Below are 72089 nucleotides of genomic sequence, written 5' to 3'. Positions count from 1 at the left end.
CCCAACAATGGTCAGCAGCAGCTATGAGTGGAAGTCCAAGGATCTAGCGGTTGCTCAGTCCCACACGCCAGGCAGGCAAAGAAGAGAGAGGATCTTTCGTCTTCCAATGTCCTTATGTAGTTCTCCAGCCTCAAGATCTCCATGCTAAAACTTTTATCAGAAACTTTTATCCCCCAGCCTCAAGATCAGAATCACAGGTGACCCTTCCAATTCTAGATTGTAGTTCATTCCAGATATAGTCAAGTTGACAAGCTGGAATAGCCACTACAACGCTTCACCGTGTCCTTCCTGTCTTCCATTATGATCCATCCCATTTCCACCTTCAACTCTATAATAACAGTTGTCTCTCCTTCTACTTCAACTCCATTCACTGGAGACTCCAACTCTGATACAGACCTAGGATCCTCCTAACCCTTTCAGCTCTACCTCTCCAGATTATTCTGTGTCTGCACAGAATCTTATACTGCAACTGACTTGCAGGAACCCTTTCTACACCACACCCACACTCCCAAGGGACCCTGACTCTAGATGTGAACAGGATCCCCTTAGATTCTTCCTCAATCTCATCTCAGCATTTCCTCTTAGCCTATTGCTAGTTATTCCTTTCTGTCACCCACTGATCTGCAGAAGCACCCTATACCAATGGATTCTACACCCACCACACAGTCCTAAGATCCAGAGAGGTCAACAGAAGCAAAGGATAGAAATGCCCATGAACTTGGCAGGGTGATATCACAGCACTCGGGAGGCAAAAGCAGGCAGTTCTCTGTGAGTTCAAGGCCAGTCTGGTCTACATAGTGAGTTCTGGGATGTTCAGAGCTACATAATGAGATCCTGTCTCAAAACCAAGCAAACAAACATCCCCCTACCCACAAAAAAGAACATCAACACAACAAAAAGAAGGTCAGGTATTAGCATCGAGAATCACCTTAGTCATCCTAACTGCAGATGCTTAAACTCCAGTGCAAAAATACAAACATTAACTCCTTAGACACTCTGTGTCCACCAGAATGCAGTGTACTCACCACAAGAGTAGGCCCTGAGAACTGAAGTATAACTAAAGCATAAGATAAGGACTTCAAAAAGCAACTACGAGTATGTTCAAAGGCCTTAAAGAGGATAAAATCCCTTATTATGAAGACAGTGGGATGAAGTGATAGAAACAGTCCATGTCATGAAAGTAGAACTTGACAAAGAAATAGAATCAATGAAAAAAACCCTACACTAAAATAAAACTGGAAATGAAAAAAAGTCTAATAAAAAACCTCAGAGAAAACGTCACCAACAGTATAGGACATGGAAGAGAGAATCTCAGGCATTGAAGGCAGGCAGAGATGGAAAGATCAGGCAAGGAAATGTTAAACTAAAAGGATCCAGGCACAAAATACCAAGAAAATCTGGGACACTATGAAAAAAAAAAAAAACTCTGAATAATAGAAATGGGTCAAGGAGAAAAACCAAGATCAAAGCCACAGAAAATATTTCCAACAAAACCATAAAGGAAATCTCCTGACCTAAAGAAGGAGGTTCCCATCAAGGTACAAAAAGCATACAGAACACCAAGTAGACAGGACCAGAAGAAAAAAATTGCCTAGGACATGTAAAAGTCAAAACACCAGACATTCACAACACAGACTATTAAAAAGCATCAAGAAAACTCATCAGAGTAACAGTTGACTTCTCAGAGGGAATTTTGAAAGACAAAAGAGCCTGGGGCGATGCCACTCAAGTACTGAAAGACTGTGGTAGCCAACCTAAATACTACACTGAGCAAAGCTATCTGTTTTGATTGAGAGAAAAAGTAAATTTCTCCACAACATAAATAGCCTGTAACAGATTGCATCCTACAAACCAAACCGAAAGAAAATACGAGAGTCATTATTTCAAGCTGAAGAGATGAATGTGCATAGCAGAGAGACAGAGGAATGAAATACAAAGACATAACTATTGAAACATAAAATGCCACTGAGAATACAAGCAACAACACCAAAAAATTAATAACACGATGCCCACAACCAACATGCACATATCAGTAATAATTTCAAATACCAGTGGCTTCAATTCTCCAACCGAAAGACACACACTGACAGAATGGATTAAGAAACAGAATCCATCTATCTGTTGTCTACATGAAACATGTCAGTTTTAAAGAGAGGCATCAGCTTAGGGAAAATGATGGATAAAAGTTTCCAACCAGAGATGTGTCAGAGGGCCGCCCACCCGCCACCACGTGACCTGCCCACAGCTGAAGCCACTACAATGTACAAGTATGCAGTGAAGAGATGGGAGAGAGAGAAGAGCACTATGAAGAGAGGCAGAACTGGAGAGGTGAAGATAAGATTCCACACTGTAGGGGTTGTGGATTTAGCTCAGTGGTAGAGCGCTTGCCTAGCAAGTGCAAGGCTCTGGGTTCGGTCCCCAGCTCCGAAAAAAAAAAAAAAAAAAAAAAGATTCCACTCTGTACCCTTACAGGTTGTTATGAATGTTCTTAAGGGATGGATGTGTACAGGGCTTTGTATGTTTAGGTGGGCAATTATATATTATCAATTGGGTCAAAGGTTATTGTGTTCTTTTTTTTTTTTTTTTTTTTTTCGAGCTGGGGACCAAACCCAGGGCCTCTACCACTGAGCTAAATCCCCAACCCCTGTTGTGTGTTCTTTCATGGGTCGGTTTAATTTAAGAGAATGTGTGGCGGCTGAGACACTGAGCCGCCACAGAATTAGAATGTGTGTTTCTGCCATGGTGGCAGCCTGCTGTGGGAACTGGATAGGTAGAGAGATTGCTGCCAGGCTCAGAGAGAGGCCATTGGCAGTGTGATATGGGATGGAGCAGAGCAGGTGAGAGGCTTTGCTGCCTGAGACTAAGATATCCAGCAGATAGCTTAGGGCACTGCAGTGTAGACCTAGTGGGGATAAAAGATACCCTTTTATTTCTTATATTTTTACAACAACGCTTTCTCTACTTGGAGATGACATGATAGTATACATTAGAGATCCCAAAATTTCTACCAGAAAACGTATAGAAAAGTAAGCAAACTCGTCAGTGTGACAGTATACAGAGTCAACTTGCACAAATTAATAGCTTTTTTTATAAGGCAACAACAAACATACAAAGAGGAAGATCATGGACACACTTCAATCCACAGTAGCTCAAAGAAAATAAAACAGTAAGAATAAACCAAGGGAGGGAAGGAGCTCTATGATGGAAACAACGTTAGAACTCCCAAGAAAGATGAGGAAAGGCAGCAGACAGTGGAAAGACACCCCGTACTCAGGGAGTGGTAGAATTAACATTATGAAAAATGGCCATTTTACCGAAGCTATTTACAGATTCAAGGCAATCCAAATCCAAATCCCATCTCACTCTTCACATAGAAAAGAAGGAAAAAATGTCCTAAAATTTGTACGGAACAATAGAAGACCTCAGACAGACAAAACATTCCTGGCCAAAAAGAATAATGCTGGGGGGATTACCATTCCAGATCTTAAGATATATTCTAGAGCCAAAGTAGTAAAACACTATAGTACTGTCATAAAACCAGATACATACCAAATCAAAGTCATAAACACGAGTTCCCATTACTTGTAATTGACAAAGAAGCCAAAAACATAAGCTGGAGAAGAGACAGCATCTTCACAAATAGTGCTGGGGAAACTGAATGTCACACGTAGAAAAATAAAACTGCATTAAAACTAATGGCAAATGGATCCAAGACCAAAACATGAAATCTCCAACACTGAAGCTGCTGGAAGAAAACATAGGCAGCACCTACATGATGTAGGTGTAGGGAAGGTCTTCCTGAATAGGACCCCACTTGCTCAGAAAGTAAGGCCAATGAATAACACTCAGGACTTCATGAAGCTAAAAAGGATCCGCACAGCTAAAGACCCAATCAACTGAGTGACCCCAGAGAATGGGAGAGAGTCTTTGCCAGCTGCATATCTGATGGAGGATTAATATCCAGAATAGACAAATAACTAAGAAAAAGAAAGATTAAAAAAAAAAAAAAGAACGACCCATTCCAAAAAAAATAAAATGGACTTGGGACATAGAAAGAGAAGTTTCAAAAGAAAAAAAAATGTTCATCATCTCTAGCAATCAGTGAAATGCAAACCAAAACAAGTTTGAGATTTTATCTAACTCCAGTCAGAACAGCAAGGAGGGATGAACAACTGACAGCGAATGCTGGAGGGGACACAGGAGAAACAGTTATTTGGAAGGATTATGCTGGTTGGCGCCCCTCACTCACTGTCGGTATGGCTGCACACCAGGACAGCTACTCCCAAAATCAATGTAGAGACTTCCCAAAAGCTAACAATAAGTCTACCCTATGACCCAGCTATACCACATCCTACGTCACAGATGTTTGCCCCTTCGTGCTCGTTGCTACTCCTCAATAGATAGGAGACAGAAGCTACCTGTACTTACTGATGAGTGGGTGACAAGAATGAGGTACAATGCACTAGGAAACACTATCCATCTGTAAATAAAAATGAACCCATGAATTCTACAGGTAAGTCTGTGGAACTAGAAAAGATCATGCTGGGTGAGATAATCCTGCCCCTACAAATGTTCCCTCTTCCTGGAAGCTCCTTCCTGGAAGCTCAGAGGTGAGTCCAGAGCCCATAGCAATTGCAGAAGCCAGGAGAGGAAAACTTTGCCAGGATAGGAAGCATCAGGATGCAACAGAGAGGGGAATAAACAACAGGGTATTAGCAAGTAGATCATGGAAATGGGAAAGGGATCTTAGGGAAGGGGAAGGGGTAGGTAAAATAGCAATATGGATGTCTGAAAAAGCCACAACTCTTACCTAAAAAAATAAAACCCTATAATTCACATAGTTAAGTGTATAACTATACATGTATAGTTTTAATAAATTTTTCTCATCTGGGCTGAGGTTGCTCCCTCCAAGACCCAAAGACCATCTAACAAAACCCCCATTATACAACATGACGAGCCCTCTATTGTTGTTGTCCAGGGCTATCAAAGAGATTCCCAAGATGTACAGCCTACTGCTATTACCCTAGGTTGCCCCCGCCCCAGAGGTAGAAGTTAAGCTCCTATTGCTGAAGAAATGATTTTCTTCAGATACAGGGCTTGAGCTGTGACTAACCTGAATGCCCCGTCTCTGAGACCTAGCATTCATGGTATAAGAAGGCATGGTGCAAACTTCCAAAGGTGGGAGGCAACCAGCAGTCCCATTCAGCTGTGACCAGCCTGGCACAATATCCTATGGACATAGCACTGGCACTCATGTGTTGGCAGTGGTCAACAGCTCTGTCATTGGACTGGAGATGTAGTCAACAAGAAGAATACCATGCCTGGTACTGAAAACCCCAGCTCGCCACTCAATGCAGGTGAAATCATGGTTCTTGGATGGGAGTCTCCAACCACTAATTTACTAACCAACACAATCCCTCCACTGACCTTTAACTGTTTGTCTTTTATACCCACGGTTAAGTGTAGTCTTTCCCCATCAAGGAAACTTCTCTTTGCAACAGATGGAGATCTCTACTGAAAACCACAACCAATCAAAATGCAACATTTTTGGAGCCCAGTCCCAGTGAATACATCTGCAAAACACCCCACACCTAAGTTCTCAAAGAAATGTCCAAAACTGGGGCAGAAAGATCGTAAGAGCCAGAGGACCGGGGGCCTTGCTGTTGATTGTGTCTCCTACTAATGTCAGAAGCTGCATCCGGAAAGTCTCACGAATTTGACTGCCCAAGCATGATCTGAACAAAGATGACACCAATAGACTTGCCTGATAAATGAGAAAGGCTCAAAAGGCCTCAACCCGACACAAAGGACTACAGGCAACTGAGTAAAGCTTGGATGGAGCAGTGGCCCTCCCCAGGGAGGCGCACGCTAATTGGTTGTCCTGTGCTAAATAAATGATCAGCCCTGAAAACATGCATATAAGTGACATTATAAGGACTCGACAGGCTACACTTAGGAATGTTTATGTATATGCAAATACATATATGCATGCGATAACAATAAAGAAAGCATGAGTTTAAAGGAGAGTGGGGAAGTGTATATGGGTGGGTTTTGAGGGAGGAAAGGGAAGAGAGAAAGGTTTTAATTAAATTATAATCTCAAAAATAAACAACAAAAGACTATACATGGACTGACCCAGGGCTCCAACTGCATGTGTAGCAGAGAATAGCCTTGTTGGGGCACCAGTGGAAGGGGAAGCCCTTGGTCCTGCCAAGGTTCAACTCCCAGTGCAGGAGAATATGGAGGAGCAATAAGGGGGATGTACAGGAGGAATACCTGCATGGGGGAGGGGGAGGGGGAGGAATGGAGGCTTATGGACAGGAAACCGGGAAGGGGAATAACATTTGAAATGTAAGTAAAGAAATATATCTAATAAAAAATTTAAAAATAAATAAATAAACAACAAAAAGGACAAATTGAACCTTGAGGAAAGATAACTATTTTAAGTGTTGGCACATTTCACAAAATAACTCCAAATTTTAAAACAAAAAAAAGAGGTATAACTCACAATTATGGTGAGAAATTTTACCATAATTTTCTCACTAATTGATTAGAAAAAAAACTGAGAACAGGATATTTGAACTGCTATACACAATAGAGGATAATATGATTGACAATAAAATTCAGCACCAATACTTAATCCATTTTTCGACTAATGAAAATACAGAATGTTTAGGAAATCTGGCTTGTGCTAGTCTATAAAGCAAGCTTCGATAAATTTATAAACTGAAACTGTAAAATGTGTTCTCAGAACACAGTAGAATTGAACTAGAGATCAATAACAAAAGAAAATTTTTTCCAAGAGTTTTAAATTATAGCAATATGCTTCAAATTATACCATTCACCATAAAGGAAATCTGAATGAAATTTAAATATTTTGAAGACAATGACCATAGAAGTATGACATGATGTTGCATGTAGTTTTAAGACAGGCCTTTCCCCGGGCCGCAGCTGTGCTATCAGCCCTCTCAGCTCCCTTTTGTTCCACCCAGCCTAGCTCTGGATCCTCCCCCAGGCCTAACCTGAGACCCTTGATTTTATGTATGTGAGCACACTATTACTGCCCTCAGACACACCAGAAGGGGCATCAGATTCCATTACAGATGGTTGTGAGCCAGCATGCGGTTGCTGGGAATTGAACTCAGGACCTCTGGAAGAGCAGTCAGTGTTCTTAACCACTGAGCCATCTCTCCAGCCCCTACCCGAGACCCTTGAATCTGTGGATAAAACACACACACACACACACACACACACACACACACACACACACACACACACACACACACACAGCTTGTCACTTTACGACTTGCCTTCCATGGCACAATTGATGGGCACAGATAACTCCTGCCTGGAAACGCATGCCTTTACTAATTTATTATCTCTGTTTCTCCTCCTGCCCTAAACTTAGTGGCTTGTTCCACCAGCCCCTGCCAAGCATCGTTGACCACCTGCTCGTAGCAGAGGCCGCAGGCCCTGAGGCTTTACATGATAGCTGTGTCCTTCTTCCTCCAAAGCATGGTAGGAAAAGCCTCTTTCCTTCCTTGCCTCTCCCTTTTCCTCCCGGGGCTAGGAAGTCCTAACTGTACCCCTCTGCCCAGCAATTGGCCTCCGGCCTTCTTTATTGACAAATCAAGAGCCAATTAGGGAAATGGCCTTAGCAACAGAATCTCCCCTTACAACATGTCAAAACAGATGTTGCAGTTTCAAGCCACACTTAGACGAAATGTATAGCATAAACATATATTTTAGAAAAAAATGAATTTAAAAACAAGGACATAAATGTCTCTATATGAAGTTCTTCAAACACAAATTAAATTTTAAAAGGAAGAATTAAGAAAACAACAAAGATCAGAAAATAATGAAACAGAAAACAGAAACACCGTATAGCAAACCTACAAAGTCAAAGGTTCTTTGAGGGAGCTAACTCCATTCATGAGTCCCTACAGAGACAGAAAAGAGGCAAAAGGAGATTTCTTTTTAGCAGACATGATTATCAACTAGCAAAGGAGAGGAGAATCCTTGCTGTGTCCTGTGAGATGCTGCGGACATCACAGACACTGGGGACACTGCAGGACAGTGTAAACTACGTTGCGATTTGGAAACATAGTCGAGCAAATTCCGGGAAGAACACAATTTACCAAACCTACACAAAAAGAAATAAAGTATCTGAATAAACCCATAATTACTTTCAAGATTCAGTCTGTAATAAATTATCTTCCTAATGCCACACCAAGAAAATAAAAAGCTAGTTAACTTAAATAGTAAAACCATCCAAATACTTACGGGATAAGTAACACTCGCTTTATAAAAACTCTTCAAAAGAATGCAAAAAAAAAAATCCTGATTTATGAGGCCGCTATAATTTTGATACAGATAATAAAGAATTGCAGGTTTGTCTTTCTTGTGGACACAAATGCCAAAGCCCAAAACCAAACTTAGAAGCCAAGGTCAATAGACACATATCACAGACAAGCTGAGTACAGAGTTGACCTCACATTTTCAATTATCATTGTAATTTGCCATATTGACAAAGAGAGAGAGGGAGAGGAAGGAAGGAAGAAATGGGAAGAGAGAGAGAGAGAGAGAGAGAGAGAGAGAGAGAGAGAGAGAGAGAGAGAGAATCATGTAGTCATAACATAAATGCAAAACTGATGTTAACAAAAACACAATTTCTATTATTTAGGACAAACTCTTAGTGAACTAAAAAATAGAAAGTCTATGTCCTTAATGTGATGGAAAACATTCATCGAAGTGCTGTGCTCTGAATGTGAAATGCCTCTCACCGACCCGCGTCTTCGGACATTTATCCGCAGGGTGTGGAAACCTTTGATATGGGTGACATGGCTGAGGGAGGTGAGTCACTTGTGGCTCAGATCTTTGAGGACTGTAACCCAGAACCGCACACTGAAGCTCTCTGCTACCCAAATGTGCCACTACAGTAATCCGTGTCTGCCAGGCCAAGGCCATCCAGCTCCCCCACAAGACATGCAGCCACTTAACCTCTCTGCCATGAGCTTGCTTCTGTTGGGTGTCTAGTCTCAGCAAGGAGAAAGGTTACTGATTTAAAAGCCTCAGGTTGATGAGAAGCTCTGGATGGGAAAGTTGACTGATAACATCTATGGGCTGTTAGTCCACTGATAGGAGCGGACGTCCAGTATCTCGAGACTGCCCCAGAACTGACCTGCAGGCGGAAGCTTCTCTTTCAGCCCTTCTCTGCCCTGTAAAACTCCTGTGGCACTTGCACACAGTCCCTACTCCCACATAGACTGTGGGTCTTCAGTTGTTCTGACTGAAGAAACAGTTCTGCTTCTGGAAATGTCTGTTTCTTTTATTTCCAAGTTGCTTTCGCCAAACCCAATCTGACAGTTAACTGATACACTCAACATCCTCTTTTGAAGAAAACTGTAACTGAACTCAGTACAGAAGGAACCTTAGTCAAGTCAATCAAGAGTATCTGCCAACAATACTCCCAGAAAACATCGTATTTAAGGTGGGATACTAAGTGCTTTCCCTGTGAGACCAAGAGTATGCCACTACCTCAACACCAGGCTGAAGTTCAACCTCAAGGTGATAGTCAGAGGGAAACGGGATCTAAGTGTTTTAAAAGCAACAAATAGAATCGTCAGTATTCCCAGGCAATGGACTTGTGCATGCATTTAAAGGAACCCAGGTTGTAGACTGAACCAAATTTCTGCGAGTCCAGCTGTATAAAGTATCCCGATCAGGGTTTCTTAAGCTTTATCTACTCATTACCCCAGATAGTGGGTGCGTCAACCAAGTATACGTATATCAAGCATTTATTGGTAATAAATCATAAAGAAATTTATTTTAAACAGTTCTTTTATATACATATTATTTTACCATTTACTAAAGATGAAAGAGAATTTGTAAGATGGGAGTGTTTGTTTTACATGAAGAATTACCTCTTGGCTGAATGTTCACACAAGTTCAATATTTCTTCAGAGCTTGTTAATAATTTTATAATCATCGCTGTAGAGAACACTGCTTCACATAACTGTGATGTTCAAAATGTCAGGGGTATTTTGGTGCCATTTTAGAAACTGGAAATCCTGTACTGATTCAAACAGAAATTCATTCAATGAATCACAACTCAAGCAGCCATTTTAAAAACATGTATTTACTTCTGGGGAGCCATGGCCATACAGAGGGAGACCAGCAGGGATTGGCACCCTCCTCCCACTCTGTGGGTTTCAGGAATCAAGTTCAGCTATTCAGACTGACCATAAACACCTCTCTCTTCAGAGCCATTTTGCCAACATAGTACAATCCAAATATGTGCTAATCTGACACATGCTAAGGAAAGTTGGTAGGAAAATGCTCAGCCTTTATTTTCAATAATTAAACCATTATATGTACAGTAAGAATGCAGAAGCTTATAATATATAAAAACTCTGAGCTTCGGAGAGAGATCTTGATGCTGGGTGGAGTGGCAGCATACACATTGTAAAACACACAGGTTGTATGCTCAGTACCAAGGCCACAGTGAAGTCCCATCATACAGCAGGGGCAACCACTGACAGAATTGCTCTGTTTTCGTTACATGTGTTTCGTTTTGGGTTGATTTGGAGTCCGTATACATTCAAAAACATTTGCTGTTGCCAGAGTTCTCACAATCCCCACAACCAGTTATGTGATCCCATGTGAGGCTGTGCATCCTCTGCACTAAATATAGAAAACATGTTCACTTACGATACACACAGACATTAGCTACCATGGTATTATAGATACCCAGAGACAAGCTGAGAATACTCTCATGACCTTGGAGTATACACAGTTTCTGCAGGGGTTGTAAAAAATCCCTAGCCATAAATGGAAGGATGACTAAATTCTTCTGTACCAAATCTGAAATAATACTTCATAAGAAGGCAATAGCCATGACCAAGAAGGAAACCCAGAGTAAGAAAATATGTCTCACAAATGTGTCCAAAAAACTTACCTCCAGAATTTAAAGAACTACAAAACGGGATGAGAAAGATGAGGGATTTGAACAAACATTTCCCATTTTAAGGTAAGTTATTTAACATACCATTTAAACCATGTGCTAGGTACAACACCTCTCATCTCAGGACTTGGCAAATAGCTGAGTTAAAAGCCAGCCCAGTCTACAGAGTGGATTCCAGGCCATCCAGAGATATACAGTAAGATCTCTTTTAAAAATCAATAAGCCATATAATATGAAAAAGTGAGAATCTCAAAATCCATGGAAATGAATAAAATGTACAAGGTGAGCACATACCTGCTGGGGGGGGGGGAGAGAGGGAGCCATGAGCTCCCCTATGCTGCATGGTGGTGCTCCCACTGACTCAGTCCGATCAGAAAGTCAGTCAAGCATCACTTTCTGAACTAGACACAGTATTGCCTGCTGGGTAATCAGGAATCCCGCCCCAAGTGTGTGTCCAGGAGAAATGTGTACGCATATCCACAGGAGACATGCGGAATACTCACAGCCGTACTGTCTGTCTCAGCTCCAAAAGCATTTTACCTGCTTCCTTTTGAGAGTCTCCTCCCGAGCTGTGACAGATTAATCTGCTTATGCCTGTGTGTATTCTTCAGGGCACAGTGATGTTGATGTGGCATAAATACCCGAGACACTGATATGTATGAAATGAAATATCTCTTTGGGAAGACCCAGGTCTGAGTCCAGAAAGAAACTATGGGAAAGGGGGTCTCTGTAAGAAAGAAAACATCATTTCTCATTACAGGGGATTTTGTTGACACATTGTCAGGATAGAAACTCTACTTTTAAAAAATTAGATTTAAAATTAAAAGCAATCCACTCACATCGTAATTTAAAAGGGGGGAATCAGAGAAAGACAAAATGAAATGCCTATTTCCCCCTTAATTTCTCAACTATAACTGTTGATTTAGTACATTCCCTAGGGGGAAGTATCACCCTGAGAGTTTTTCATACACACACATTCCATTTCTGACCTCTGCTCCATAAAGGATGCTCTACAAATTCAATCCTCACCTCATTTTCTCTCTCCCAGCAGCTGAGGTGGTCTCGCCCTTTGCATCTGCATAGCTTAGCCTCTCCATTAATGGTGTCAGTGTACAATCCCATAGCCATGATTATGTATGACGCTTATGTGCTCAGTGACGAATGACAGACATCTTGTATAGAACCATCTTCTCAACATTTCCTTGAGGTATTTTCCCCAACATCAAAATGTGGTGTGGAGAGCATGTGATTTTTAAAACCCCAAAGTTTTCACTTTGGCTGTAGGGCACGAAACTAATTAACAGTTGAATACAGGCGCCCCTACTTCCTGTTTCTGATTCTAGATACACTCAACTGTTTAAGAAGAGCAGTTTCCCAGATTTCTCCTTGGAGCTGTTACTGACTGCGGTGCAAGCAAGAGCAGGAGGAAAGCACGACCTCTCAGCAAATGCCCGGTTCATTCTCATGCGGTGTGGCGTTCACACAGCTGTGGCTGACTCTCCTGGTTGTGAGTGAGTAGATGGCTTAATATGGGGATAGAGTGGGTAAGGCAACATCCCTCTCCACCATGGGTCTGGTCCTCTCTTGAGTTTCAGCTCCTCAGTTTCCCCATGCCAGACTGTGTTCCCCAACTTTACTGAACAGCTCAGAATTTCCTCTCCTGAGCCCAAAGAAAGGAGTCACAGGTTGAAAAAAAATCCTTCAATTGACAGAAAGAAACTGTAACAATAGCAATAGAGTTTCGCTTTCTTTTATTTCTTTAACAAATACTTTACAAAGCATACAAAGCGAATCACACTTGCTTGTTCATAATCTTTTATTCAGATGAGAACTATATTTTAATCCTTTGTGGACAGGCTAGACCGTGATCTTGTACCTAAGGTGACGAGGGATCTGCATCGAGGATAGCTCTTTTTGCGCATTAGTGAAAGTCATGAGCAGGACTGGGCGCCATGAGACAAGTAGGGAAATCAGAAAGGAGAGGTAGCTACAGCAGTGGCTATGCCACTGCCCGTGGATATGTGTGCATTTCTGTCAGCTCGTGCCTGCAAAGTGTTTGACTTTCACTAAGTTCTAAATTTTAGAATTAAATGTGGGTCCATCTATTAAAAAAAAATCATAGAGCCACGAACAGCATTGTATGCAATGCTGAGGACAATGGGCTGTTTTGTGCCTACGAAGGTCAGCTACAGAAGAGGTCTCAGCAAAGCCAGTGTACAAGAAACAGCTTGGAAACACAATTCTAGTAAAAAAAAAAAAATCCCAGTGGACGGCACAGACAGATCATTATCTACATACAAGTCAGCTAATAAATAGCTCCTGAAACTTGAGGAGTAAGCAGCAGATGGGGCAAGGCCCACCAGAAGCAGAAGCACATCTGAACATGGTACTTAAGAAGGCAGGGAGAGGAGGGAAGGGAAAGGGAGGGGAAGAGAGGACAGGACGGGACAGAAGAGGAGAGAAAGGTGTCAACATGGTGCACTGTGGACTAAGGTTAGAGTTTGGATTCAAATCTGTGTTACCACCTATTAGCCACTTAACCACCTTCCTTCTTTCTTTCCTTCCTTCCTTTCTTTGTTCTTTGTTGAAAATAGATTCTCTTCTCACATAATATATCCTGGTTATGTCTTCCGTCCCTCTACTCTTCTCAATTCCTCCTTACCTCCCCTATCATGAGAATGCACTCTCATTTTGACTCTCAATAGAAAGCAATGGGCTTCTAAAAGATAATAGCAAAAAATAGATATAACACAATATAATAAGATAAGACAAAAACTATCACATTGAAGTTGAACAAAACAAACCAACAAAGGAAAAGCGTCTAACAGTAGGCACAAGAATCAGACCCACTTATTCTCAGTCTTAGGAGTCCCATTAAAAACACTAAACTGAAGGGGAAGCCCTTGGTCCTGCCAAGACTGAACACCTAGTGAACGTGATTGTTGGGGGGAGGGTGGTAATGGGGGTAGGATGGGGAGGGGAAGCCCAGATAGAAGGGGAGCGGCTAGGGGGATGTTGGCCCAGAAACCGGAAAGAGGAATAGCAATCGAAATGTAAATAAGAAATACTCAAGTTAATAAAGATTTAAAAAAAAAAACCCACTAAACTGGAAGCCATAATATATACTCAGAGAGCCTGGTGCAGATCCATGCAGACCCTGTGCTTACTGCCTCAGTCTCTGTGAGTTCCAATGACTTCTGCTTATGTTTAGAGGGCCTTATTTTCTTGGTGTCCTCCATCCCCACTGGATCCCCAGTGGCTCTTACACTCTTTCTGCTTCCTTTCCTTCAGAGTTTGATGGAGAAATCCTTCTCTCTCTCTCTCTCTCTCTCTCTCTCTCTCATGTCAGGCTGTGGGTCTCTGGTTTTGTTCCCAACTACTGCAGGAGCCAACTTCTCTGATCATAACTGAACAATGCACTGATCTACGAGTACAGCAGACTGTCATTAGCAGCCAGTCACTACATTTCTATTTTGTTTTTAACACTAGTGGCACTTGGTTTTCAATCTCTGGGCTATCTAGTCTCTGGTTCTTAGTCACCCAAGCAGTGTCAGGTACGGGTTCCATCTCGGCGAATGAACTTTAAGTCCAATCACTTACAGGTTGGTCACTCCCACAAGTTTGTGCCACCATTGCACTACCACATCTTGCAGGCAGGACACTGTCGTAGATCAGAAGGTTTGTGGCTGGACTGATTCATGTTTTGTAGTGTGCAGAGTACCTACCTATAACCAAGAATAGGAGTAAAGGCTTTGTGTAGATATCAGTTTTTGTGTAGGTTCAACTTTTCCATGTTCAGTGAGTTGTATGGGTGTTTTCTTCATCAATGGGAACTTGATGCCAGTTTGTGAAGAGCAAACTATAATCTTCTCAACAGTCTGGGGTGTTTGAGGCTTCCCATGAGATCCCTTTGGCCAACAACTCCAGTAGATGTTACCCAGTTCCAGTATTGGAAGCTTTACTTGGTGACAAGAGATGGCCCATGGGACACTGTCACCCCATTATTTGATGTTTTCATTTAGACCTCTTCCATATATGTATATATTTTAGGAAGTTTCTACTGTATTAAGTTTCCATACTATCCCTCAAATACCCCTTAATTTTAGCCCTCCCTCCCTGTGTTCCCTCACTCAACTCCCTCCCCATGTGATCCTCCATTCCAGCCTCTCTCCATCCATACAAAATTATATATTCTATTTCCCTTTCCTGATGAGATCTATCTGTTCCCTCTAGTCTCTTATCCTCTATACCTACCCTTTGTGGTTCTAGGGATTATAACTTGGTTATCCACATATTAGTGAGTGCATACCATATCTGTCTTTCTGGGTCTGGGTTACCTCACTCAGAATGCTCTTTTCTAGTTCCCTCCATTTGACTGCAAATCCACAATGTAGGGCTGTTTTTTTGCTGTGTTTTTGTTTTTTTGTTTTCGTTTTTTAATGGCTGAGTAATACTCCGCTGTGTAAACGTACCGCAGTTTCTTAATGCATTCTTCTGTTGAGAGACATCTAGATGGTTTTCTATTATGACTAGAGCAGCAGTAAACATAGCTGAGCGAGTGTCTTTGTGGTACACTCAAGCGTCCTTTGAATATGCCCAAGAGGAGTGTAACTTGATCTTATGGTAGATCAAATCCCATCTTCCTGAGGAACTGCCACACTAATTTCCATAGTGGCTGTTTGCACTCTGACCAGCAACGGAGGAGGAGTCTTCTGCTTATTCAATATCCTTGACAGCATGAACTGCCAACTGAGTTATTGATCTTAGCCGTTCTGACAGGTGTAAGATGAAATCTCAAAGCAGTTTTGGTTTTCATTTCAAGTTTAATTGGCTTTCTTGTGTCTGATTTGGAACTTAGGTTAGAGTGTTTCTGACAAGATTACATGGAATGACGTGCAAATGCATACCAAGTAGAAACCCTCAAATACAAAAGCTGTGATAACCATGATATGTAGGTAACAGTGACTAATTATTTGATCCAACTTTAAAAAAAATACTTGGCTCTAAACTGCTCTTCTGTCATTTCCAATGGACAGGAATGACGTGTCCCTCACTCACAGCTGATCATTACTGCGTTTCCCAGCAAATGGCTGGCATTCCAGAAATTTCTTTTAAGTGAAAGAATCAAATCCACCCTTTCTCTGGATAATTTATAAATTAAAAACCCTGCTGAGCTCTGCCTACTTCCTCTCCTTATTACTCATTTCTCCAACCTGACCTACGTCTACTATTACAACCCTAGGGTTATACCTTTCTGGGTTTTTGGGAGGGTTTTATTTTTTAACTGATTCATTGCTCAAGAAAGCTTAGAGCACTCCCATTGCAGAGCAGGCCTTGCAGTCTAGAGCAGGCTTCATGAACGAGCAGCCACCACACACACAATTCAGATAATCCTGGATAAATGCATTGAAGAAAGTTAACCTTTGCCATCACCGTCCTGGGATATTTCCCATCTTCTCCAAGGAAGACTTCTCTCTGCCAGAATACTCCATCAAAGCCTCAAGTTCTGACTTCACCGCACTCCTTGGACTCTTCCTATAGTTTCCCCATGGCTTCTATAAGAAAAGAATGCTCTCCCACTCTTCCCCGACCATGTCTCTCCCACTACTCCTCACCCTCCAGAGCTGCTCATTCCACTTGGAGACCCCAATGCCATTCCTTTACTCCTGTGCCCTTCTCGCCTTGACCACCCTCTCTCTGTACTTTCAGGCCAGGCATGGCATTAGCCTTCACTTGGATCATTCTTGTGTTCTTGGTCATAATTTCCTTCAAGTATCATCCATGGTATACCCACCTCTTCAGCACACACACACACACACACACACACACACACACACACACACATACACACACACACACACACACATACACACACACACACACACACACACACACACACACACACACACACACACACACACACACATACACACACACACACACTACACACACACACTACACACTACACATACATTGAGCGAAAGCTAGCCTATGTGTCTTACTATTGTTACTTACCTCCCTCTAGGATTATACTTTTTTGTCAGAGAGTAACATTTTAAACTTTATCTTTAAAGTTCATGGGCAATGTCTTCCTGCAGCAAACATTTGACAATTGTCAACATTTCTACAAATGAATTTTTAAAGAGAAGTAATTTGTAAAATGGGTATAGAAACATTATCTTTCTGAATAGGGAAAAAAAAAAGTCTGTACTCTGTGCCCTCATCTCTAACTCTTAGTGTTTATTTGTTTGTTTGTTTTCTAGCCCCTGTCAATGGACAACATGGTGAGTCCTTTCTTCTGTTTTGGGAGTCCTTGGTAAGAGTTTCTCCCTAATGTCAAAAATTCTCTACTCAGACCAACAGGGACTTGAAGGTGAGGGCTAGCCCCCTGGTATGGCTCCAAGCCAAAGCAACTGCATGCTGCCCTCCAGCACTTCCTAGGTTAGATGAATGCACAGACTGCCTGGGTCTTTCTGAGGCCCTGAATTGAATCCTATTGACAATGGACTCCACTAAGCAATGAAAAATCACCTTTGTCTCTGTGGCAAATGTGAAGAGCTCACTCACAGTCCATCAAGTAGGCAAGCTGTAAAACATTAGAGATGCCAATGTATATATCTATAATATATATTATATAATATATATAATATATGTATAATATATATCTCAGAACTCATTAAAATAGCAACAGAAGCTAAATCACACCCAAGAAGCTGAGAACTCAGAAGTCACCCAGTTAGAGTAGGTCCTAGCTGTCTCTCACTAGAGTACGGTGACTGGTAATTTATTCAATCCACAAGGCAGGGTGCCTTAGTAGGCCCCAATCTGGCATTCAAAGTCTAGATGATTCCTGGAGCCTCTGGTCCCCAGTCCATGACAGAAGCTTGGAATGCTGGCTCTCCTATCAGTGATAGAAACAGCTGCAGCAGCTACAGGGCAGATGAATTCAGAAGGAGGGCTAGGAGAGCAAGGGCGGGAGAACCTTCCTTCTCCAAGAGTGCTGCCCACAATCAAACTGGAGCTTCTTACATCAACCAAGACAGTCCAGACAGCTCTTCAGGTAAAGTTCCCTACTTGGGGGATTCTAATTTGTGGCAAGTTAACATGAAAGCAGAGAGGAGTTATCACACATTTTTCTCAGTCCTGCCTCATTACCAATTTCCTGGGTCAGAGGGGTCTTGGATATTTGAGGATCCAAAGTCATATCAAGAAGTCTCCCCCATCTCCTCATAGATATCCACCCAGTCATGTGAGTACCTAGTCCCCCTGAGGATCAGCAGGTGACTGTCCATAGGTGACACAGGAGGACACAGAGGGCGGGATAGACATGGACATGGGACAGGTGAGACGGAACAGGGAAGGAACACTGTGTTCTTGGGAACTGTCCAAAGCCAGGTCTCTCTCTCTCTCTCTCTCTCTCTCTCTCTCTGTCTATGTGTCTGTGTGTCTGTGTCTGTGTGCGCGCACATGCAGGCGCCCCCGGCTCTTCTGGATCAGAAACTGTGGGACTGTGGGACCTCTGCTACAGACTCATTTTCTCTCCTCCTCAGAAGCTGTACTCCAGTCTGTGGTTTCCCTTCAGCCTTCATGGACCACTTTCTTTCAAGGAGAGAAAGTCACTCTGTCTTGTTATGGATTTGGCTTCTACTTACCCCAGAAAATAAAATGGTACTGGAAAAAGAAAACACAGACGCAATTACAAAGCACGTCTACATCTACCTTAAAGGTCCGTGAGTCCGGAGAGTACTGGTGCCAAGCCGACAACTTCCTTCCAAGCATGCACGTGCACTTAGACTTTCGTCGAGGTGAGACAGAAGTCAAAGAACTAAAGCTTTGGATACCATCTCTGTCCAATTTTCCCCATAGATTTAAAGATTTATTTATTTATTTTGTATATGAGTACACTGTAGCTGTCTTCTGAGACACCAGAAGAGGGCATCGGATTCCATTACAGAAGGTTGTAAGCCACCATGTGGTTGCTGGGATTTGAACTCAGGACCTCTGGAAGAGCAGTCGGTGCTCTTAACCACTGAGCCATCTCTTCAGCCCTTCCCCGTAGATTTAATTACTACTTACCACAAACAACTCATGAACAAACCATTCTACTTCATGCTACGGTTACAGAGAGATTAAAAATCCCTATGGAGACCCAGATATGGCACAGAATTAGCTTAAATTTAAACATAAAAATTAATAAAATTTAAATAATCTCAATAAAGTCTATTCAGCTTCGTAGGCAGTGACTTCAACTAGTGCATACAGAAGGTCATAGCTGTCACCAACAGCTAACGGAGTTCTAGTTCTAAATATACTCACTCCTGTCCCTGTGGTCCCTGAAGTCTAGCATGAATCCGAAAGCTTGGGCAGCTTGGTGACCACACAAAGACTTGGGAGCTCCCCTGTATTTACAGACTCAAGTATTGAGATTATTGGGCCCCATGATTATGTAGTGTTTATAAACTGCTCATGTAAGTGACATTTGAGAAGCAATTTATTTGAATGCTTCTTGAAACCATTTTGTTTATTAGGAATAATAAGTAGCATAAGGACTGTCTCGTGTGTGTGTGTGTGTGTGTGTGTGTGTGTGTGTGTGTGAATATTAGATAGATAGAAATAAACGGATTGATTTTTATAGATATGAAAGAGAGGAAGGGGGAGAAAAGGTGGGGAGGGGAGGAGGAGGGGAAGAAAAGGAGGGAGGCATTTTCTTTTTTGGTCTTGAAGCCTTCTGTTTAAAAGTTGAAGTAGTGTCAGTCTTGTGAAAACAGCCTTTGATTTTGTGAGCAAGAAACACACTATTAGCAAGGAAGGGAAAAAAGTAACGTTCTTTGACCTCACGATTCCCGTAGTGAACAGTGAACATTTACCTACCAAAGCACACAAATCTACATACCCCAAAATAAAGGGCACTCAGTTGAGACCTCATTAAAAGATCTTGAGGATCTTGAGAGAAAACCATGGCTTCTGAAAATGTAGCTGCAGCCACAGTTCAACTAGAGAGGGCACTGGGCAAACGAAAGACAAGCCAGCAAGTAGATACGAGTCATTAAAATCCCTTAAGAGCGAAAGACATTCAGAAACTGCTATGCTAACATGGGAGAAGGAACCGGAAGACTGCATTCACAGGGATGCGGGGAGCTTTTTAACTTACCTTCTGCTGTCCAGGTCAAAGTGCAGGTGTTTATTTTAAGCTCAGAAAGAGAATTAATGCTGGGAGAATGAACCAAGTGGTAGACCCAGTATGTTTCACAGATTCTCCGGTGCTGCAAGCTCCCCCTGCTGTGTTCGAAGGAGACTCTGTGGTTCTGAGGTGCCACACAAAGGAAGACATAGCAGCAGAGAGCCTGAAATTTTACAAGAATGATAAAGCTCTGGAATTATCTGGTCCAAGTTCTGAGCTCCATATTCGTCATGCAAATCTGAAGGACAACGGTCAATACAAGTGCACTAAGAATTGGCGTTTCTGGACTATCCCTTCCAATACGGTCAGAGTTCAAGTCCAAGGTATGGCTTCAATGATTCTGAACAGGTTAGTCAGGGGCAGGCTTCCTATGGTTGTAGAATAGGAAGGAAGGGTGGGCTGTGAGTCCATTGAGCAGAAGCACATTCTTTGGGTGGGAGGACGTTGGTAATCAAAAGCAGCACCTCCTAGCCAGCCCCTGGGGAGTGGTAGCACTCCACACATCTGGTGCTGAGGATGACTCAGGGTTTTCTGCAGAGGATTTAACTGCTCGTGGGATGATTGTGATCCTTTGTAGAGCTGCTCCCACGGCGGCCTGTGCTGATGGCCACACCCTCCCAGCCCATAGATGGAAGCCCAGTGACCCTGACCTGTCAGATCCAGCTCCCTGCACAGAGGTCAAATGTCCAGCTCCAGTTCTGTTTCTTGAAAAACCTCCAGGCTCTGGAATCAGGCTGCAGCAACTCCTCAGAGTTTCACATTCCTGCTATATGGACTGAAGAACCAACATGGTACCAGTGCAGGGCAGAAACAGTGAATTCCCAAACTAGAAAACAAAGTACAGCGTTAAAAATTCCAGTGCAGAGTGAGTATCATTGTGAGATTTTTTTTCCAGGCATGGACTGGAAGCCATTTTGAAGCATACACCAGTTTGGGTCATTAGTCTCACTTTCTATAAAGTATGGAAGTTGTATGAGAGAAACTATTCAACTCTTGTGGATATCCCTGACGAGCTTAGAACCAAGAAAGAAAAACAAAACAACAACAAAAAACATGGTTGTTTTTCTCTCTATGCCTTTAAATAAAGGCATTTCTGGTCTCAGGCTGACATAAGTTTTTTCCTCCAACACTATAATCCTAAACTGTGGGCTATGGGATATTCCGTGTAGCTTTTGCTACCCACCATAACGCCAGGAATGGGCCACACTACCAGCCCCCACCCAGCTTCCCTTCACAGATAAAACACATACACAGAGTTATTCGTTTTCAACTTGCCTTTTGGGCACAACTGCTGGGCACTATTAAACTCCCATTGCTAGCACGCCTCTATCAATATTCTCAGCTCTGCACATCCTACCTGCCCTAAACTTAAGTTGCTCTGTTACATTTAGTCCCTGCTACACATCCCTACCATTTGGAGATCTCACATGACTGGTCAACTTTTTGCCATCAGAAGCATGGCGAACTCTGTCTCTATTCCCTTGCATCTGTCCCTTTCTCCAGGGACCCAGAAGTCCCGCCTATTTCTTCTGTCCACCAATTGGCCCATGGTTTCTTAACTGTCAGATCAAGAACCAATTGGGGAACAGGACAGCATCAGATCCATCCCTACAATGGAGTCAGCCCTTAGACTGGGTTGAATGAACTGCTCAGCCAAAAGACCCGTTTCCAGAACACAAGGTGCTTAGTGCAGACGGCTTAAGGACCAGAAAACAAAAAGATGAAGTCTTAGGGAGTAAGCAGATCTATCTTGATACCCTTAGAGATGGTACTGCACAGACTACCACTTTTTCCTAAGGCTCAAAAATAAGCTAGCTTTCTCAAGCATGGTCGCTAGTCAGTGGCTTTGTCTGACTGCATTTGGTCCATCTCACAGGAAATCTAGTTAAGCATAGTAAGGGATACATAGTCTAGTACACCCAGATGTACTAGGTATAGAGGGAAGGGGAAGTGAGAGCATTACCTATGAATCTGCTCCCATTGCTAAGCAACCAATCTGACTGACTAAACTCTATCAGTCTACTCTTTGGTTGTAAGAAATGGGTGCTCCTGTAGCTACTGATTTAAAGATGAACAGTTCGGAGAGGAAAGAGAGGGCGCTATCCAACAGTCACATCACAGTTATTCCTAGCACAGTCTCTCCTTCAACCTAACAGCTGAACTATACACATTCCCATCCTCTAGTCAACTGTCATATTTTGTTCTTCAAGACTGGAGAATAATCCAAAAAGTACTGTCCAGACATTATGCCTAAAACTGTTCCCAGGATGGACAATCCTTCTTTGTGAGTCGATCCTGGACTTACTCTCTCTGTTTGTCTGACAGGTACACTAGAGAAGTTAAGAAGTGCCAACTCGAGGCCAGCTTATTGCTCCTGGCAATGTTTCATTTCCAGTCCAATGCTACTAACACTGTACTCAAGACCATTTGTTTGATGCCAAATCTCCTTTTTCCCTCCTCCACTTTTCCTAAGTGATGCACCCTGGGTAACAGCTCTGGAATTACCAGGATAGGGTAGATATGAGGTCAGGTGGGCAGAATAACGTATAGTCCTACTCCATAACCATGGCAAGGCCCTTGAGGAATGCCGGGCCTTTTCAGCTGGCAGAACACATAGTCTCCACCGTCTTCTCACTTCCCATAGATAAGCCTAATGTTACTATAAGGCCCCTATCCCACATGGTAAAACAGGTTTTGTCTTTCCACCCCTCGCCCATGAGCACACCATTGCCAAAAGTCTCACACATGTCATTCTTATTCGTTTAGGAGCTCTTGCTGACTTCCAAACATACATCACGCCAGCCTCAAAATTGGTGTACGAAGGGCAGTCACTGTTACTCAACTGCTCAGTAAATGGAGTCCCAGGGCCCCTCAAAATCTCCTGGTACAAAAGGGACATGCTGAATAAAAAAGCAAATATTCCAAAGTCCTCAGGAGCAGAATTCAAGATCTCCAAGGTGAACATCAGCGACGCAGGGGAGTATTACTGTGAGGCTAAAAACAGTCGCCGACGTTTTGTCAGCCGGGCAGTTCCCATCACCATAAAAGGTGTGTGTCACCAGGGATCCCCCAAATTGCACATGAAGATCCTTAGGGTAGACTTGACACAGACAAGTGGAAGTGGACATTTTCAGATGCCAATAATTCAATGTTCTAAATAACCTGACAAGCATTAGTCAAAAACTAACGGGAAAGACTTAGAAGTAGATGGAGCGGGTTGAGGGCAGTGGGAACTCAGTGGAGGGAAATGATCAGTGATTTAGGAATACACCCTTTGTAAATTACAAGTCCTTCTCTGTTAAAATGAAATGGCTCTTTATAAAGGGATGATAGAAGCAGTGTGTCTTGGGAGATGCCTCCTGGCATCTTACTATAACCAGAAGGTTTCTCAGGGTCCCACCCAGACCACACTGCTGTGTCTTCAAACCCCAGTAGCTCATTTATTCCCACCCTTGGTCTCCTAGTGAGATGCTATGGAGAATGGAGTAGAGCTTCACCACGAGGCTGAGGGCTTCTCCCTCTGTCCCAACATCTGACTGTTGGTTTTAACATGAGACTGAAATTCTAAGGCTCTCAAACCTCAACACATCTCCCTGTTCACTGAGCACTTGCAAAATTATTCCCATATCCAGGCGATAGAGCAAGGAGAAGCTATTGTCCATCAGAAGTAAGCAACCTCCAGATGACATATAACAGGGTCAGGTTGCGTGCTCCTAACAGGCAACAGTTAACATCCACAGAGGCTCCTTACTTACCTTTCTCCTGCTCAGCTTCCAATACTCTGATAGAATGGATGGTTCTGGGTACCTGGAAGAAGGCAGTACCTGAGGAGAGCATCCTGCAAGAGAATGTCAATTTAGAAAGTTAAAGATCCTGGAGAAAAGCACTGAAGCTACCCTAAGTAGAGAAATGGAGAACAGAGACAGACATGGAGGCTTAAAATTCAGGAGAGGAAATGGGACACAAAAGAGCAAAAAGTTAATTGAGGAAAGGGTGTCAGTCCTGTGGCAGCCAAATATGACCTTCTCTCCTGAAGGCCCCTTCTCTGTAAAACTGAGGAGAGTTGGCTAACAAGAGGAGCCAGGAGGAACAAGGCAGATTGGAAAGGAACAGATAAAAAGACCAGCATGGAAGTCAGGAGATTGCTGATGTACAGTCCGGGAGGTTGAGCTGTCCAAAGATTTGGTAACATAGAAACCAGGCATTTGCATTAGAACAAAACAGAAGTAACCATCTACCCACTCTCTCTCCTCCAGTCCCAGTATCTCAACCAGTTCTCACCCTAAGTAGTGGGAAGACTCAGGCCCTTGAGGGAGACTTGATGACACTTCATTGTATATCCCAGAGGGGCTCTCCATATATCCTGTATGAGTTCTACCATGAGAATGTCTCCCTGGGGAACAGCTCTACACTCTCAGGAGGAGGAGGAGGAGCATCCTTCAACTTCTCGATGAGCACAGAGAGATCTGGAAACTACCACTGCACAGCAGACAATGGCCTGGGAGCCCAGAACAGTGAGGCTATTTGGATCTCTGTTGCTGGTAAGTCCTGGGCTCCTGCTGATACCCATTGCTATACAGATTTTCCTCTCAACAAACCCTTTTGGAAGTTTGCCCCCACAGCTTTATTTCCTACCATAATTACCCCAGCCCTGTTCTAGGCTCCCTTCACAGCCAAACTCACTGTCTGTGCTTATCTATCCCTCACTAGGCCTGACTTTTGCCTAGCTCAGAGGCCTCCACATCCTTTAATAAATGTGTATAGTCATCTCACGCTGCCTCCTCATGCCCGGCGATGTTTAGTTCCCAAGCTCGTGCCCAGTGGTGTTTAGTTCCCAAGCTAACCACGTCAACAGAGACACCCAGTTCTCTACAAGCAATTATCAACTTCCTTACAGAACAGTGGCGTGAACAAACACTATACAAGACCTTAGTTTTTCCAAAGAGTTCCAAGCAATTACAACTCTCAGTGTAGGTTGGGAGAAGACTGGATTTGAAAGAGAAAGAGAAAATGGCTTCCCTGGGAAATGTGTTCCTTAATTTTCTAGGGTTTTCATGAGCCTCTTTCTAGGAGCCCATTTAAGCAAATGTAAGTTTACTGCATGATGTAGTTTTCTAGACCTTTGTTAGAGAGTGACAGGATACGTGCCTATTTGCATACCAGAGTACATGCTGACCTCTAGGCTCTCAGTAAGTGCCTGTTACAGAGTCGCACCCTGGCTTTTCTCAGTAGAACCCCAGCCCCTACCCTAAACTTCTCCAGCCCATGAGTTTCCCCTCCCCCAGCTTCTCATTTCTATGTATAACCCTGCCATTTTGGTCATGCACTCTCTTGGTTTTCTTTACCCCTTTGGCTCTTGGCCCTCTCTTGGTCTGCTTGCCCCTCTCTCTTTTGATCTCCTTTCTTGGTCCTTCTTCCTTGCTCCTCCTGCCCTCCTCCCATGGCCCAGTTCACACATGCAGTCCACTACTTCCTCTCCCTGCTTCTGAACTCTTCCAGATGTCTTTGGCTGGACTCTCCCTCATAACTACAATCAATCTATTCTCCTCAGCTACACCTTAGATCAGTCAGATCCTCATTTTGTTCAATACACAGATCATGGTTGGTCATTGTTCAGGCCACTAGTTAACATCACAATGGAGCCACTGAAGGAACAAATGTGCTTGTATTTGTACTTGGATCTTTGTTTAGAAGAAAGTAAAAATCCAGCTGGTTTTTAGTTTATTTTAGTTTTGTTTAGTTTTGTTTTGTTTTGTTTTTCGTATAACACCATTGTAGAAAAATATTGAGTCTAGTACTTTTGACTGTTTTGTATCACAAAGAAAAAGAGGCTCAGGAGTCCTGGGTAGGTGAGAATGTTTTGTAAGACTGTCTTAAGAGTAAAGAAAATAAAGAAAGACAGCATAGGCAATTCAGGGAAGAACTAGATTTCTCAAAATAGGATTGTTGGGTTTTGTGGGGTTTTTTTTGGTAAAGTCTGAGGATATGAAAGCTTACATTATGAGGATCTAAGAAAGTGTTTTAGAGTTTAAGTTAGGTGTATACATGCAAGTTATAAAGGTTAGAGGATGTGAAAGCTTGAAGAGTAATAAGAACATGAGTTAAAGTATGTAAAAGGAGTAAAAAATGCTTCAGATTCTTCCCCCCCGCCCCGATATGCTGCTGTTGTACTAAGACTTCAAAATTTCAGAGTTTTGATATTGATCAATGGAGTTCTGATAATATCATAGACACAACCTCAGAATTTTAAGTTTCCTTTGGTTGCCTTCTAAGTATAGATTTAAAAGTGCTTCTTACTGTGCTAAATACACACACACACACACACACACACACACACACACACACACACACACACCCCTCTCTTTTGGATAGAGGTAAGAAGCCTCTCTTTCATGGTTTTGTAGTCATACTGAAAATCAAAATCAAGCAATATTTTGACATTTTTGCTCCACAGAAGGTTTATGTGCTCCCTAAGCTCATCTTAAAACGTGTTCATGCTGTTAACCCAAAACTGTTTCCCAAGCTTCTGTTACAACACAAGGGTGTGAGTATGTGAGTTTCAGTATAGATTATAAACAATGGTAATGCTAACTTGTCTAAAACTTATCTCTTTTTGTAAACTTAAAAAAAAATCTAGTAAGCTTCAGGGAATCGACTTGAGGCAGTCAAGGTCAGTGTCACAGGAGAGTTGTCACAAGCAAGCACTGATGGCACCTGCTCCTTCAGGCCGCTGAAAAGCTACTTCCTGTTGGTATCTCCACAGAGTTCCTTTCACTCTCATCCTCTCTAATCTTTTGTCTCGCCTCCTTTTATTTTCTCCCTTTCTTTTTCTCAATGTCACATCCTACTTTCTTTTCCTGAAATTATTTATCTATTTATTATTTACCCCACTGCCCTTAATTAGAGTTGCATGCATAAGCACAAATTGCCGTCATTTGCTTGAACTTAACAGATACTATATTACTGAGGAATAAAGCATAAAGTATTTTAATAACAGGATCATCTTGTGCATTTAGCTATAAAACTTCTGTTTTAAAGTTTAAAATAAATTCTATGCATCTACCCAGTCTATAGGTTTCACTGTGTTACAGAAACATTAGAACATAGAATTCTTGCATGAACTATATACATGTACTTACATATGTTATAATAGTTATATAATATTGCCATACATACAATATATAATATATATTTGAAAATATATATGGTTTTCCCCTCCCAGATTTTCCCCACACCTCCTTCATCCAACCCCATGCCCTTTCTTTCTCTCTCTTTCTCTCTTTAGAAAACAATCAAGCAAACATAGAAAAGAATAATAAATAAATAAGAAAAGACACAAGAAACATAAATATAACTCAAGCCACACACACACAAAACATAAAAACACAAAATTAGAAACTATAATACACAATCAAAAAACCAGTAAGACAATAAAAGGTAATTTGAAGCAAAAGTCTATAAAAGCACCACAGAGTTCTTTTTGTGTTGGTCATCTGATGCTGGGCATGGGGACCATCCTTGACTGTGATTGTCTTGGCACTGCTCTTTTGTTGTGAAGGGACATCATGACCAAGGCAACTCTTATGAAAGAAACCATTTAAGTGGGGAGACTACTAATACTTTCAGAGCTTTAGTCCATTGTCATCATGGAGGGAAACATGGTGGCAGGCAGGCGGACTGGAAGACACTGTTTGCTTGAAGTCACCCATCTCTTCAGCTCTTACAATCTTTTTGATTCCTCCTCCCTGTGGCTCCTGGAGCCCTGAGTGGAATAGTGAAGACATCCCACTCAAGCAATGAGTGTTCCAAAGTCTCTCATTCCCTGCACACTGGACAGTTGCAGGCCTCTGTGGTCACTCCCATCTACGTCGAGAGGAAGCTTCTCTGGCAGCAGCTGAGTGAGGCACCACTCTACGGGCACAGCGGAACGTTGTTAGGAGTCACTTCACTGCTGTAGCTTTAGCAGAACAGTAGTATTTGCTTTCCTCTCTTGACCATGGGTTTCATATCATAGAGTGGGCTTTAAATCCAACCAAATACTGATTGGTTACTTGCACAGCTTTGGAGCCATTGTTATACGAGTCAATCATGAAGGCAGGTCAACATTGTAGATCATGAGGTTTGTGGCTGGGTTGGTGGTCACCTTGTTCCTCTGGAAGCACTGAGTAAACACTTTTTACCTACGTGGAGAACTAGACTGTGTGCTCCACGTTTACGTATTTCCTTAATTTTGTAGATATTGTCAAACTACCATTCAATCGAGTGCCCTCAGTTTCCTTTGCCACAATTTCATTAGTGTTATCAATCTCTGTAGGAGTGAAAAGGATACTAGTTTACGGTAGAATGCAATTGTATGTTTAATTAATAATGAAAATGAGTCTTCTGTATATTTGTTGGCAGATGTTTTCAGTGATTCATATAACACTTTTCTATTGAATACTTGTGTATATGAAAGGCTACTTGTTGGTCAGAATCATTAGCATTCTAAATCAGATATTTTTTTATTTACTTCAATTTGCTTCTAATATCACTTTCTCCTTGTAAATGTAACACATGTGTTAAAAACAGAGGCTTCTACTAAAGTTTCGTTTCTATTCAGTTCCAGTGTCCCTCCCTGTCCTTATACTCAGGATGTCTCAGAAGCTCAGGCTGTGGTGGGTGATGGTGGACCTTCACTGTGAGGCTCTCACAAGCCCTCCCCTGAATCCTGTACTAATTTTATCACAAAAAAAGTTACCCTGGGGAACATCTCAGCTCCCTCTGGAGAAGGAGTCTCCATCAACATCTCTCTGACTGCAGAACATTCTTGAAAGTTCTGTGAGGCTGACAATGGCCTTAGGGTGTGCACTTTTCATCACCGGTAAATATGCATACAGTGCTCACTGTGGCTGACCAGGAAAGTGCTTCTCAAAAACAAGAGTCATTTCACTGCTGTAGCTTTAGCAGAACAGTAGTATTTGCTAACAGTAGTATTTAGAGAGCTGATGGCTCTCTAAATCATTGTGTTCTGAAGTGATTCTTAATTGGTGCAGGAGAGTGAGGCTTTTAAGAGCATCTCAGAACTTAGAATCACCAGCCAGGGGCTCCTTCTCTCTGGCCACAATCTATCATGACCCTCAGCCTTTCCTTAGATACAGAGACAAACTTTCTCACAAACAAGTGAGCCATCTTCTGTGCCACATCTGTCACTACTAAGCTTCAGTACTCCTGGTCACAAAGGTTCTTCTCCTCCCCAACACTAAAACATCAATTCAAGACTCAGAGCCATCCAAAACTGTCCACACCTTCCTGAGTTTATGCTTAGATATCCTCTGCCCCCCAGACATGACCAACAACAGAAGTGTTCCTGTGATTGCCGGTATCACTGTGGGACTGCTCATCACAGCTGTTGGAGTGTTTCTGTCATATTGCTGGTTCTCTAGACAAGCAGGTGGGTGGCTCCCTAATCACACCCTTTCCATAGCTGTTCCTTCATGCTCAGACTGACTATGTGACCATCCCTAGGCTCTCGACAGCTCCTTCTCTTCCATCACATGGTGCCTAGCCTTTCCCTCTGGGTCCCTCAGAAGTGCTTTTAACCAAATAAAAGTTGTTCCAACAGCCACATGAGTACAACATACCTTGATGAGATGCCATTTATCTAACCTCACAAAGGGCAAAGGCTTTTTTGTATGTTCATAAGATTCCCCAAGGAAGAAGAAGAAGAAGAGAAAGACTCTAAGAAATGGAGGTCAAAACAGAAACCAAATGGGATTTGGTAAATTATTGATCTTTAAAATGTATAGCATTTTTATAGTCAATCAATTCTATGTTCCTATCTAAGACTATTGAACTATCTGCAATCATTAAAGACCACTGTCTTTGAAAATCCAGGTTAACGGACTATGGACTGAGGTTAAGGGAGTATCAGCTGAGGTCGAGGGAGGATGGACTGAGGTTGAGGGAGGATGGACTGAGGTTGAGGGAGGATGGACTGAGGTTGAGGGAGGATGGACTGAGGTTGAGGGAGGATGGACTGAGGTTGAGGGAGGATGGACTGAGGTTGAGGGAGGATGGACTGAGGTTGAGGGAGGATGGACTGAGGCTGAGGGAGGATGGACTGAGGTTGAGGGAGGATGGACTGAGGTTGAGGGAGGATGGACTGAGGTTGAGGGAGGATGGACTGAGGCTGAGGGAGGATGGACTGAGGTTGAGGGAGGATGGACTGAGGCTGAGGGAGGATGGACTGAGGTTGAGGGAGGATGGACTGAGGTTAGGGGAGGATGGACTGAGGCTGAGGGAGGATGGGCTGAGGTTGTGGGAGGATGGACTGAGGAGGCTGGGGAGGATGGACTGAGGTTGGGAGGATTGGAGGGAGGTTGGGCTGATGGGAGGATGGACTGAGGCTGAGGGAGGATGGACTGAGGTTGTGGGAGGATGGACTGAGGTTGAGGGAGGATGGACTGAGGTTGAGGGAGGATGGACTGAGGCTGAGGGAGGATGGACTGAGGTTGAGGGAGGATGGACTGAGGTTGTGGAAAGATGGACTGGGTTGGGGAGGATGGACTGAGGTTGAGGAGGATGGACTGAGGCTGAGGGAGGATGGCTGAGGTTGAGAGGATTGAGGGAGGATGGGCTGAGGAGGTTGAGGGAGGATGGACTGAGGCTGAGGGAGGATGGACTGAGGTTGAGGGAGGATGGACTGAGGCTGAGGGGAGGATGGATGAGGGAGGATGGACTGAGGTTGAGGAAGGATGGACTGAGGTTGAGGGAGGAGGGGTTGATGGGTTGGGGGACTGGGAGGATGGAGGCTGAGGAGGATGGGCTGAGGAGGATGGACTGAGGTTGGGGGAGGATGGACTGAGGTTGAGGGAGGATGGACTGAGGTTGTGGGAGGATGGACTGAGGCTGAGGTTGTGGGAGGATGGACTGGGGTTGAGGGAGGATGGACTGAGGACTGAGGGAGGATGGACTGAGGCTGAGGGAGGATGGACTGAGGTTGAGGGAGGATGGACTGAGGCTGAGGGAGGATGGACTGAGGTTGAGGGAGGATGGACTGAGGTTGAGGGAGGATGGACTGAGGCTGAGGGAGGATGGACTGAGGTTGAGGGAGGATGGACTGAGGTTGAGGGAGGATGGACTGAGGTTGGGAGGATGGACTGAGGTTGAGGGAGGATGGACTGAGGTTGAGGGAGGATGGACTGAGGTTGTGGGAAGATGGACTGAGGTTGAGGGAGGATGGACTGAGGTTGAGGGAGGATGGATTGAGGAGGCTTCCTTCACTCTGGGTCAAAAGGAAATTTTCAGTTGTTTTTATCCTTCTTCCCCTCCATGTGTGTAGCAAAGATTCTGATCTCAGTAACAGAAGTCCCTGGCAATCTCCATGTGAGCCCCATCTAAGCTGCCTCCTAGTCCCCATGAAAGATGCCTGTTCCTAAAATCCAGTGTTTCTTTACAGGGGGAAAGCCTGCCTCTGATGAGTCCAGGTAATAACTTGACCATATCTCTGGAAGTAATGTAAACACCCATAGGACAGAAAATTTAAATCGAATCTCAAATCTTATTATCTTATTATCTTATTATCACCAAGATCACAATTTCTACACATATTGCTGAGGTCGGTTGTTCCCAATTGATGCTGCCCCTCCTTTGGGATGACGGAAGCCAATTCCCAGAACCTACACCTTAGCTACAGGGAGCTAAGCCTCCTTCTCATATCAAGTGGTAATTGATTTTCACTCATTAAATCACTTCCTTGTACCACTGTGAGCTTGGATGTCTAAATGATCACTTTGGCAGTTACCAGGGAGACAGGTTCCCTTTGGAGATTCTTATTTTCATTAATAAAAGAATTTAGAAATGAGCTAAGAAGAAAGCTCAATACAAAGTTACTAGAATTTAATTTAAAAAATAGACAAGTTAGATGAAAATCCTGGTGATACTAATGAAGGAAGATGAAACCATGCCTTTGAAATCAGGTGGCATACAATAGAAATAGTTTATTTAAAAAGGAGGCATCACTTTCAAGAATGGAACAGGACCAGCCATCCAAGAAAAGAGTCCCCAAATCAGCCATCTATGTGGTTCATAATCTTTCTAGCACTCCCTCCCTCCCATTTGTTCATCCTGGGCTTCATTTCACACATGTTCTCTTTGTTCGATGATGAAGAAAAGCTTCCGGTCTCCCTCGGCCAACTGGATTCCTTCATGTTAATCATGAATGTGCTTTTTAGTTCTTTTTCCCATATCACATAGACATTGAATCCACCCACATTGTGAAATGACATAGCTTAATTAACCTAGAAATCTCTAGGCATGGCCCGCTTAATCAAAATCTGTTGCAATGACAGCCAAGAACATGGAGCACGGTATCTCACACACCTAGAGGAGTTGCTCTGCCAAGAAGTAGGATCTGTGAAGAGACTGCCACCATGCCACCATCTTGTATACTGAATGCTCACTTTAAGAGTCATTCCACAGCTCACAAACTGCCATGGAGCCTCCTCCCATAGTGGCCACATGCAAACCACAGGCGTTCCTTAGGTCTTTGTTTCTATGAGATTGACATCTCTGAAAGGGGCCTCAGGCCTATTTTAAACCTTCCCCTTTTCTAGTTAAGTGGTGGTGGTAAGCCACTTCATTTTATAGAACACTCATTGCTTACACATATTAAATGGGAACAAAACAGAACTAAATACTTCTAAGTATTGTCACAGTGCCTCTTCTATACCATGGGGACATAACATAGAAACAGAAATAACGTTGGTTGAAAACTCCTTAGGAGGGATCACTACTCCCTCTGGGGAAACATCAGTGTTTCTATATCTTACAGGAGTCCTTCAGATGCAGAACCCCAGGAGCCCACCTATTACAACATCCCAGCCTGTATAGAACTGCAGCCAGTGTACAGCAATGGTGAGGACAAGAGCCCTCTGGTCTCTGGTTTGACAGAAATCACAGGATACATATTGGAGCAGGGTCAGGAAGATGATAAAGCCGGGGGGCGGGGGGTATAATCCTTCTGGAGAACAAACTGGCAGGATGTGTGTGGGGGGGGCAGCTGAGAAGAGAAGGAAACTCCTTATTCTCCTCTGAAACATCGCCTTCTTCCTAAATAGACCCTAAAGAAGCCGTGATTTACACGGAAATACGGAGAACTCAACCGAAACCGAAACGTGCAGGTAAAGACGAGGGACCCCTCTGTTCCCTGCTATTGCTCGCCTTCACTTCTCAGCAGGTCTGGGCCAGCCAGGCACAGAGCCTCTCTTCACTAGGACCCTAGAGTTCCTTAACTTGCACCTACATTGTTTGGAGTTAAACCAAAGGCACCATGTAGTGCTAATGGCTTCTCCACTGTCTATGGATGAACTCAGGATAACCTGAGCTACAAAACCACAGCAGAGTCCCCTCGTCTCTGAGTTTCTGTGTCAGCACCTATGAGGTGGAATAGGGTTGTCATCCCTACTTCCCTACTTCCCTACTAAAACAGAACCCTGTAGACCGGGCAGCTGAAATAACAAACATTTGTTACAGTTAAGGAGTCTGAAAGCCCAAGATCAAGGTGCCAGATGGCTGAGAAAAACTAGGACATGTCTCCTCCAAGGTATGGTTGTGGAGAAGGTTTACTGTAGACATGAGGGAGGGAACAGCCAGAGGGATCTGACAGAGCCCAGGCTAAATATGGCCGACAGACTGAACTGAGCCATGGGGTGATGGGGCAAAGAGACCAAGAGAGTTTCAGGAGCAGAGCAAGCAGTGGGAGTGGGGGTTGGGTGTGGGAAGGGTGAGGAGGTGGGGGGGATGGAGAGGTGGGGGGTGATGACTGGTGGCCAGAGTCTGCTTTGATATGTTAAATGGGCACCTAAGTTAACCGGTGGTCCTGAGTTTGAGATTTGACGTTCCGGCCTTTTGCTAATGATAACGGGTGATGTAATCTCCTCTGTAACTACTTTCTGCTGAAACTGGGGAATCATCGGGGCCCAAGAGGACTGGAATATTGGTCAAAGCCAGGAATGGGGAGAAGAGGGCAGGCTGGGGAACATGTGGGGCTTGGGAAATGCAGCCTGGTGCATAGGTTGCAAGAACACTGGGGCTGACGCATTGTAGGCAATATTGCAGCAGTCTGCAGCTGTTTGGGACCTGCTGGGACAGATATAGACAGGGACAGAGGGTAAAGTTAAGGAGTTTAGGGGAAACTTTTATTTTGGGTGTATACTTGAAACTTCCAGTCCCACGGTTCTGGTAGTGGGGTTAGGGAGCAGCCCTCAAACCAGGGGTAGGCAGTAGGTGGGAAGACTTAGGTTGCTGATGGACAGGAGTAATTCTCTGAAGTCCATTTGATCTGTGACAGGTGGATGCAAGTCATGACTTCCTGAAGCTTACAGGAATATTTTTTAAATTTACAAGAAGATAAGTGTTTTAGACATATTAGCATCACCACTGTTTGCAATCTGTACTGAAATCCACGTTGTAGGAAAAGCAGTGGCCTCATGCCTGTGAGTCAGAGTCAAAGCTTGGGACCCTGAAGGTATGGTTCTGAGTTAAAGGCATCAACACTGTTCCTATTTATCCAGAGGCCTGGACATATAGATAGTCAGAGATGCTTTAGCATGATTGAGAAGGTTGAGCCTATGCTTGGAAGACAATTTTGAGCTGTGACGGTGAGAGCAGTAGTGCTTTACCAGGGCTGGATGAGCAGCTTGTCAGAACTCCATTGGTTAATGTTAAAACTGCTAACTTTAGAAGTCTTTATATAACCAGAGCGTGCACGCGTATGCATGTGCACAAGCACGCATGCACACACACACACACACACACACACACACACACACACAGAGAGAGAGAGAGAGAGAGAGAGAGATACCAGACACTTGTCATCCCTTTAAATCACCGTCTTATATCTTTATAACTTGCACTTACACACCTTAAATTATCTTCTTAGACTCAACTCAAGCTTTCACATCACCACCACTTGAATTTACAGACTTTCTTACAAATTACTTTCTTAGACCCTCATAGCTTATAAAAATGCTGGACTTTTTCGTTCCAGCTGACCATTTACCATGGGACACAAATGGTTGATTATTGAGGGCAGTTATTGCAAGCAAGTTCCTTTAAATAAAGGAACTGTAAAGTTGATTGAAACCTGTTGTACTTCTCTATCCGTGTGGTAAACTGTGACTTTGTCTCTAAGCCAGAGACCTAGTAGCTGGAGAAAAGTGAGTCCTGATGCTGGCTTTTACGTAGAAATGGTAGCTGCAGCCTTGAGGGGTGCCTGCCACTGTTAACATAAAGCTGGAGTTAGCTATCAACATCAGCAGAGACCTGCAAAGGATAAATTATAGCAGGAAGTACTATCCAAATGTATGGACCAAGTAAAATGACAGAGAATGACTGTCTGGACAGCTATTCTAGACTCCTGGGGTCTCCGTGGGTTCATTGAGGGGAGAGATAACTGTTGGTTGTCACACAGGACTGACAGACAGACAGCACTATATCTTTCACTGCTACACAGGACAGCATTGGCCTTTGGCTTCCAGACCCAGAAAGTCTGAGAGCTCTTTCTGTGGAGGAACCTGGGGAAACTGACCCACTTTGGCAAGCCAGAGTAGAGCGGTCATCTCGACGGCGTCCATAATTTGTGCAGGGCTCTGGTGGTAGGTAAGGCATGGGCAGTTCCAGCCAGTGATGTGTGTTCCAGCAATCCAGTGAGGTCATCTGTGTCCCATCATCTTCTTTTGAGATGTTAGGGCTGCCTCTAGGAGCTTGCAGTTCTGTCTGCCACGGGAATATTTTTCAATTTAACATTTTAAATGCTGCATTCAGCAGATCTCTGTAGAAGTTAAGTCCTGGTTCTTCTTCCCAGCCCATGCTCCCAAAAATAAGACTCAGAATCAAAATGTATTTACAAAGACCTTGGCCATACCATTAAGTCTGTTGTTAGATCTTCTCTGACTAAAGCATAACTAAAATAACCCAATTGTTTTAAGCTACGTTCCACCATGTGGCCGGTTACCTGCACTCAGGTACCATGAGCCTGTCTCCTCACCTCTTCCTGGGCAGATCTCCCTGAGCCTGGTTCTATCCCAGAATTCTCTCTCCTCCTGGATGTCTCACCTCCTATTTCCTGCCCAAGCTATAGGCCACCAGATTTATTATTGACAGATGCCTCATCCATACAGACATAAGATATCCTCTCTACAGATCTCTGAAGAGTTTGAGGACCATTATCTATCGTGTATTCATGAGTTAAACAAAATGTACTTGTTTCATGTTTTTATTTACTGGTCTTTAGGCTTAACCTTGAAAACATATTGAATACTAAATAAAGCTTGCCCCTGTAAATGAATTACATTTGTACTTAACATGGCTTATGTGCATAGTTTTGAGTACGTTAAGGAATTTGATCATTTATAAGGTGGGTGGGCATTAACTTGCATGACTTAGTAATCTTTAACAGTTTATGAATTAGTAGCTTTATGATACCAGGATTGTACAACTTTACCTCTGCTAAGTTTGAGCCTTAAAACTTTGTGTTGAAGATTTGACTGAAGATCCTTTAGCATCCAAATAAAACTTTGAGCCGTAGGTGTGTTCCATAGAGGGACTGGAAACTTTACAAAACCATAGGTACAGTTCATATAGAAATCAGAAACCTCTTTGTTTGCTTTATCCTTTCTTGGTGCATCATTACAGAATATCAGTTTCTTAGAAGACTGTTTATCCAAGTAACTCAACTTAGAAAAGTCAGTTAAGACAGAGGCTAGACACGCGTCTAGCCGGCTATGGGTAACCTCTGCAGAATCCATAAACCTTATTTATTGAGCATATTTTGTTTATTATTTAAATGTTGTAGAGGCCTGGTGTTGAGCAGTTAGCAAAGATATGAGTGGCTAAATATACATCCCTAAAACAGTTTCTGTTCACCTGAGTAGGTTGTGTAGCCTTCAGAGCTTATCATCACAGACTTCATAATCTTAGGAACTTATTATCACATAAAAATTCATCCTCGTCTGAATATTTAGAAGCCCTGCTATTGCCTCCTTTGTCTGAAAGGGAGACGCAATAATAAACAGAGGTCTCCGTAGAACTGAGAAGTTGTATAATTGTTGCCTTATGCCACGTGGTCACTTTAACCAAGATGGTAGTAAAATTACATCACATGCACTCCTTTTTTTTCCCCATCTTTATTAAATTGGGTATTTCTTATTTACATTTCAAATGTTATTCCCTTTCCCGGGTTCCAGGACAACATCCTCCTAGCCCCTCCCCTTCTATGTTGGTGTTCCCCTCCCCATCCTTCCCCCATTACCGCCCTCCCTTCAAGAATTCTATTCACTGGGGGTCCAGCCTTGGCAGGACCCAGGGCTTCCCCTTCCACTGGTGCTCTTACTAGGCTATTCATTGCTACCTACGAGGTTGGAGCCCAGGGTCAGTCCATGTATAGTCTTTGGGTAGTGGCTTAGTCCCTGGAAGCTCTAGTTGGTTGGCATTGTTGTTCATATGGGGTCTCAAGCCCCTTCAGTTCTTTCACTCCTTTCTCTGATTCCTTCAACGGGGGTCCTGCTCTCAGTTCGGTGGTTTGCTGCTGGCATTTGCCTATGTATTTGCCATATTCTGGTTGTGTCTCTCAGGAGAGATCTACATCCTGTTCCTGTCAGCCTGCACTTCTTTGCTTCATCCATCTTATCTAGTTTGGTGGCTGTATATGTATGGGCCACATGTGGGGCAGGCTCTGAATGGGTGTGCCTTCAGCCTCTGTTCTAAACCTTGCCTCCTTATCCCCTCCCAAGGGTATTCTTGTTCCCCCCCCCTTTTTTTTTTTAATTAACTTGAGTATTTCTTATATACATTTCGAGTGTTATTCCCTTTTCTTGTTCCCCTTTTAAAGAGGGAGTGGAGCATCCACATTTTGGCCATCCTTCTTGAGTTTCATGTGTTCTGTGCATCTAGGACATGCACCCCTTTTTAACTTTGGTAAAGATGGGCTGCCAGACATGTGGTTGCTACTTTAAAGCATCTATTTTCCTAGGAGATCTATTTTTTTAAACAAGATTTGAATCTAAATTACATACAGAGAATATTCTAAACACGAGTTGAGTCACAAATATAGAACATTATATTTAGATTACCCAGGTATAGGGTATTTTTTTAACTATAAGCCCTTCTATTACATGTGTTAAGCTAAATTTTGTTACAGATTTTTAACCATACCTAGTGAACCTACAAACCCTGAGAGAGTTTCCAGTATAGTCTTGGGAGATTCTTTTTTTTTTTTTAGAGGAGACAAATTATAGGGATAAAGGTTGTTTATGAGTGGAAAGTAGAAAAACTTTAGAGATAAGAGGCGAAGTGTAGAGCAAAGAAAGTTTAGACATAGGAGATTTGGGGATGTTTGTTTGTTTGTTTGTTTGTTTGTTTGGTGCAGTGGTATAAGCTGAGCATGTCCTACTGATTGAGCAGTACTGAGGCCAAGCCATTTAGAGTAAGACAGTGAGGCTTTAATAAAATCCCTGAATCTGAGGAGAAGAGGAGAAAGGGTCATATGAGGCCCTGAAGGGTTTAAGGAAGCTACAGAACTTCCAGAAGGGAGCTGAGAGACATGGGACAGAATCACAGAAGCCCAAGTAGGCTTATGGAAGAAGATACAGGACTGCAGCTCCTAGAGGAAGGTGATGGAGCTCTGGGAAGGAGCTGGGAGCAGGTACCTCCCAAGAAAAAGCAAAGGAAAGGTCATGGGGCCCAGGAGGACTTAAGGAAGCTACAGGGCTGCAGCTTCTAGGGAGAGGTAAGGAAACTCCAGAAAAGAACTGAGAAGGAAAAAGCTGAAATGGAACAGAGGTTTAAGAATTTCAATTCTGTGTGTCCCCAAGAAAACTGAGAGATTCCTCCAAAAGAAATGTCCCAAACCACAGAGATGAGAGATTCTTTTCCTCAGGGATGGAGCCCAGTAGGGCAAGAGGAGCAGCCTGGCACACTGCTATGGCTTCTGGAATAATAGTAGACAAAGCAGGCAGCTCCAGGGTGACAGGAATACAGTTGAGGAGAGCAGAGGAAGCAGCAGAAAAGGCAGACTGAGGCTTTTAGGGGAAGGGAGAGAGTAAGTGTCTTTAGTAGAGCAGTGTCTATCTATGTGGATGTAATTGAGCAAAGAGACAAAAAGATATGCCCGGGTAGGGTATGGAAGGCGCCAGGAGCCAGAGAGACACTGAGTCAATGAGGTACATAGAGAGAATAGGAGGAGAAAAGCACATGAAGAGGCAGACACCAGAATTTGGAGTCAAATTTGATGGATGGCAGGAGCCAGCAGAAACAGCCGTCCATACCTTAGGAGACTCAAATCAGCAGCTTGGCCCAGATGGACTGAGTTCTTTGCAAAGGAACTTACACCTGCTACAGCAGCTTCAGCACCAAGTGAAGGAAAACGAGGACCTGTGTGCTCCCAGATGCGGCTGAGGAGAAGGTTTATTATAGAGATGAGGGACCAAACAGCCAGAGGCAACTGGAAGAGTCCAGACTGAACAAGGCCAGCAGACTGAACCCAGTCAGAAGAGGAGATAGGAAGACAGAAGTGAAAGAGGAAAATGGGACCAAGGGAGAGCCAGGCAAAAATCAGCCTGAAGCCCAGAGGGCACAGCCAACATGGCTGGGTTACATAGGAGACAAGAGAAGCTGGAGGAAAGCCAAGCTCAGGAAATGGAGAGGTTTAGGATAGGGGGCTGGGTATGCCAGCCAGGACAGGTTTGTAGCAGGTACTTGTGAGTAAGGACTGAGGGAGACTGGTGGTCAGAGGCCAGGTTTGATAGGTTAAATAGGCCTCATTTAACCATTTCCCCATGTTTCTTTGAGAGCTAACAATCGCCAGGTTTTCTTTCTTTTCTTTATTCACTTTTATTTGACCACTTAAATAAGTTTTTAATGTTGTATTAAATACATGCGATACATTTAGATCAAGTCTGTTCCTGTCTGCAGCCCCTCCTCTGTTTCCCACCCTCCACCACCTTTCTCTCTCAATCTCACAGGCTCTCTTCTTTTTTTTTAATCATGATTTATTAATTTATTTATTTATTTTTATATGTATTGGTTTCCTTACATCTGTTTTAGTGTTTTGCCTGCATGTATGTCTGTGTGAGGGCGGTGGAGAATCCAACCCTGGTCCTCTGTATGAACAGTCAGTGTTAGCATTTCTTCTAGGCTCTAACAACAGCCAGGTACGAACCTCGCTTGCTGCAAAAGGACTGTTTGTGGGTGCTCGCGCCTCTTCTCTCCTTTCACTCTCTGTCTTTCTCTGTCCTTCTCTTTCACTGCCTCTACTCTCTTCTCAACCCCCCTTCTCGTACTTTATTTTACACTAGACCCATAGGCTGGTCCCTCAGGGAAGGGTGCCTCAGCATGGTCAAACTAAGACACCCCCTCCTGCCACATCATACCTCGTTTGACAAAACATATCAATGATGCCATAACACGGATTCTTAAACTCGAGGTTCATGATCTCTCTGCCACATGTACTTTCCAGCCATTGGATAACTAGATCTGTCCATCCAAACATTAGCGATTTGGTAAGCTACCCCATTGGTCAGTGTAAACAGTACCTGGTCCCAAGGGAGGGCTGTCGGGCTCCCAGTCACCCTCTGGTGTCTTTGGGGACCAAGATATTCACAGTCTTCATTGTTAGCCTTTCTCACTGACCCTCCTGCCTTAGGACCTCTTCCCCTGGGTGAAGCCTCTCTCTTCTTGAGACACAATCACTCTTTTTGCTGGAAAATCCCAATAGTGGGTGATCCAGTCTCTCTAGGGCACCAACTCCCCCAGCCCCTAGTTGTCACATGGCAGCCTGTGCTGCATGCTTGATTATTAAGTCTATCCCCGGGACGCTTAGAGATAGGAATAGTAACTTCTATTCTCACTAAATGGGTAACTCCTTTTCACCATTCCTTCCAGGCTCCCTGCTGGGACACCTCCTGGACTAAAAGTCTGCCAAACTCACACACTAAGTTTGGCCCCAATACCCACTAGATAATATCTCTAAATGGCCACTTAACGACACTTTTGAAGGAACATTTACAACTGTTGCCAGCAATCTGGAAAACGGGAGCTTTCCTATGTACAGCTCTTCCCTACCTTCACTCCAAACCTCTTTATTCCTCCTATTCCCCAACTCCTACCCTTGCTCTCTCGTTCTCGCTTCCCGCTCCTTTGACTCTAAAAGAACTCTTCAGATTTAACTCACTCTGTTCTCGCTCCCCACCTGGGAGCTTCTATTTCCTAAAAAAATTTATCTCTGATTTTTTCCATTCTGGTCCGCACCAGCTCTAGGCCAGCTGCGGCGGGAGAAGGAAGGGCCTGGCGGTTACTAGATTCCTCCAGACACAGGCAGCCAAGCACCGCTCAGACTCGCTCAGACCCGCACAGCCGCAGAGGCTGCCTGCGGAGATAGGGAGAGATCTCTTCACATGCAAAAAATGTCCTGCCTACCAGGGAAATGTGTCTGTTTCTTCGCTGAAACACAGCCACGCTTCTGTAAATAAACGCTGTTCCATTCTAGGATGTAACTGATTTTCCACCGCCTTTGATGAGGGTGGGGGAGGGGCAGAGCTACAGTTTTGGTTGAAGGCAGTCACACTGTCTGTCTTTGTTATGGGCAGTCCCCACTTCACCGGCTTCTTACTCGAGAACAATCTGACTTTTAAAAAAAGATCTCCAAAGACACTTTTCAATTAAGATAAGATTTTCATATGATTTCTATCCTGCCTTGGTAAATAGTAATGTAATTTAATATTACTGTCTTAGTCAGGGTTTCTGTTCCTGCACACACATCATGACCAAGAAGCAAGTTGGGGAGGAAAGGGTTTATTCAGCTGACACCTCCACATTGCTGTTCATCACCAAAGGAAGTCAGGACTGGAACTCAAGCAGGTCAGGAAGCAGGAGCTGATGCAGAGGCCGTGGACTATAGACTGACCTCTGTCATTTTAATTAATATATGACATCTAGACTATAATTAATTCTTCCCAGATTTCTGATTACATTGACAGCTAAACTAACTGCAGCTCAGACCTAGCTTCTTACTCCAAGGCAATTCACCAGCGTATTAGTTCATTCGTCAATGTGTTAACTAGTTAAGACTACCAGATCTCTTATCAAAAAGGCAGATGGGTCTGCCTTGCTCATTGGCTTCATGATAAAAGATACACAAGTCTTACATGTAACCTTTTGCAGATATAACCTTTTGCTACTTACCTGAAGAAACATGGCTACTCCCCAGTGAGTAACTTTATGTCTCATGGTAAATGATTAGATAAAAGGCTTAAGTTTATAAAGATCTAAATGAGGGTCTAGAAAGGTGTTTTAAGGTTGGCAATTCTAAAGGTTAGAGGACACACAAACTTAGATAAAAATTGATTTAAGATACAAAGTGCTTCAGATTCCTGCCCCAGGCTATGGCACTGTGAGATTGAGACTTCAAATGTTCAAGACAGAGTTCTGATAAATTAACCCAACTCTAAGAAAACATTCCACTATATAATCCACTTTTATAATCACAAGTTCAAATTGAGGTTTCCTTCAGTTGTCTTGTAACTACAGATGTAAGGTGTCTCTCATGCTAAATCTACATGATCAACTGTCATATTCACAGATTTTTGAGTCACCAGATATGTCACCAGATTTTTGAGTTTCCTTTGATTGTCTTTTAAATGTAAATGTAAATTTAAAAATGTCTCTCACTCTGCTAAATTAATACACATTTAGACAGAGGGAAAAAAATCCCTTCTTGCCCCTTCTACTCCACAAAAGGGTTTTGTCTTCCCTAGACTCACCTTAAAGACTGTGTTGTTGACAAATTTATCTCTTTTATAAACTTAAAACCTCCAGGAAACCTACTCAGATCTACGTCTCATGGACCAAATAGACTCCATCCGAATAAGTACACTTGCCAATCAGTAGCCTAAGTTCCTACCTGTCACCTAGTCCACAGGTGGGATTCCTCTCCTGTTCCCTGGGACTGGGACTCCACTCACCCCCAACCACCAAGATTTAAGGGTTTCAAATGTACACCTAAGAAAAGTTTTTCTTCCAAACCTACTTAACTTTATTCTGCCTTCAGTGTGTGTGTGTGTGTGTGTGTGTGTGTGTGTGTGTGTGTGTGTGTGTGTGTGTGTGTGTGTTTCAGCATCTTGCCAAGTCCAGGTATTTATTCAAAATCTACATCCAGGACAGCTCCAGAGAAGCAACCTGCAGCTACTTCAGTCTACTGTGCCTGCACTTTCCTGCCCACAGATGGTCCCACAGAGCATGGACAGCAATGAAACAGACAACTCTCCTAAGACTGGACCAACATCCCCATCCCCACTTTCTTAGGTTTTCCAGAGACACGTCACCCCAAAGTCAGAAGGAAGCAACTAAAGATCACAATGACCCTATTCCTGCTTTACCATAGCCTCTTCCTTGTTTCTAATTTTTTAATTAAACCAAAATGGAGGAATGTTAGCATTTCTTCTAGGCTCTGCCCAACAGTTACCTAGCAACTACCAGGTAAGAGCCTGGCTTGCTATAAAAGGACTGTTTGGCACTTGCCTCTCTCTCTCTCTCTCTCTCTCTCTCTCTCTCTCTCTCTCTCTCTCTCTGGCCTTCTCTCTCTCTCTGGCCTTTCTCTCTCTTTGGCCTCTTTCTTCCTCTCCCTCCCCCTCCTACCCCCTCCACCTGTTCCTGGCTGGCCTCTTCTCTTTTATTCTCTCCTCTCTCTCTGTCCTTCTCTGTCGCTTCTTTCTCTGCCTCTACTCCCTTCTCAACCCCCTTCTCATGTCCCCAAATAAACCTTATTTTAAACTAGATCTGTCATATGGCTGGTACCTCAGGGGTTGGGGATGCCTCAGCATGGGCCCACTGAGACACCCCGTCCTGCTGCAACATATGCCATTTTACAAAGCACATTAGTCAGTGCTCTTAACCACTGAGCCATTGCTCCTCTCTTTAGTGCTGCCTGCGTGTACACGGATGTGACACCATCTGCTGAAGCATGGGTAACCTCTCAGGACCTGTGCCCCTAAGAACACTGACTCTCATCCCCCAGCAGTGGTCAAAGGCCAATAACAGTGGTGAACTTTTTTGTTTTTGTTTACATAGATTCTTTCCATAGCTCTGACTGGCCTAGAACTTGCTATATAGACCAGACTGGCCTCAAACTCACTGATATCCACCGGCCTCTGACTCTTGAGAGCTGGGATTAAAGGGTCCTGCACTACCCTAGCCTTTTAGGTTTCTAATGGGAACTCCTTTGTGGCAAGCAGACAGATGTCTTCTTTCTATGTTCCTAATGGTAACAAAATCATCACTTTCATGCCTCAGAGAAGCACTAGTCACATCATGGGCAGATTACCCAAAAGGCTCCACTCTGAAAGCACCACACTGCAAGGCAGAACTTAAAAGGATGAACAGACACAAGTGTTCCATCCGTAAAACCTTCCTATAGACAGTACTTACTACTAATACTATAGCGAACTACCCCAAACGGCTGCGTCAAACAGCACAGATAGAGACTCGCAGCTCTGTAGCTCAGTGTGACTGGCAAAACTCGAGGTTCGGAAGGGCAATGTGTGTCTCTGGAACTGAGGGGCAAATCTGCTTCCTGTCTGCTTTAGTTTTTAGAAGTCACCTGCTCTGGGGGAGTGACACCTCCCGCCTCCCACTTCCTGCGTCCTCATTACCGAGTGTGTTACAACTCTTATCAACCTTTAGAGTCAGACCTCACTCTGACCACAGGAAGGAAAGTGTCTGAGTTTAAGGACTCATATGAATGTAACAATTCACATGATTAGACTCCCACCGCTAAGGATTCTTTCCCCACACGAATGATCCACAATCTAAAGGCCTATATTCTCTACCTAGGATCGCCCGTTCACAGGCTGCAGGGCTAGAGTGTGAATGTCAGGGAGTCACAAACACCAGGCACTACGCTGTCATGTGGAACTGTGTTGAGCATGACTTTAGGACACAGCCATAGGAGTGCTTTGCAGCAGGGGCATTTGAGCAGCTGTGGCAATGGCTGTGTGTTGGCAGTCTCACTGTTGTATGCAGTGACTTCAGTGAGGGAGCCTAGCTTTCTTCCTACCAGGACCAGAAAAGGGGGACCAAGTCCTTGAGCAGACTTTTCTTTATAGAAAGTGCTGTGTGGTTCTAACCACTGTGTTTCCTGGTCTGGGTTTCCAACTTACATAAAGTCAAACAAATTGTTTGCATCTCGCTTTTCTTCTGTAATACACATGAGGCCATTTAACCTTACAGCCCCCGTTAGGTAAGCATTACTGTTCCTATTTTGTAGATGATAAAAATTGAGACCTTCAATTATTGGCCTGAGGTCATATAAGTAGTAAACCACCAAAAAGAATTCAGTAGCTTCAGAAAACCTTGATGCTCAAGCAACTGTAGCAGTATGAACAGTTTTCATGTACTAAGTTCATTTCTAAGACCTACAAGTAAAAACATATTCTCTCCCTTAGAACTACAACCTGAGTGTGTGTGACTGCAGCATATATGAAGACGGCAAAAGAGAATAAAGATACTGTCCACACTATGAAGACGATGGGCCTTATGCGGATACAGATGTAGGCACAGCACACGCGTACCTGCATGCAAATGCACATGACTTCACAGTAATTCTACAGATAGTGAGATAGCTCTCATCATACAGATGAGAAACAGGCCAGGCGAGCTGAGTGTTGTAGCCCTTGCCATGGTGGTGGCAAGGCCAACCCAGGGCTCAGCCATGATACCTCTGCCTCTCCACAATGTGTAGCACAAATCTAAGATCAAACAACTAACAGACAAGAAAGCAAATGGCCTTCCCTTGACAGCCCTTGGCAGCATGGTGAGGTGCTGTTGGGGAACCTTGCCAGGGAAAGGATAGAGGGCAGAGGGTAATCTCACTAAACAGGACACAGAGACCTCTAAGCAGCACCCACATTTTAATTCTACAGTGGCCTCTGAGCTCAAGGTGACCACAGATACTGTGAGTGTCCTGACACCTGTGGCTTCCCTTGTGAGCCTGCCAGCTCTGCCCTCACCCGAATTCTTCATCCTCCTGGAATCTTCTCATTACACTCAGACAAAGCTGACAGGCACCACAGACCCTAGGCTCCAGAAGTTGGCCACCTCAGCACCTCACAGATGAATTCACAGATCTCCCAACTCCTGCCTTAGCTGGTGCACCCTAGCATTCTCCTTGGGAGAGAGGTTGCTCTGCATTGAGTCTTAAGTACATCCTGTACTCTTTGTGCCAAGTGGCCAAGACTCACAGCCCTACTGAGCTCCCACCTACCCCCAGGGAAAGTTCTATCTCCTGTCTTCCTCACTGACCTTCAGTTTTGATGGCTGTTGCTGCCCCTAGATTAGGACTGCTCAACTGTAACTGGGAATCCTGTTCTTAGGGAGCATAGTGTCAGCGTGGTGGCCCTCTGTACTGCTCTACCAAGCACACACTCTTTGGACAGTGGACTCACGATGAATTCCTTATGGCACAGCTGCATTTATTCTCTTCTGATTATCTAGACGTTAAGGTCAGCACCTGGTATAAAAGTCAAGATCAGGAGCACCAAAGACTCCTGTTGTAGGAAGTACTGTGCAAATGTTAGAAAACAGTGAGGAAGAGAGCAATATGGGATCCTATACAATCTGCAAGAAACCCAGAAGCACCCTGCTCTTCCCCAAGTGAGAATGAGAGAAAATTTGGGTGGGAAAGACGGTTCATCAAGAGGTAGGGCTTCAGCTCTTTATGTGCTCATGATCACCCGAGGACATGATGGACATGCAGGTGCAGACCCTCAGCCTACATAGAGCCTGAGATTCTGCATCTCTAATAGCCTTCCAAGGATTATACTAAGAGCTGAGGTCCTACAAGTCTTGGCAGAGACTAGTCAAGCAGATCTGGCTACCCTCTGCCAAACTCCACAGGGATGTTTACAGGAATCACACTCAGTGCTTTGAGCCATTCTTTAGCCAAAAGCATTGTGGTGGTTTAAGTAAGAATGGCCCCCATAGGCCCATATATTTCAATGCTTGGTTATCAGGAAGTGGCACTGCTTGAGAAGGATAGGAGGAAGTGTGTCACTGGAGGGTAGGTTTTGGGGTTTCAAAAGCTCAAGCCAGATCCAGTGAAAATCAATCAATCTCTCTCTCTCTCTCTCTCTCTCTCTCTCTCTCTCTCTCTCTCTCTCTCTCCCTCTCTCCTTCTCTCCTGGGTATAGAACTCTCAGTTCCTTCTCCACCATTACACCTGCCTGCATGCTGCCCTGCTCCTCACCCTGATGATAATGAACTAAACCTTTGAATTATAAACCAGCCCCAATTAAATGATTTCTTTCATAAGAGTTGCTGTGGTCATGGTGTCTCTTCACAGTAATAGAACATTAAGAACACTATCCACTGAACTAACCAAGCACCCTCAGGGAATCTTGGGTTTAGCCAACTACCCTAGCAGGGAATACACCAGTGTTGTTTCTCCTCAGGCCTCAGACTGTGAATGATGTATGAATGAATATGTCCTCTACATTCAGATATCTCTCTCCATTCCTGAGGTAGTCCTCCCCATTTATCATACCTGCCATGCCTTCTCTTGACCTCTAACCCTGTTTTAAGCATTATTCTCTAAAGAAACTGAGCCCCAAAAATGTGAGTTTGTGGGAGAAGAGGTGAAGACAGGGAAACTAGAAGAAAGGTGCAAGGTCCATGCTTTGATTTCAGGAAAGAGGGTGGGGAGTGTCACAATAGTCCAAGAGGTTAAAGGGATTTTGAGAATATGTGGGCAGATTTAAAACAACAACTTATCATCATCATCATTATCATCATCATCATCATCATCATCATCATCATTCACCTAGGGCAGAGGGTGCTAGACAAGCACCCAGGCACAAGCAGGAATACGGTATACAAGCAAGTGGCACACAGGACTCAGGATGGCAAACACATAGGCTTGCCAACAAATACATAGACTTGCTGTCAAAGGAAGAAGCTGAGGCCTCTGGCCTCTGACTTCAAGGCCATCTTTATACAGAATCTATACAGAAGTGGCATTCTGACATGAATACTTACATTAACAGATCATATCACTGTTTACTTTCTGGCTTCCCAGAATGCTCAGTGTCAGTCATGCTTCGACTGACCCATATCACCACCATGATGTCTAAGCAGAAACCAATGACAGTGACGTCAAGCCTTATTCTTAACTGGTTGTGGGGTCCAGCTAAAGTTCCAGTCTCTTAGAATGTAAGAGACATTTTCAGAATATGGCGTCAGCACACATCCCATTAGCTGAAGGCTTAAATCAAACAGGGCTTATCTGCCCCTGGGTAAGGAGAAGCTCCCTTGGTTGATGGCTTGAGTGGGACACACGTCTTCCGACTGTGCTGAAAGCTGCAAATACAGAAATTGAAAGCAACGTCTATAAAGGGTAACTGCAATCATTTATGGATATTGATTGATAAACAACGATGTTTGTTATCTGGGTCAGTTGGGCTCAGTTGGAGCCAGTGAGTTAATACTTTTGTAGAACTCAGTTAAGTTTGTAAAGTACTCCATTCTTTCCCTGCGTGATGCTTTCCATGCTGTTAAATGGATAAACAGTGAAGCTGTTTGTTAGGGACAGACAGATACCACACCCGGAGACACATAATTCACACGACAGACAGACATAGGGATAGACACAGAGAGGCACAGGGACAGAGATTCCTAAGACAGCCTTCATGCAGGTACAGATTTAGACTCATAGAACAGACAGGCTGAGGATGTGAGACACAGGCGGCATGAAGTAGAGAATTCAGATCTGAACCCATTCTTGTGTAAAAGACTTGGGGGTTGCGGGGAGTGGAGAGATGGCTCAGGGGTTAAGAGCACTGTCTGCTCTTCCAGAGGTCCTGAGTTCAAATCCCAGCAACCACATGGTGGCTCACAACCATCTGTAATGGGATCCGATGCCCTCTTCTGGTGAAGACAGCTACAGTGTACTCATAGACATAAAATAAATTCTTAAAAAAAAAAAGACTCCAGGGAAGCACTTTTATTTCTTAATGTGCCATTGATGCATTGTTGGTGACTCGAAGTTAAGCACTGCTTTGTAAAGCCTGTGTAAGATAGAGGGCACACATACTGTAATTTAACCCAGATATACTTTCACGGGAACACCCAGAATAATGTTTGATTAAGTATCTAGTCAACCTAACATAAATTAACCATCATGATCACGAATAGGGGGCCACTGTGGTTCTCAATTTTGTGCTTCAAACAAAATAAAAAGAAAATCAGGTCCATTGAGATGGTTCAGTAATTAAGGTGCTTGCTGCCAAGCCTAAGGAGCCAGTCCATCCCAAGACACACATGGTGAAAGGAGAGAACCAACTCCCACAAGTCTGACCTCCACATGTATCTACGGTACACAAACACGTGCTAAATAAATGGATAAGTATATATAATTTTAAAGAAACAATCATTCTTTATCAATGCAAACAAATTTAAGCAATTTCTAGAAGCTTTTACTAAAACCCGAGCTCAATTTAATGAATTGCTTTGGCAATTTTTTTTCCTTCCACATGAAGCGAGCCCTGACTTATCCTAACTGCCATTGGTGGTAGAAATGGCCTTCACCCAAACCTGGTTTCCAGGTTTCCTCACGTCGGCAGTCCCTCTGATCCCTGCAGCCCACCAATTTTCACCAACATATTCAGCGGGTGTTTCTGCAAGAATTCTTGTGATTTGTGACTTGCCTACTTTCAAGTCTCTATTTTGTGCCCCCTCCCTTCACAAAAGATGATCTATACTGGAAACAAGGACCATTAATAGACAAGCAAAAAGAAATGGGAATCCAAACAGGAACGCTACTTTCCTGCCACTGTGATAAAACACCATGACCAGGCAACTGACAGTTTAATTGGGCTTGAGGTTCCATACAGATAAGAGTCATCACGGAGGGAACGGTAAGAGTCCATCACGGTGGGGAAAGGCAAGAGGCAAGCGTCAGGAGGAGTGGGAAGGTAAGTGCTCACAGCTCTCATATAACTGCACCAGTTTGCAGTCCAACCATGAATGAGCCCCGCCTCCACCACATCCTCTCCAGCATTCTGACTGGGGTAAGATAATATCTCAAAGCCATTTTGATTTGCATTTCCCTAATTTCTATAGAAGATGGACATTTTTTGAAATATTTCTTTGCAAGTGTTCTTTTTTTTTTTTTTTATTCATTTATTATATATAAGTACACTGTAGCTGTCTTCAGATACACCAGAAGAGGGCATCAGATCTCTTTACAGATGGTTGTGAGCCACCATGTGGTTGCTGGGAATTGAACTCATGACCTCTGGAAGAGCAGTCGGGTGCTCTTAACTGCTGAGCCATCTCTCCAGTCCTTGAAATATTTCTTAACCATTCTTTTCCTCTTCTGAGAGCTCTGTCAGTTATTGTTTCTGCAATGGGTCATTTGATGTTTCTGGCTTTTAATCTTTCCTTTTTTGAGTTATTTGAATATCCTGGATATTAACTTTCTCTCAGATATACAGCTCACGTTTCCTCCTCACCTTCATTAGCTGTGCAGAAGCGTTTTACTTTTATGAAGTCCCAGTTGTCAATTGTTGGCTAGAATTATTGGCTAAATGAAGTCTTATTCAGGAAGTTCTTTCCTACACCTATAACATGTAACATACTGTTTCCTTACATCAGCTTCAGTGTTTCTCTCAGGTTTCATGTTTAGGTCTTTGTGCAAGGTGATAGATATGGGTTTAATTTTATTTTTTGCATATGGACATCCAGTTCCCCCAGCAGCATTTATTGAATATTTTCTCTACCTTATGTTTGGTGTCCTTTTCAAATATGAATTGGCTGAAGTTATGTGTGTTCCTGCTCAGGCCTTCAATTTTGTTCCATTGGTCTACATGCCGGTTTGTGCCAATACCACATTGGTTTTATTACTATGACTGTAATACAGCTTAAGATTTGGAAGGGTAATCACGCCAGCATCGTTCTTTTCACTCAGCATTGTTTGGCCACTTGGGGCGGGGGGGTCCTTTGCAGTTTCACATGAATTTTAGGACAATTTTTTTCTATTGATATGAAAAGTAGGATGAAGATTTTGATGGGGATTGCATTGAATCTGTAAATAGCTTTTGGTAAAATGGTCATTTTCATAACATCAATTCTACCATTCCATGAGCATGGGATGTCTTTCCATTTTCTAGTGTCTTTCTTATCTCTTTCTTCAGGAGCTTCTAGTCTTCACTGCAGAGGTTCTTCCCTTCCTTGGTTAGGTTTATTTCTAGACATTTTTTGGGGGGGATATTATGAATTGAAGTATGTCCATGATCTCTTTGCTATAGATTTGTTATTGGTATGTATAAAAGCTATTGGTTGGTGAAGTGGACATTTCTAGTTTCCTTGAAGACTCAGTTATGTCATATGATGTTTTGCTGAAGCAGACACAGGTGAGAGGATATTTTGCTGAAGTAGACACACAAAAGGACGCATGATGATTTAAAAATATATAAATAGAACCCCAAAGATGGCGTGACAACGCTCTTCCATTGGTTCTCCTTGCTCCTCTTTGCTAGTCTTCACTGATGAGGCTCTTGCATTGGTCTTGCACCTCGTTGCTGGTCTCTGCTTGTCGTGACTTTGTTGGGATCTCTAATGTATACTTTCATGCCGTCTGTAAATAGAGAATGTTTGACTTCTTTTATATTTGTATCCCTTTACTTTCTTTCTCTTGCCTAATCACTCCAGCTAGTACTTCTAGCACTAATGTTGGAAAGAAATGGGGATAGTAGACATCTCTGTCTCTTTCCTCGCCTCAGTGAGATTATTTCAAGCCTTCTCCATTGAGTACAGTGGTTCTCAGCCTGTGGGTTGCAAACCCTCTGGGATTCAAACAACCCTTTCGCAGGGGTCACATAAAGATAATTCTGCATATCAGATATTTACATTATGATCCATAGCAATAGCAAAATTGCAGTAATGAAGTAACAGTGGAAATAATTTTATGGTAGGGGTCATCACAACATGAAGAACTGTATTTAAGAGCCACAGCGTTACAAAGGTTGAGTACCACTGATTTAGGATTATACTGACTGTGAGTTTCTCAAATACAACCTTTTTCATATTGCATGTTCCCTCCTGCCCTGTATTCTCTAGGACTTTTACTATGAAGCCATGTTGGATCTTGTCAAAGGTTTTTTCTATATCTATTGAGATGATCAAGAGATTTTTGTCTTTGAGTCTACGGTTTATTACATTTATTGACTATGTTAAACCATCCCTGCATCTATTTCATGGATAAAGCCAACTTGGGAACTGATAAATGACTATATTCTGTTTGTGAGTATTTGTTTAGTGTTTTTGAGTCTGTGTCTGTCAGCCATAATGGCCTGTAGCTTTCTTTTGTCATTGTTGTTGCTGCTGCTGTTGTGTCCTTGTCTGGTTTGGATATTTGGCTGATGCTGTAGAAGTTTGGGAGTGCTCCCTCTGCTTCTTCTCCCTCTGGTTTGTTAACAGTTTGCCAACTGATCAGTCATTTTCATGGGCATGAATATTCACTGGAGGTTTTCTTGCTGTGAATTCTAAGTGTTATTACACTATATTCAGATAAGAATGAAGAGTGACTTTAAAGACTTTAAATTTATAAGATTTTTGTGTGTCCCAGGACATGGTCTATTTTAGAAAAGTACCCATGTACTGTTGAGTAAAATGTATATTCTTTGATGCTTTGGGAGAATGTTCTATAGATATGTTAAGTTTATTTGATATATGATATCAATTAATTCTGATATTTCTCAGGTTTTGGTTTTGGTTTGGTTTTCTCATTTTGGTTTGGTTTGGTTTTACTTGTTTTTGTCCAGATGACCTATGTATTGGGAAAAGTGGAATGTTGAAATCACCTACTATTAATTGATGTAGGACACCATGATAAAGCCAAACTTTCTTTTTTTTTTTTAATTGGATTTTTTATATTTACATTTCAAATGTTATCCCCTTTCCCGGTTTCCAGTCAATAAACCCCCCATCCCATCCTCCTTTCCCCTGCTTCTATGAGGGTGTTCCCCCACCTAAGCACCCACCCCTTTTTGCCTCCCCTCCCTGACATTGCCTTACAAAGAGGGGTTGAGCTTTGGCAGGACCAAGGGCTTTTCCACCCTTTGGTGTCCAACAAGGCCATCCTTTGCTACATATGCAGTTGGAGCCATGGGTCTGTCCATGTGTACTCTTTGGATGGTAGTTTAGTCACTGGGAGCTCTGGTTGGTTGGTATTGTTCTTAAGGGGTTGCAAACCCCTTCAGCTCCTTCAATCCTTTCTCTAACTCCTTTACTGGGGACCCCATTCTCGGTTCAAAGTTGGCTGAGAGCATCTGCCTCTGTATTTGCATGATCTAGCCTAATCTCTCAGGAGACAGCTATATCAGGTTCCTGTCAGCTTGTATTTCTTGGCATCAGCAATATAAAGCCAAACTTTCAAATTACAGGTATAGATGAGGAGATGATTAAAAAAAATCCCAAGTCAATGACATAGACGAGATCTTCAACAAGATCATAGAAGAAAAGCTTCCCCAAACCAAGGAAAGGTACACCCATACAAATACAAGAAGTACAGAGAATACCAAATAGACAAGACCACAAAAGAAAAGCCCCTCAGAATATCATAGTTAATTTGTGGCTTTAAATGCCTTAGTACATTTTTTTTTTTTTACAAAATTGGGCTCCTGTGATTTTGGTACATGTATGTTTAGAATACTATTGTCTTCTTATGTAACTGTTCCCTTGATTAGAATAATTTATATTTTCTGGGTAATTTTAGTTTGAAGTCTATTGTGTCAGATAAGGTCAGTAATGCCTGCTTGTTTTCTAATCCCATTTGACTGAAATACTTTTGTCTACCCTTTTTCTCCAAGGCAGTACCTTTCTTTAAAACCAAGAAATATTTTCTGTAGACAACAGATAGATGGATTTTTGTTTCTTAGCCCATTCTTTCTGTCTGTGTCCTTTGGTTGGAAAATTGAGGCCATTGATACTAAAATTATTTATTTAAATATGTGTGTTGATTCTGGCCATCATGTTGCTTGAATTCTTGGTGATAGTTTGGTTTGGTTGTTTTAATTATGGGTTTCATATGTCTTTCCACTGCCTCTTAGCTTTGTTCATTCTTCTCCTCAGCCAAAAAATATAATGCTTTCTGTATTTTCCTTAGGTTTGGTTTGTTGGACATGTTTTTTTAAGCTATTTGTATCATAGAAAATTTTTTTCTCCTTCAGTCACAGCAGATAGTTTTGCTGGGTATAGTATTCTAGGTTAGCCATTATAGTCTTTTAGGACTTGAAATGCATTGCTCCAGCTTATTCTGGTCAGTTTTCCTTTACATGTGGCTTGCATTTTTTCTCTTGCTACTTTCAATACATGTTCTTTATTATATATACTTAGTGTTCTAACTATGATATGCTATGGGGTTTTTCTTTTGTGGTCTTGTCTATTTGGTGTTCCATGTACTTCTTGTATTTGTATGAGTATGTCTTTCCTCGGTTTGGGGAAGAAGGAATTTTTTCTTCTATGATCCTTTGAAGATCTGGCCTATGCCATCAACTTGGGGTTTTTCTCCTCATCTATGTCGATAATTTGAAAGTTTGGCTTTTTCACGGTGTCCTACATTTCCTGTGTGATCTTTTTTTGTTGTTTGTTTTGTTAATTTTTTTTTATGTTTCTTGTTCATTTGGTCTAGATCCTCTATTTTATCTTGGAGATCTAATATTCTATCTTCTGCTTGATTCATTTGACTTGTAAAGTTCTACTGTGAGTTTTCTACTTGAGCTTTTGTCTTTTTCAATTTCATCTTCATTTCAGCTTGAATCTTCCTTGATGTTTCTATCCCCTAATTGAATTCTGTTCTCAAACCTTGGGTTATCTTTATCATTTCCATATCAGCCTTATGTTTGTGGTTTCTTGGACATCAGTCAAGCGATTATTTTTTTTTATTAACTTGAGTATTTCTTACTTACATTTTGATTGTTATTCCCTTTCCAGGTTTCCGGGCCAACATTCCCCTAACCCCTCCCCCTCCCCTTCTTTATGGGTGTTCCCCTCCCAACCCTCCCCCCATTGCCGCCCTCCCCCCAACAATCTAGTTCACTGGGGTTCAGTCTTGGCAGGACCCAGGGCTTCCCCTTCCACTGGTGCTCTTACTAGGATATTCATTGCTACCTATGAGGTCAGAGTCCAGGGTCAGTCCATGTATAGTCTTTAGGTAGTGGCTTAGTCCCTGGAAGCTCTGGCTGCTTGGCATTGTTGTACCGATTATTTTTCTTAAGCTCTTTGTTCTTGATTTCATCAAGCTGGTTCTTCATTTTACCTTTAAACTCCTCATTGAGGAAGTTTATGATGGTTCTTTTAAATTCTGTGTTCTGGGGTTCATCTAGTTAATTCTCATTGTCAAACATTACCTCAAAACTGGTACATTTTAGAGAGAAGATAGTGGCTTGATTCTTCTCACTGTTATTATTGCAATGAATAGGACATGTGAACTTCCTTTGCTAGTTCAATTTTCTTATGAACAGAAAATGTTGGGGTAGAAGGCAAGAGGTGGGTCCAGGTTGGATCTAGATGTTGGAAACAGCTCAGTGGAATTGAAGTCAGATAGACAGAGGGGACTGCAATAGAATACAGGATGTGCTTTCTGATCCAATCATGGAGTAATGCATAGATACATCTGGTTGGAAATGTTGCATATGACATGGTAGAGTCCTATGGTTTAGAGATATGCCGTGAGAGGATCTTGCCTAGTATTCTTTACAGCGAAGGCAGGGAAAGTCAGACTATGTTAGTTTGTGGGTTAAGAGACCAAGGCTAAGTCTTCTGGACTGTGTGGAGGGTGTAAGTGGGGAGTCAGGGAGACTCACTAGGCTAGACTCTAGAGGAAGACATGGGAAGTCTGGATATTTTGGGGAGTTTCATCTTCCCAAAGATGGGATATCTATTGAGGTTGTAGGACTGGCCTAATAAGGAACTTTGGGGCAAGAGCTTTGGGTAGTGCAGATTTCAGCAGAAACCTAGAGCTCGGCTGTGGTACAGGAAGTTAGTCTGAGTAAGCCAGGGCACAGGATGTGAGACACTAGAGCCTGGAGGAGGAAATGGGGTAGTGTGGAAAAGGCCCAGAATGGATCTAGCCATGGTTTCCGGTAGCACAAATCCTGACAGAAGCCTAGATGTTGGCTACAATGCAGGCAAGAGTCTCTAGTCTTCCATTTTTCTTTTGTAATCTTCCAAGCCCAGTGCCCTGAAGACAACTTGTATAAGACCAGAGGCCTGGTCCCTGTTCAACATACCAGGTTCAGCCACTTACCCAATAAAGCAAAGAAAATTAAGATGAGAGGCAAGAAAAGAGTTTATCAAAATAGCTATTCAGAGAGGCACGGAACACTGCAGCCCACCTTCATGGTCCTGGCTCAAGTTTAAACTTTAAACAGAGGACGAATTGAGGCAGGAATGAAAAGCATGCATAAGTAAGCCATCTTGGTCCAAGAGTGTTCCAGTTACTCATTCTCTAAGGTCTGATTTAGCCACGCGGTCCAAAGAAGTCCTTATTGCTAAGGGGCGATCTTGTTCCCCATGAGACGACTGTTCCTATTTGGGCTCTCTCTTGGTGGGGTGACTTGTTTGTAGATTCTCATGTGTCTGGAATCCAAGATGAACACAGATTTAGAATCTTGATGAGGGTGTGGCAGGGTTCTTTGATTACTCTCATCTTGGTTCCTTCGGTCTTGAAGAGAGCTGAGAGTTTCACCATTTTTGAGACAGTTTTAAGCCTTCTTTCTCCAGCCTCAGCCTCCCATGTCTAGAAGTATAGCAATGCATCACACAGCTGCTCAGACAGATGCCCCTTGGGTAATTAACGTGCCCAAGTTAACTTAACTCTCCAGTTACGCACAACGTCTGCCCCAAAGTTTGGGGGAAAGAGGAAAAGAACAACAAAAACTGAAGTCCAGAAAGTCAGGCTTTCGCTCAGCTCTGAGTCACCTTACAGCCTCAAGAGAGGAGTCGGTGCTTTTCAGCAAGAGCAATGTCTAAGAGCCTGTTAGATTCCCTTTAATATATTTCTCCGACTAAATAGCATCCAGAGATGGAATGCTCTCCATTTTGTCACAAAAGCTCCCTATTTTAAACAAGGCTGAAGAGATCACTGTTCGTTCCACAATTCTATTTCACAAATGTGCTCTATCCAGTCCACCGAGCTGCGTGAAACTCACTGGACGTTCATTACTGGCTGGGGTTCTTTCTAATATAAGTCAAAGCCTTCCTACCACTCAGTTCCTGAGATCTTTCTATTTTGTTTCTTTTCTGTTTTAAAATTTCATACGAGAATGTATTGTGTGTTGAGCATTCCCCACCCCCACCCTCTGGCTCAGTGCTTCTCTTTCTCACCAGTCCCCTGACAGTTTCATTTCTCCACCAACCACATCCTATTTGCATAGGATCTTTTAGTTCTGGAAACTGTTTGTCCTTTTATAAAATAAGGTTTGTGTTGAGTTTCCTGAATCTGAATGAGAATCTTAGCTCCCTGGGAACTTGAAACTCCTCCCTTACAACAGTCACATTTGTTCCTTTGAGCCTGCATCTCACTCCACAATACACACTCTCCTGAACTGGTTCAAAATTCCAAATTGGTGGTCACCTCCTCTGATTTCTAGGGTTCTCTAAGACCTATTATGAAATAAGGTTTCACCTGAGATTCCCCAGGGCCAGGCAGCATGTCAGAGAGGAGGAAGAAACAGTGACTATGAGTAATAAGGAGGTTTCCCCCATACTGTTCTTCTTTTTCATATTTTAAATGAAAACTGGTGATAAAACTCCATGCAGAGATTTAAGACATACCCAGGACCTCAAAGGTCCTCTGCTTAGTGACAATGAACCTGGAAAGGAGCCCCCAAGCCAGAAGAGAAGTGAATACAATACTCCTTGCTCAGTGGAGAAGCCCAGACCAGTGCAGCTCTCTCCAGCTCAGACTCCAGAAGTCTAGCTGGACCCCTCTTCCACAGGACAGTTTCAAGGCAGTGTGACCTCCTGCGTTCCAGGCAGGACAACACAGTGTGAAATCCTCGCTTCTCTGCTCCAGGACAAGGTCACACATCTGTCTCCATCCCTTTCCCCTTCAGCCTCAGTCCCTCCCTGTTGAGAAGACATAGGGCCTATTAGTGGGTCACCCCTTTTGAAGTCTAGAATACCCTAGCTTGGATCCTCAGCCTCCTCTACACCATACGCTAGCTGTCTCTGTCCCTTCATCCTGATTTTGTAAATGATAACAGATATTAAATGTCCTGAACAAAGGCTGGAGAGATGGCTCAGGGCACTGACTACTCTTCCAGAGGTCCTGAGTTTAATTCCCAGCAACCACATGGTGGCTCACAGGCATCTGTAATGGGGTCCAATGCCCTCTTCTGGGATGCAGATGTACATGCAGATAGAGTACTCATAGACATAAAAATAAAATCAAGGGATATTAGATCTCATCACAAGCTTTTCTATATCTACCAAGTTGACCATATGATTTATGTCTATGAGCATATTTAATTTATAATATTTATTGATTTATTATATTCTGAACCATCCCCGAATTTCTGGGATAAACTCACCTTCATTGTGTTAATGACCTTTCTGATGTGTTCTTGAACTTGAGTTGAAAGTATTATACTAATCTAATATTGTTATTGCCAGGGAAACTGGTCTGTCTGTAATTTTATTTTGGTAAATCTTTATCTTTTGATATCAGAGTAATACCAGCTTCACTAAAGAGTTTACTAATGTTTCTTCCTTTCCTATTTCCCTCTTTAGTTGAGATTTTTAATTTCTGTTTATTGTAGTTTCTTTTCATTTGCTTCTAGGAAGTTTTTTTTATTTCCTTCTTAATTTTTTTTCATGGGCCCATTCATCATTCAATACTACGTTGCTTGATCCCCTGAGTTCGTGCGTGCTCCAGGGTTTCACTTGCTGTAGATTTGTAGCCTTATTCCCTAAAAAGGATATTAAATATTGGAGCTCTTGTATCGGGGCTATTCTCACCCAAGAGGAGACCAGGAGGAGTTCTTTATGAATTTGAAATTTTTATTGAGCCACACAGATCTGGCGGGGGACACATACTTTTATAACTACAAATCAGCCCCAATCTGGGTGAGCACAGGGTTTATAAAGGTAAAAAATAAAAATAAAATAAAAACACAAGTTTGGTAGTTCTCATTGACGTACCTACAATGGCTGTTAGCAAGCAGGACAGGATATGAACCTTTAATAAGAGTAGCACAGCTGTGTCTCCATGGTATTTCTGTTTGACCAATGAACAAGAATGCCCTGTAGTTACAGAAGCAGAACAATGCAGGTGAGCAAACATTCCTGTAAGTACCCTACATTTCTAAGAGTCAGGCTCTCAGCTTTAGCAAATATGTTTCTCTCACATCAGAGCAACCACGGCTGTTTAATATTACCACTATGGCTCTGTACTACTACCCAATTAATAACCATGGCCCCTTCAGCTTCGATAACTGTTGGGAGATAAACAACCAAAGTGAGGCCAGATCTTAGTTAATAAGATGAAGAGTTGGAGGAAATAAAAATTAAATATTAGATTAGCATTGAAATGCAAAAAAAGGTGGTAGATAATGTGTCTAGGAGGGAAAATTTGGGTTATTGTTAGGGTCCACAGATTTTAGAGATTGATAGCACTATGGAAGATTATAATTAATAAGTAAATAGCTAAGGGGATAATAATGAGAAAAAGGAAAGATGTGGGGAAAAAAGAAGTAATAGATGGCTCAGCGGTTAAGAGCACTGGCTGCTCTTCCAGAGGTCCTGAGTTCAATTCCCATCAACCACATGGTGGCTCACGACCATCTGTAATGGGATCGGATGCCCTCTTCTGGTGTGTCTGAAGACTGCTACAGTATATAGATATATATTCTGGGGTTTTTTTGTTTGTTTGTTTGTTTTTTAAGGAATAATAGTTAAGCTGAAGCGTAAACAATGCCTTACAGTAAATGAAAGACACAAGCAGCAGTTCTGGAAGTGAACTGAGCAATCTGTAACAAAAGTAAAACCATCACGAGACCTGTCTGAGGAGGTGGGAATTAAGTAATAGAAAATAGTAAACCATATACTACGTATGGGGTTACCGTTGGCACAGTTGTGCAGACCTGAAAGGTAAAGTGCCCGATGCCTCTGGTTCCAGCAGTCGCTCTGTGGAGCTGGAGGACGGGAGTCAGCAAGGACCACCGGTGTCTGGAGCTTCAGTGTCCTGGGGTCTCTTCTGGGTCTTTTGTGCTTCCACTTAATTTTAGAAATGTTCTTCTAGATATTATTAGAATATTTATGGGGACTATATTAAATGTATAGATGTGTTAAGTAGCACGGCTACTTTTTTATATTAATTCTGTCAATCCGCAAACGTGGGGAGTCTTTCAATCGTCTGTCGTCTTCTGCATTTCCTTTGGTGTCCTAAGATTTTCGCTGAAGAAACCTTTCTCCTCCTTGCCTGGGTTTATTCCTAGGCCATGGATTTTTTTCAAAGCTATTGTAAGTGGGATTTCTTTTTCCTCCTAGTTTCTTTCTCAGCAGGTTTGCTATTGGCATACAGAAAAGTTAATTCTGTGTGTGTCGGTTTTATTACCTCCTATTTTGCTGGAAGTGTCTATTGGGTCTAGCTGTTTCATGATGAAATCCTAGGGTGTTTTTTGTTTTGTTTTTTGTTTGTTTGTTTGTTTTTCAGTTAAAGACCATGTCCTGTATAAATAGGGACAAGTTGACTTCTTATTTTCCTGTGTGTGTTCCTTTCATTTCTTTCTCTTTTATTTTCTTGCTAAGACTTCAAATGCATGTTGAATGAATGAATGAATGAATGAATACCCTTGTCTAATTTCATATTTTAAAGGAAACCCTCTGAGCTTTCTCATTTTGAACAATAATTGTTAGACATTGAGAGTTTAGCTCAGAAGCCAGGCAAGCACAGACCCCAGATTCAGTCTCCAGCTTCAAATAATAGTGATGATGATGATGATGATGATGATGATGATGACAACGACAACGATGACAACAATGACAATAATAATATTGTCATATACGTTTGTCATGTGCATGCTTATTAGGATAACATATGGTTCTTTGTATTCCTAGTTTTTCAGGACATTTGTCAGGAGAGAATGTCAAACTTTATCAAAGACCTGTCCTGCATCTATTGAAATGATCATGTGACTTCTGTCCTTTAAGTAGATTTATACGCTGAATTACTCTTACTGATTTACATGTGTGGAACCCACTATGAATCCCTGCAACGAAACTTCCTTAGTCATTGTGCAAGATCTTCCTAATGTATTCTTGAATTCGATTGACAAGCATTTGATTCAGAACTTTTGCATCTATGTTCATCAGGGAGTTTAGTGGCTAGTGTGTGTGTGTGTGTGTGTGTGTGTGTGTGTGTGTGTGTGTGTTGTCTAGTTTGGAGCATTAGGTAATGCTGGCTTTACAGAATGCATTTGGTACCATCCCGCCCTTTCTCGTTTCACAGACCAGAGTAAGAAGCATTAATGTAAGCCCATCTTTAAAGATTTAGTGTAATTCTGTAGTGACTCCACTTGGCTCTCTTTGCTGGGAGATTGTTTCTATTAATGCTTGATCCTCGGTGATTATTATGGGTCTGTTTTAGTTTTTATTACCCATTTGATTTAATTTTGACTGTTAGACATGTCTATGAATTATCTACTTAGGGATTTTCCAAGTTATTTTAGTATATGTTCAAAGTTGCCTCTAAATAGTCTCTGGGTTTCACCAGAATCTGCAGTAACCGCCATTTTCCATCTCTGAGTTTATTAGGTAGGGTCTTCTCGCTCTTTCCTCTCATTTGACTCATGGTTTATCAGCCATGTGTCCTCAAAGAACCATTTTTTATAGAATGAACTTGGTAGATTTATTAATTTTGTGTACAATTTTTTCCACACCAGACAGATGTGCTTTATTTAAAAACAAAACAAAGCAAAAACAAAACAAAACAAAAAAACCCAACAACAGCAACAAAACCCTTTAATAAGAAAATCTGACTCAGTCTTATATTAACTCAAGCTCCTTGAGAACTTTCAGGAAAGCCAGGGTCCGTGAAAGCCATGCAGGCAGCTGTTGACAGTTCTTTGGTGGCACGAGCTGCCCTCCTGATTACGAGTTTTATTGAATTAAAAAAAAAAAAAACTCTCTATCGTGCTGCAAAAAGCCAAACATGATAATACATACATCATTTTATAAAATGAGCCTTTTGATTCTAGAAAATTTTAGTGGGGAGACTCTTAACCTTCCCTGATGACCCGCCATGGGGACACAGCTAGTAACAGTGGGCTTTCGTTTACCAGCCCAGCCAGCTGAGCTGTCCTCAGGGCAACCCGGGTTCTCCCGGATGCACAGGAAGTAAGGGAGTGCCGATGAGACACAGTCTGCCGTCTCTTGCTTTCCCTTAATTTTCTCTACTAAGTTTTCCTTTGGTTTGAAAGTTGAACTCAGAGGCTTGCCACCTAAGAGGGCCATCAACTTGTATTTAGCACTTGGGAAATGAGAGCCCAAAAGGCAGATTTTTTTTTCTTTTTGATAAAATGATAGGACACGGATGGGCACCCTGGTGAGGTTCTGCAGAGCCATGCGTGCACACACAGCCACCCGTCTAAGCTTTCAAAATACAAACATTTTAAACCATTTCAACAGAATAAATTAAGAACACTGCATCCCTCTTGGCCCCTTTGCCTCCCAGACTTAGTTGGTGGCGACTCCGCTGTGTGGACTTCAACACTTCCAGCTCCTCTGGCCTGAGCACTTTCTTTGCAGCAATAATGGTGTTCTTCATGAGCATGGCCACTGTCATGGGACCAACACCCCCAGGGACAGGAGTGATGTAACCAGCTTTCTTCTTGACTCCTTCAAAATCCACATCTGACTGGTGACAGGATCTTGAACTCTGTTTATCCCCCGTCGATGACTGTTGTTCCTTCCTTGATCATGAGCTGTGAAGGTTTGGAATTTGTGCTTCTTGCTGTTCAATTTTTTGAGATATTGTGACTGTGGCATCACCCCAGGTTTTCATCCATTGCAGTAGCATTTCCCAACGTTTTTGCCACTACCACATTCTTAAGGTTGGAATGCCCATTCTGCAAATTTTGCCCCCATGGGGTTTTTTACTGGTCCAAGTTTTCTAGGCCAAAAGCCATCAACATCCTTGTCAGGAGAGACAGCATTGCAGATCTTTCTCCCGTCAATGTGCTCTGGGAGTGGCAGCTGAACAAGGAGGCCATCTACATTCTCATCCTCATTCAATGTCCTGATTGAATTCAACAGCTCTTCCTCTGACACTGAGGCTGGTTTCACAATTGTCTCACTGTTGATTCCCACTTCAGCTGCTGCCCTGGTTTTGTTGAGAACATAGGGTGACTGGCAGGTAGCCAACCAGAATTGAGGTGGCCGCTTGTTGTACTCTTCCACCTCCTCCTGCCGTACTTCTTGCTTGATCTGCTGGGCCAGCTTCCTTCCAGAAATGACATGACCAGGTACTGCCGCCAGGTGGAAGGAAGAATAGACAAGAGAAGCCATGGATATGAGACAGTCAATTTTTTTTACTCTCTGTTTCATTCATTTCTACTCTGATTTTTATGTTTTCCTTGCCATCTGCTGGTTTGGGGCTTGGTTCTACGTATTTTTCTAGGACTTTGAGGTACATCATTAGACATCGTTGGACAAGCTGGACTGCAGCCTGAAAGTCATTCTAATACATCTCTTTCTGTAAATGATAGGTAGATAGATAGATAGATAGATAGATAGATAGATAGATAGATAGATAGATAGATAGATAGACAGACAGACAGACAGATCTATCAGTTCTGCTGCTCTAGAGAACCCTGACTAATACAAGGATTAGAAACGTAATGATGTTTAAATGCCAACGCAATCAAAAGAAATACGCGTATTCAATGCAACATCTAACAAAATTCAGGGTTTTTTTTCCCAGAAAAAAAATACACTTAAAATCCATATGGAATTTCAAAATTTTGCTGCCTCTAGAAAATATCTATTACTAGACAAATTATTGTTGTATAGCATTCCTTCCAGGAGAGGGGGGAAGATTGTGAGACTCGGGAGGCAAACAACTTCCTGTCTGGGATAGCTGAAACCCACAAGATCTTCAAGAGGCCCTCTGTGGAAGCATCTGTTGAGGAAGGAGACTGAGGAGAGGAGCTGCTGAAAGAAGATTTCTGGAACTGTAAGCTGCCTGTAAGTTGTGCAGGGAGTTCCGGGGTGCAGCTTTCTAGGTCACCGCTCACTTTCGGGGGTGGGATGCAATTAAGTCCTCATCAAAAACTGCCGTCAGTGACCCCAGTAAAAATTCACTGGACCACCAAGTTGGAGTTTGACACAATTGTTTCTTTGGTGTGCTATGGCTGCCTTTCTTTGGTGCATAGATTTATGATGTCCCTCTTGTTGAATAAGTCTTAAGCCCAATTAGAATGAACAAAGGACAGCGACATTTAAAAAGTGACAAGGACACATGGATATAGAAAACCTGGGTCAGGGGTCAGGTGGGCCTTGCGTACTCTAATGGAGCCACTCCTACTCTTGCCTCAATCTGGAACCTTGGCATATTTGTTCTATACAGTACCAGGGAGGGGTAGCTAGGGTTAGGGTTTTAAAAAAAAATCCTGTTTTTCCTTCTCAGACCCTGCTCCTGGAATGACGACTCCAAGACTAGTTATTTATTAATAAATACCTAGGCCACAAGCTTTGGCTCATTTCCCTACTATCTCATAACTTATTTAACCCATTCAAACTATCATGTCTTCCACATGGCTAGTTACCTCTCCTCAGCTTCATGTGTTCAAGTCCAGGGCAAATCTCTCTGTATTCTACTCTCAGTTCAGCTACCGCTGGCTTACCACAGACTCCTCAGAGTTCCCAGGCAAATCTCCAAAGCCTCTCATTATTTCCCAGAATCCTCTCTCTTCCGCCCAGTGTCCCACCTCCTATTTTCTGCCTCAGCTCATTGGCCATAGGTTTTTATATTGACAGGTGTTGCTTATAGGAGATTCCCTCTTCAAGCTAGTCTCGATAGGGTAGGCGATCTCTGTAGGCAAGCTGTCTCTGAATGTTTACCAGGAGTCTCTGAATATAAACGTCTGAGAGGAGGAAGATGGGGTCACTGGGTTTTGCACCATTGGCTCAATCATTCATAAACGCTCCTACTTGAACCAGAGGAAGAAGGTTTTGACAGTCTGAAGCCTGACCTATGCCATCAATAACCATCCATTCAGGACTTCACTAACTCAAGGCTTCCTCTGCTTCCTACAGAGAGGGGAGGAGGAGGAAGCTTAAATGGAAGAGAAATGGGAAGCAAGAATACTCAACTAGAGAAGTGAAGGTTGGGGGAGGGAGGGACGGACTAGCAAGAGAGGGAGTTAGGCTGGGAAGGGCAGTGGGCAATGAATGAGAACAAAATATAATGATTTAATGCCTGAAAATGTCACAGTGAAACCCATTACTTTGTACACTAACCAAAATAATAATAATAATAATAATAATAATAATAATAATAATTTGAAATAAGTTCCTGCTTGAACAAATATTAACTGTTTGATCCTAGCCTCACTAGTGGAAAAACATCCATGGAATATTCCTTGGCCTTGTTTATGCTCCCTCTTTAACTCCAATTCCACATTCTGATGTTGCTTGCCTAATGGCTACACTCCTCAGTAGATTTCAAACAGCCATGTCTTCTAACCCCTGTTTAAAGTAACACTGACTAATTTCCCACACGTCCTTGGACCTCTCAGAGGGAACTGTTAAGAGATGGGCCAGGTCTGCTACAGGTAGCATTTCCCCTCTCCGCACCACTGTCTGCATGATTATTGTAACCTGTGGCTGCATCGTAGCAGCTTTTGGCCCCAGGGCAGTCTTTGGCCAACCACAGTCTCTTCCTTTATAATCAGAGCCAGATGATTGGGGAGTTTTCTTGTGAGATAATGTCTGCTAGTAATATCAGAAACTATACCCACAAAGTCTTACCCACGTGACGCCCAAACATGAGCTGAGCAAGGACAAAACTAGGCCAAAGTGACAGGAAAAAGCCCAGGATGCTGTAGTCCCACAAAAAGAACTCCAGCATCTAAGGAATGCTGACTATAAGAGAAATAGTCTCCTCCTGAGAAGAACACAGTGATGGTTAGTCAATACCAATGAAAACATACATACAAGTAACATTATACAAATTGAGCAGGGTATATTTAGGAATATATATGTATATTCCTACATGCATGCTTGTAATAACAATGAAAAGGAGGCCATGAATTTGGAGGAAAACAAGGAAGAGCATATGGGTCAGTTTGAAAGGAGGAATGATAAGAAAGAAATGTTGTAATTATAATCTCAAAGTGAGAGAAATAACTTTAAAAAATTCTAATGGGGGGAGAGAAAAAATTCTAATCATAACCCAAAAGATGAAGCAGCAATTATAAACCCATGAATGTGCAACTCCATTCCCACAGTTCTCCCAGGTATGAGCTTCTTGCTGACTTCTCTCAGGTGTGAACCTCTTGCTGACTTCTCTCAGGTGTGAGCCTCTTGCTGACTTCTCTCAGGTGTGAGCCTCTTGCTGACTTCTCCCAGGTGTGAGCCTCTTGCTGACTTCTCTCAGGTGTGAGCCTCTTGCTGACTTCTCCCAGGTGTGAGCCTCTTGCTGACTTCTCCCAGGTGTGAGCCTCTTGCTGACTTCTCTCAGGTGTGAGCCTCTTGCTGACTTCTCTCAGGTGTGAGCCTCTTGCTGACTTCTCCCAGGTGTGAGCCTCTTGCTGACTTCTCTCAGGTGTGAGCCTCTTGCTGACTTCTCTCAGGTGAGAGCCTCTTGCTGACTTCTCTCAGGTGAGAGCCTCTTGCTGACTTCTCTCAGGTGAGAGCCTCTTGCTGACTTCTCCCAGGTGTGAAGCTCTTGCTGACTTCTCTCAGGTGTGAAGCTCTTGCTGACTTCTCTCAGGTGTGAACCTCTTGCTGACTTCTCTCAGGTGTGAAGCTCTGTGACTTCTCCCAGGTGTGAGCCTCTCGCTGACTTCTCTCAGGTGTGAACCTCTTGCTGACTTCTCCCAGATGTGAACCTCTTGCTGACTTCTCTCAGGTATGAGCCTCTTGCTGCCCCATGGCAGAAGCAACTGCTTAACAGTTGACTCTTTAGAAGATAAAAGGCCTAGTTTCTTGTGTTTTCCAGTTTCTCTGCTATAAATATCACCACTGCGGCTGATTGCAAACGACCAGCATTATAACTGAACATAGGGTTTGGAAGCGATGGCATACATCTAGCTCTTACAGCCAGTTCCAGCTGGCTCCAGCACATGCAGCCGGCAAATGCTAATGTTTAAATGTGGAGAGTAGTTATTTTCTTTTATTCTTTGAGACTGTCTCACTATGGAACCCTGGCTGTTCTGGACTATGTAGACTAGCCTGGCTTCAAACTCAAGTGCTGGGATTTAAAGTTACCTGGCCCATAAGGTACATTCTTTATGTACCGTGGACCCAAACTAACTGCCCCTATTGTAAAAGAAATTTTTTTTGAAAATTTCTCACATGGCTTTAGTGCATCTTCACTATGTCCCCCTCTTTTCAGACCCACCCCCCTCATCCACCAGCCCAACTTCATGTCCTCTCTTTTTGTTTACGTCCCACTGCATCCAATTAGTATTGTCCATATGCTCACTGATGTGAGATCATCCATGGAGGCCTGGTCATGCTACCAGGGTCCACACAGGGTGCCTTAATGAAAGCGGACCCTCCCTCCCCAGCAGCTATCAATGATCAGTGGCTCTTCAACTTGGAGTGAGACTCTAGATCCCCTCCTTACTCTGTGCTGGATGGTTCACTGGCTTGATCCCCTGCAGGACTTGTGCAGGCCACGATAGCTGCTATGTGTTCGTGGATGCAATAGTCCAGCTGCTTCCAGAAGACATTGTTGTCTTTGCTCGTCCTCGGGTGCTGGTTCTTACGATCTTTCTGCTCTCTCTCTCCTACAGTGACTCTTGACTTGGGGGTGGGGGTTAACGTCTCACTTGCTGAACAGCCAACAGACATTTATTCCCTGCACTTCAGTTGTGAGATCCTGCACTAACCAGTGCTCACTGCACAGTGGCACGTCTCCGGTGAGGTTTGGGAGCTGCACTAATCTACAGGAATGGAGCTTACGGCTTTAGAGCCTGTCTGTGTTTTCTAGGTGGAGGTGGCGATCTGCTCTGAAGCGGGCGGGAGCACACGCTGAGAGAGTGCTTTCCAATACAGCGGCACCGTTGTGGAGTTTACGAGAATAATTTTAACTGTATGGTTTCTACCCGAAACTCTTCCCCTCGATGGCCTTAGGAAAGGATTAGGTACTACTCAAGGAGTCCCACAGGGTGGGGCAGAGGTTAGGGTAACAATATCATAATGAAAGACCTTTCTAACACAATACTGTCTCCTTCACTGTCCCATACTTTACCCATGTTCTCAACTGTTTACCTCCCCTGGGGAGTGTAGTCTAAAGGCATTCGGGATCCAGACAGATTAATTCATTTCCCACTTCGACTACTAAACTGTGTAATCCTAAGCAGATCATTGACAGCAAATGATTCTGGAAAATGAAGGCTTCCTTTGAAGAGCTGCTGGGCAGATGAAGTAACATGGTGTAAAAGCAGCAACCTCTTCCAGGACAGATGTGCTGAGCCAGAGGTATGCAATATTGCCACCTTGTGGCTTCTCTCAGAATTGCCCTAAAGGCAAACTCCGTGGAGGTCCACAGGGAACCTTGATTGGGGTGTGTTGAGTGCAGCTGGAGTTCTGGTGAGATTCAAGCTATGATTTATGAGAAGCCAGTCTGTATCACAGGAAGAATGACCTCTACCAACCGCCATCAGACCGATTTGGGGGCTGTTGTTTTGCTTCGTTTTATTTTGTTCGGATAGTTATCAGCTCTTTGACACCTCAGACAAAATTATCTAAATATCCATTTACAGTTGAAAGTGAAGACAGTGGTTCCTACAGTGTGTTCAAAACACTCGTGAAGTGTCAGCTGCCCTTCATATTGTCCTTAACCCCTCTTTCCTATTCCAGATCCCCCAAAATAACAGGTGCCTGACTCCAGCAGCACCCTGTAGTTCTGGCTAACCATCTCAGTTTTCAGGGGTGCTGTGTAATATTCCCCAATACCCTCTGTCTCGTAAAAAAAAAAAAGACTCTCAGGTTCCAATCTTGTGCTCAGTGCTTCATATCCAAACCTGTAAAAATTCACATTATTTAGTAACAGGTTTGGTGGCACACTCCTGACAGACTTAAGTCAAGAACCCCCGAGGAAAATGGCTGACTAGAAGATGTCTCTATGCCATTCTCTGAATGAGAAGAGCCAAAATAAGAAAAACAGACACTTCTGAAGAGAAAGAGAGAAGAAAGGTTTTAAAATGCAGCACGATGATGTTAAAATACCTGGAAACTGGGAGGAAAAGACGGGCAACACTAACATAGATCCAGCAGCATGGCCCTGGCATGGGCAGTGTGAACAAAAGCTAAAGGAAGCTGCCTGGGTGAGAGAAAACTGGCCGTCCTACGGTCAGAGCAAATCTTCAGTCCTCACAAGCCTCCAAGCCCGTGGCAGGTATTTGTGAGACGGCGCCATTCCTCCAGCACTGAGAAAGGAATCCCACCCAGAAGCTCTGTATGACTTGGAGCAGAAGCAACCTGGCTTGAATGAGAATGTCTCCCACAGGCTTATGGATTTGAACTCTTGGTCCCCAGTTGCTAGCACATCTCGGGGAGGCTACAGAACCTCTAAGGTGTGGAATCTTGCTGGAGAAAGCGTGCCCCTGGAGATAGGCTTAGTTTGGGCTCCAACCTAGTAGGTAACAATGAATAGCCTAGTAAGAGCACCAGTGGAAGGGGAAGCCCTTGGTCCTGCCAAGACTGAACCCCCAGTGAACGTGATTGTTGGGGGGCGGGTGGTAATGGGGGGAGGATGGGGAGGGGAACACCCATATAGAAGGGGGGGAGGAGTTAGGGGGATGTTGGCCAGGAAACAGGGAAAGGGAATAACAATCGAAATGTAAATAAGAAATACTCAGGTTAATAAAGATAAAAAAAAAAAAAAGAGTTAGCCTTGCCTGCTCTAGTGTACCCTCGGCTTTCCGTTCGTGGTTGAGGATTTAATCACCTCTGCTTCCTGTTCTGACTACGTCTGCTCTGCCTCCCATCCCATTGTGGACTCTTCCTTTGGAACCAAAAGCTGGAATCGACGCTTTCTTTCCTGAGTTGCTGCTGGCCATGGCACTTTCCTCACAGCAATTAAAAAAAAAAAAAAAAAAAGCTGAATCCAGAAGCTGGTACAAAAGGGGGGGGGCAGTTAACAGACAAAAAAGTGAAGAACTTGACCGTGTTCTTTAAAGGAATGGAAGGCTTGGGAGGATCAGACTAGGAAAGTGGTAAGATGCTCTAAAGAGGGGCTGGGGATTTAGCTCAGTGGTAGAGCGCTTACCTAGGAAGCGCAAGGCCCTGGGTTGGGTCCCCAGCCCAAAAAAAAAAAAAAAAAAAAAAAAAAAAAAAAAAAGATGCTCTAAAGAGAGCGTTAACAGGCCATTCTAGCTGGGGCTTGGAAGACAGCAGTGCTGAGATCATACACATGGCGGAGGCATGCTCACGAGAGGGGAACAGCCTTAGCAATTGTGCCAAAGGCCATTTCTATATGTTGGCAAAAAAGTCTGGCTCTTTTCTGCCGGTCCCCGTGAGAACCCATGTAAGGTTGAATTTAAAGTCATGAACCAATTTTTGGCAGAGAAAATCTCAAGCAGCATAACGTCAAATCTGTGAAATGACCATTACTAATAACTCTTGTGCAGGTCGATTGATGAAAAGGAGCAAGCAGGGCCACATAATACAAAATGTATAGTTATGAGGAGGAGAAGAACGCTAGCAAACAATGTTGCTCCCAAGGTGTGCTCTGGAAGCCGTAACTGTTAAAGGGCTCCGCACCATGCAGGAGAGGCATCCTGCTCTGCACTGAAACAGAAGGAAGGGCTCCCTCACAGCAAAAGCCCGCCCAGCTAAGCTTCAGATTTGTCAAGGAGAAAGTCGAAAGGCTGCTGATCCTGGAAAGTGACATTGCTTCAACATATGCTGAGTGCTTATAATGTGGCTGAAGGTGGGAGGGCCCATCCCAAGTTGGTAACCAAACTTAGCATCTATCTGATACTGGCATGAAAGGCGAGGGAGGGCAGGAATCTAAAATTCCAGACACAGGGCATGGAGCTGCAGAAAAGCATGGCGGGTGAGGGCTTTCCTACCAGGACCGCCGGCCCCGTGCTGCAGTTGGCAGCTTCTCTCCAACTCTCACAGTTCAAGCTATCTCTCCCTAAAAATCATCTCCAGATTTTTTAACAGCTGCTCCCTTCACATGGCCTGCCTCTGGGAGGAGCCGTAATTCTCCTAACTGCTCTCCCGCTCTCCCACTTCCGACTGAATCACAGGCCCCACCCATTCAGGCTTTCTCTCCTAACCAAGCTCATTTTGAAGGGTAATTTTGTGTCAGCTCCTTTCCTGGACCAACCTCCCTCCCCTAGTCATCCCTGATTCATAAGAGAGATGAGAGGTAACCCTGAGAACAGAAGTCTTCTGAGCGACAGACCAATCTCTCACACCTCCAGGAGTCCATCAAAATATCAGAAGGCTGATCGGTGTACAGATTGGGTTTCCAGAAAGCCCCCTCCCTCACTGTGTCGGTATGCGGCTGGAGATGAAGCTTTTCCTGGCTTCCCGTGTAAACAACGAAAACAACTTAAGTGTGGAAAGGTTACATTCTTTCACAGTTCCAGCACCAGTTCCTCATGGTGGAAAAGGCATGAGGGCAGGAACTTAAGGAGGCTGATCACCTTGTGTCCACTGTCGTGGGAAAGGGGG

General features: G+C 43.2%; 1 protein-coding gene across 1 annotated transcript; it reads left to right on the top strand.

Annotated features, from left to right (window-relative positions):
• The first annotated feature begins 12410 nt into the window (after positions 1-12410).
• LOC116895805 (Fc receptor-like protein 5) lies at positions 12411-33709 on the top strand. The gene is made up of 12 exons (XM_032896944.1): positions 12411-12474; positions 17227-17247; positions 18514-18768; positions 20216-20467; positions 20722-21009; positions 22911-23192; positions 24401-24685; positions 29467-29574; positions 31582-31609; positions 32956-33038; positions 33242-33304; positions 33657-33709. Exons 1-12 carry the CDS (start codon positions 12411-12413, stop codon positions 33707-33709), a joined length of 1782 nt encoding a protein of 593 aa, XP_032752835.1.
• Positions 33710-72089: the final 38380 nt, after the last annotated feature.

This window comes from Rattus rattus, chromosome 3 (genome assembly GCF_011064425.1).
Source record: "Rattus rattus isolate New Zealand chromosome 3, Rrattus_CSIRO_v1, whole genome shotgun sequence".
NCBI lineage: Eukaryota > Metazoa > Chordata > Mammalia > Rodentia > Muridae > Rattus > Rattus rattus.
This window is presented reverse-complemented; position numbering and strand designations above follow the sequence as displayed.

Coding starts and splice junctions, on each gene's coding strand:
- LOC116895805 (XM_032896944.1), top strand. CDS start 12,411: ATGCCCGGTTCATTCTCATGCGGTGTGGCGTTCACACAGCTGTGGCTG. Junction 23,193..24,400: donor AGTTCCCATCACCATAAAAG/GTGTGTGTCACC, acceptor TCTCTCCTCCAG/TCCCAGTATCTCAACCAGTT. Junction 31,610..32,955: donor CCTGCCTCTGATGAGTCCAG/GTAATAACTTGA, acceptor TATATCTTACAG/GAGTCCTTCAGATGCAGAAC.